This window comes from Copidosoma floridanum, unplaced genomic scaffold (assembly GCF_036245765.1).
Source record: "Copidosoma floridanum isolate Cflo_tuat_1 unplaced genomic scaffold, Cflo_Japanese_pri ptg000005l, whole genome shotgun sequence".
In the NCBI taxonomy this organism is placed as follows: Eukaryota; Metazoa; Arthropoda; class Insecta; order Hymenoptera; family Encyrtidae; genus Copidosoma; species Copidosoma floridanum.
The window spans coordinates 8033536-8105624 of record NW_028321882.1 but is presented as its reverse complement, the minus strand read 5'-3'; the positions used below and the strand labels follow the sequence as shown (position 1 = coordinate 8105624).

Here is a 72089-nt window from a genome sequence, read left to right as displayed (position 1 = left end):
TCTCTTTAATGTTTTAGATTTTTAAATAGGTGGAGTATGTGTTTATATTTTTATGGCCATAAAAATTTAGAGTTTAGGCTCCAGGACTTTGTTGCTCTGGTAATGAAGTTGTGAGATGAAAAAAAAATTTTTTTAATTTTATTTTTTTGGTGAGCATTAAATCATTACAGCTCTGAAAAATAACCCTGTTTGTAGATTATACGGAAAAAGCTCCAAATCAACGGCCTTTCAAGGCCAACAATTGTTTTGTGGCACAAAAAATGCACCTTACTTTTCAGCAGAAGTACATATTCTTTACTTTTTACAGCTTTTTAGTTCACCGAATGAAATGTATGGATTCCAAACAAATATGTTTTGAGTAAGGAGTTTTTTTTCTGAAAAGTTTTAAAAATATATGTAAAACGTTAAACTAAAAATGTTTCACTTTACATGTCAACACACTACGATGTTCCATTTGATGAGTTTCTGGTGAAGCCAAGACGGGGCACAGTAGGCCCAATTTGACTTTTCTTGTTCAAAATTATCTAGAGATAACAATTTTTTAATTAGTTTAGTGATTTTTTCTTAAGGTGAGACAATTAACGAGACATCTGTCAAGGCTAATTTTTAATTTCCGATCTTACGTTTGACTGACATAACCTTAAATTTTAAAAATAAACAAAGCTGCTAAAAAACATAATTATTGTAATTAAAACATTTTGTTTTACGGAGTGACATTGGGCAATATTAATTTTATATTATACTCTGAGATATTTGATGACACATGAATTATTATAGTAATTGAGTTTAAGATGATTATACATGAAAATGAGCAGTCTATATTTTTTGTATATCTACGAATCTGGTAGTGTAGATATAAGGACTTTTGCACTTAAATACGATAAAAGTAAGGAATAAGAAAATAACGATAATAAGAGAGATAACGGCAAAAATAAGCAGAATAACTTTTTGACTTACTACACTTTTTTGAAAAAATCAGTCGGGCTGTCAGACCGATGTTTTCAAAAAAGTACAGTACATCAATAAGGAAGAGTGTGGCTGAAGACGCTATTTTCAGGAGCACATAGATGGTAGAATCAGTAGAGAGGACAATACAGGACTAATTCCCAATGGTGTAAGGACGAGCGTACCCGGGTATGCAAGCTACTTTTTATTCGGATCTTCCCAAATCAAAAAAATCGTGGTATGCCAACAATCCCCCCTTCTCTTCTTCCCCTTGACACTAAATGGATAATAAGTCCATGCTTTATTCGTTTATTGGTGAAGTTAATGGTAAAGGACAGAGAAAAATGAGAAGAAGAGAAGATTTCTGGCATACCACAGATTCACACGCCAACGTATGAACATTACAGTTTTGCTGAACTAGGTGTCTGTGAACCATCTTTTTTTTTTACAGCATGGTGGTGCTTACTACTGACCTTATTAAAATATTATTATTTTCTAAATTTATTAGTTATTAATGAAAAATTACATTTTTTTCAAATTTTTGCCTAGCATTTCATTGACATTGAAGCCAAGTATTTTCAAGCAAAAAAAAAAAATTTTAAAAGCCGACTAGAAGATTTTTGCCACTCTTCTCCCTACTATAACAAGGATAAATAGAGAAAACAAGGTTTAATTCTCATATTATGATAACTTTTATGTTAATTAAGATTTTTTAGCTTCTTGTAATTGCATAACGTTGCTCACAATGCTTAATGAAAAACAATCTATCATAGGTATGATGCATAACTTGTACGATTTATGCCAGGTAGGCTGCCTCATCAATACTACATGAAACATAATTAGCAGAAACAAACTATCACAAAACAAGGTTAACCAAAAAGTTAGCATTATACTAATAATAATGTAAAATTTTTCAATACAAATGATTTTTGGTCACTGTAACTCAAAAAATTAAAGTAGTAATCGTGGAGAAGTAAACGAAAACCTCGGCTGCTATCATCGTGTTCTATTTACAAGTGCTAAGGTAACTTATTAGTCACGCAGTACGACAGGGGATAATATGAGATTTAAGTAGATAACAGCTGTCATAAGAATCCCTTAATAAGTACACAGGTAAAAAGTTATCAATATAGTAAAAGGGAAAAATACAAGCAAGACCGTAGAAAAGTATGCTGTAATCATCTTGCCATCACACATTCCATGAATCAGGGAACCAGTTAATAAAAATATCAGAAAATTGATAAATACAATGGCTAAAAGTAAGAAAAGTAGCAAGCAATGTAAGAATAGTAATCTTATTTCATGCATAATGTTTATTTGGTTATCAAGTTATTAGTTACATGTTGTATTAAATTTTTATGACAACGACCTAATGGATTACACTTTATCTACATCATTTTATACTTTTTTCTTGTTCTACTATAACTACTTACCTGTGTACTTATTAATGAATTCTTATGACAGCTGTTATTAACTTAAATCTCATATTATCCCCTTTCGTACTGCGTGACTAATAAGTTACCTTAGCACTTGTAAATAAAACACGATGATAGCAGCCGAGGTTTTTGTTTACTTCTCCACGATTACTACTTTAATTTTTTGAGTTACAGTGACCAAAAATCATTTGTATTGAAAAATTTTACATTATTATTAGTATAATGCTAACTTTTTGGTTAACCTTGTTTTGTGATAATTTGTTTCTGCTAATTATGTTTCATGTAGTATTGATGAGGCAGCCTACCTGGCATAAATCGTACAAGTTATGCATCATACCTATGATAGATTGTTTTTCATTAAGCATTGTGAGCAACGTTATGCAATTGCAAGAAGCTAAAAAATTTTAATTAACATAAAAGTTATCATAATATGAGAATTAAACCTTATTTTCTCTATTTATCCTTGTTATAGTAGGGAGGAGAGTGGCAAAAATCTTCTAGTCGGCTTAAAAAATTTTTTTTTTCGCTTGAAAATACTTGGCTTCAATGTCAATGAAATGCTAGGCAAAAATTTGAAAAAAATGTAATTTTTCATAAATAACTAATAAATTTAAAAAATAATAATATTTTAATAAGGTCAGTAGTAAGCACCACCATGCTGTAAAAAAAAAAGATGTTCCACAGACACCTAGTTCAGCAAAACTGTAATGTTCATACGTTGGCGTGTGAATCTGTGGTATGCCAGAAATCTTCTCTTCTTCTCATTTTTCTCTGTCCTTTACCATTTACTTCACCAATAAATGGATAAAGCATGGACTTATTATCCATTTAGTGTCAAGGGGAAGAAGAGAAGGGGGGATTGTTGGCATACCACGATTTTTTTGATTTGGGAAGATCCGAATAAAAAGTAGCTTGCGTACCCGGGTACGCTCGTCCTTACACCATTTGGAATTAGTCCTGTATTGTCCTCTCTACCGATTCTACCATCCATGTGCTCCTGAAAAAAGCGTCTTCAGCCACACTCTTCCTTATTGATGTACTGTACTTTTTTGAAAACATCGGTCTGACAGCCCGACTGATTTTTTCAAAAAAGTGTAGTAAATCAAAAAGTTATTCTGCTTATTTTTGCCGTTATCTCTCTTATTATCGTTATTTTCTTATTCCTTACTTTTATCGTATTTCGGTGCAAAAGTCCTTATATCTACACTACCAGATTCGTAGACATACAAAAAATATAGACTGCTCATTTTTATGTATAGCACTGAAGTATAAGTAGAAGGATACACAGCATTAAGCGTAAGTGTCTGTCTCTTGCACCTATTGCCAATGGTGGGGGTTAGTATGAGGAATGTATGGTGGAGCTGAATCCAGAGAGCATTAGGGTTGCTCGGTCCGGATTTATGGATGTATTATTGTATTCGTTTGAGTTTGTATCACTGTATGTAGAGCGACACTGTCGATAAACTTGACAATCCACATTATCGACGAATAGTATATATAGTATGAGTTACTCACACGGGTGCACATTGAATAATAATAATGTTAGTAGATAGTGTTACGATGGCGTGACGTATTACTTGAGTCTAAGCTTGCGCTTAATAACTTGGGACTCGCACTGGACACGTAGGTGGGACACGGGGTTAAAAGGCAGCTAAATTCCTTGACTTATCGTTTAAAATGGGGGGAGCCCAACTGTTCCGATCGAATTGAAGCTGTTGTCAAGCAGTAGTGCGAGGCACTTATTCGCGGTGCGCTTCTGATTTGTCCAGAATACCCGGCATGACGTGTTAAAGTAGTATCCCATCCAAGATCTAGAGGTTACCAATACCGCAACGAGTCAAGGTACTTACGCTCTACAGGTTACGCGAAGGGTGAAATGGTTTAAATCCACGCTTGGACTAGGAGCCACTAATACCGTTCCAAGTAGGGGCGACTGTCCTTGAATTTACGTGAAATATTACTTGACTATTTATTTTCTTTGCCCAGAGTTTATCAAATACCGTATTAGGTAAATGATGTTAACTGTAGGAGAACGTGTTCGACGGAAAGAAGAGAAAAAATAAGAAAAAGTTAACCACTTGGTTACTTTTGTGTAACTAACTTTTATTTTTAAGCACTTGACTTTTACTTTTAGAAGAATCTTACACGCATGAAATCAGCGCAAGGTGTTTAATGTAGAAGGATAAAATCGCACTCGTGGAGGACCGTATGGTAGCAGAAGCAAACTCTAACTACCCAGTCAACCGTTCGAGGGTGAAAATTTAACTTCGCCTCGCTTTGCGGTAGACTGGGTTGTAGTAGAGGCAGACTCTTACTACTCAGTCTACCTTGAAGGGCTATCGTCGAGTTTTTGTTTTTGGGGCCTCCAGGCCTTTTTATAAGGAGTAGCGGACCTCTGCAACGTGCTGGTTTGGAACAACGCAGGAAAATTTGCCGGCAAAATCTTGAAGGGAAAAGACAATAGCCAAATATCCAATTGGCTAGAGAGGCTCTAGTTCAGCCACTCAAAAATTTGCACATCCCACATCTGGCTCATTCTCCCCTGTGCGTCAAGAGAAGGATAGATGATTTACTGACTAGTGCCCTTCCTTTCTCTTTTACATCCAAATTCTACAAAATTTTAATTTGACTTTACATTAATGTTAAGATAAAATATCGTCAGTATTTACTAATACTGGACACTGTTCATACATTCAACTAATTTTGTTGCAGAAACAACGAAGAAAATTGCTGAATATTTCTATTATTGCTTGTGTAAATAAGCGATTGGTGTGCTACTGTACATTGAATAGTACTCAAACAGAAATAACATTGGCCGTTGTTACAACAACTAATAATGATAACATTAGTGTGATGGTATGATAATAATAACGATAATGATAATAATAATAGTACTTATGGTAATAGTAGTTAAAATTATAAAAGTAATGGTAGTGACAGCAATAGAAGTACCTTGCCTTTCGCGAGTTAACATAATTAAACTAACAGGTGGTTTTGACTAATTACAATATTGCAAAGATAATTCGAAATTTCGGTAGGATTTTAGTAACTATGGTTTTCGTTTTTAGTCATTGGAGAGGGAGTCAAGACGTGGTGCTCTGGGGATTTGAAATTCTGTTACTTATATTGGAGCAGCCGCACGGACCTTCTGCCGATACATATGAATCAAGAATTGGGGAAAGAGCTACTGTTAATGGTCAGCTCGGTTCTCCCGTTTTCTCTTACATGTTGAACAAGTTCAAAAATTTAGGCTATTGCGGATCGTACTTGAAAAAATTCGGGAATGTAATAGAAAAAAGGGTAGCTTGGCGAGTTATGCATCTATAAGAACCAAATCAAAAGTTGATAATGTTGTTTTGCTCGAAGTGTAGTAAGTATTATTATTTGTATATACATATTAACTCTACGTTATTGTAATTTGCAACATCGTATCAAGTTGTACCAGCATTCAGTATTGCACCGCAGTTTAGCTGTTTTCAGTTAAACTTTTTGCCTCTATTAGTTTTGAAGTTATTTCGTTTCCCTGTATTAAAAAGTATTTTATAATCTTATTTGCTTTTTATTTCAGCATAGTCTAACGTGCGTTTGCATGAATCATAGTTGGTTGATGTGCTGCAGCTACAAGTAGAGTTTGCAGGTGGTTTATCTTTTTTTAGATGCACGTTGGTCCCTGCTTGAAAGAACTTTTAAGTCATCGTAAAAAATTCCAAAGAAACAAGTTGAGAAAAAAGATTATTAGTAATTTTAGTTTACCGACGTTACAACAGTTACATACACAAAAACTTAACAATTCTTATAAAAACTTTTTATTTTAAACTAAAAATAATATAAATATTGTTTGTCGGGTAAGAAAGAGCCAGCAATAAGTAGCCATACTATTTACTCGTTTTTGATGATTAATAAAAAAATTGGTTGGTAAGTCAGCATTAGCTGTGACTTGCTAATGTGGTCGTTGAGTTTCTTTACTAAATATATTTGTTCTTCAGGTGTTCAAGTGTACCAATTAGAAGCACAACTGTTTCTTAGTCTTGTTTGATAGATAATTTTATTACAAGAGCAAACAAGCACTAACAATGAGTAGACAAACTGTTTAACAATTGTTTATTGTGAATTTAAGGATTCATGGAAAACCAAACACTGGCGATCAGTAGATTGAATATTAATTAAATTTTCCTGATACGCAAATTCTTCAGACAAGCAATGATAGAAACACTCAAAAATTAATTATCAATGATAAATAAACTTTCTTGTTAGATAGCCAGTAGAAATCATTAGTAGCCAAACTATTTGATTTATATTTATGATAATTAAATAAATTTGTGAACCAGCAAAAAAAGTGACAAATAGCCAAACTATCCATGAAATTTTAATCATATTAAAATTTATTCTGTAATCAAGCAAGCATTAGCAATCAGTAGTCTAACTGCTTATTAGGCTTTTTTAGTGAATCAATAATTTAGAGACCAAACAACTACTGTACAATAGTAGAAGAACTGGTATTAAATTTTTTTAAAAATATACTGTTAGTGAGTTCATATAATTAATAACTTAAGTAGTCAAGGGAGCACTGGTTATAAGAAGCCCAACTTTTAATAATTTCAATGGGAAAATAAGCACTGCCAATAAGTAGTCAAAGTATTTCTTTGTTTTAATAATGAATTTAATAACTTATAGGTGAGCAAGCAGCATCAATCATGGTATGTATTTTAAAAATTTTTGTCATGAATTAATTTCTGTATAGGGTAAAAAAGATCTAAGGATTAGTAGTTAAAGTACTCGATAGTTTATAAGGAATAAATAAAAAAATTAACAGCAAGTAAGTGAAAGAAGTAAATATCCTAACTATTTGTTAAAATGATATAATGAATACACTTATAATCAGGGTAAGCAAGCGTTTCTTATATATATATATAGATATTCTGCTATAACTTGCTCAGATCGTGTCCGGTACTCGTACTCACATGCTGTAAAGAAATCCGAAACTTAAAGAATGTTTAATTGTGTGAAATATTGTTAACTTTACTTAAAATATTGTTCTATACCAATGTACTAACCACTTCATTGAGATAATTGATCATTTAGAGCCAAATTCTCTATTCCGACCCATGTCCGTAACTCAATTTCACTCATAAAAGCTTTTAGTGGTAAAAAATAAGGCTTATTTGCCACTTAGGCGTGTAAGCATTGTATTCTCTAGCTATTTTTAATAAGATTTGTACTTCAGTTGCACCAAAAATCGACGAAGACGAGTGAGTTTTCACTGAATGTATTTTGTCTGTATATTTGCACTAAAATCGCGGTTTTAACAAAAATTAGTTCAAACAAGTAACGTTTTGGATTAGAAATGGTAACCAATGGTCACTTTCAAAAGTATAAGACTGAAATAAACAAATTTTGAACGACAGTAGTGCCAGAAGTTGTAATCTCTCGATTAGTCAAGCTCTTCTTTTTGTATAGTTCGCGCGTACGAGCATTCAATTCCGTTCCGATCTTCGTGCAGCAACGACTTAGTGGGCATATGCAGGTACGGAAACTACAGCTTCTTATTGCATTTACGGCTTATAAATAAAATATGGGTGTACAAGTCATTGTAATACGTCTATGAATCGTACGAGGACTACAAACCTTGGAAATTGCATTCCAAATTCTTTCATTCTAACCCTACCTTACCTCAAAATGCCGATTTTTTTGTCTTGGTGCAATCAATGTTAGCATTATTTCTTCTTTTTACTGTTGGGATAAGAGATGAGACACTTGTCTCGGGGTTTCGTCCAATTGGCCTTTTTTCTCTACATAAATGCAAGAGCAGTGTTACTGCTCCAACGTTAGTAACCCTATAGAACACTCTATCAGGTGGCTTTATTTAAACTTACAGTAAGCCAGAACATAGTCCTAATAATTTAAATAACAATCTTTAAGTTTTATGCCCTCAATCAAAAGTTATAGCTACTTTCTGAAAAATAGGGAATTTTGGCAAGAATCACATAAGTAGCATTATTTATGCTCTTATTGAAATAGCTGTAGCTTTTGAATGGAGGCAGAAAATTGAACAAAATTTTTTAATCGATGGGTCTTGAAGAAGCTGTTCAAGAAGCTGAGCTTCACGTGTTTGAATAAAACGCAATTTTTTTAAAATCAATAAAAACTGATTTTTATAAAAATTTCGTAGAACTTTTGATATTTATTACTGATCTTTTGTACAGTTAAAAAATCATAAAAAAAATTTTTCTCAACTAACTTATTTTAAAGCAATTTTTTAAGTCAATCTGAGTAAGTTACGGCAGAATTGCCCACATTAATACTAGTAGGCCTTGCCGTCCTGAGATTTTCACGCACCCACCCTTTTTTTCCAGTATTCAAAATTGATAAGAAAAATGAGAAAGTTTCTTTTTTTTTTTTTAACAATTTTTCCATAAAAAGTATCCAAAAAAATAGGCAGACTATTTCCATTGCTTACAAGGACTGTACACATTTTTATTGTGCACAAATTTTTGTACACTAAATATCTTTTACAAGCCTACGAAAAAAAAACACAAAATACTTTATGATTATTGCACATTGCAATGTATCAAGATTGCATGTTCTCTGTAAGAACAACTTCTAAAAATTTGGCACAAATACTGTGTACAAAAAAATGGTCGTAAAACACTCTGTAGTTATCATTCATTTGCTTGTGCGCGATATTTTGTGTACTAAAATTTTTGCACAATCTTTGGGTGCACTGGGCATAGTCTGCAAAAAGATATTTTCTCATTCTTATTTATTTTTTAACACATTTTTTTGGAATGAAGAATATGTTAATTCTTACTATGAATCTTTACTATATTTATCATCGAATCATCCATGAGCATGGATGATTTTGAAAGTGCTTGTACAAAAGTGTCACCATCTACTATGCACCAATGAATACGATAATAAATGTGTAAATATTGCTCACATACCTCTTAAAGGAAGTACCCTCTTTACCTGATTTGATCCACTGTAGAGTACTCTTGTATTAACAGGGAATTTCTAAGATATGACAACAATACCCTGTTAGGCAATATATTTTGTATTTTGTTTCTAGTATAATGATACGTACCAAGCAAATTCTTATTTACAGGAATAACACTTTATTAAAATAGAATAAATAGTTAAAATTATACTGGTGTTATCAAAAAGTATTGCACAAACATTAAATTTTCTAATCAGTGAAGTAAAGAGATGTCTAGCATGTATCCTACACTTATAACTAATAAAGAAAATATCTAATAATGAAATAATACTTTGTCACAGCTGATAGATTGTACGAGCAGTTGAAAATAATTATTTATTTTTTTAAGGATTCTAATACTATTTGTTATACGTACTTTGTTCTTTTCATGCTAACCAAAAAGTCTCATTATTTCTTCTAAATTATTTTCTAAGTACACACCTGCAATGTTCTTACAGGTAATTCCAGCGGCAAAAATTTTTTTGTGTCCCAAAAGAGGTGCGCATGCTTAGAGCACTTAATTTTTGTAAAGCCTTGGGTAACTTTTTTCTAAATTTTCTTTGTCGTAAATTTTAGCCGAAGTAATAAGAGCTTTCAAAAACAAATCATTGGTTATTTTTTATTCAAGGACAACATTCTCTAATAAAACTACATGTTGTAAGGCATCGTGTCCTTATTTAGCATCTTCTTTCAAGTTTCAAGCGAGAGTTTCAAGCATATTTTCGCCTTTGCCTATCTTCTGAGTTCCTGTTTTGATAAAAGGTAAACTATCTGCAAATTCTAAAATTATGAACTAGAAGAAATTGTGGACTGGAAGAATTTTAATCCATCAAATGAACAATTAGGGGCTACTGAGGTGCATTTTCTTTTGAATAATTATAAAGCGTGGTAAGATATTATATTATATAAAGCGTGAATATCATGGTATAAAACAATCTCAAAGATGTAACAGGTTTTTCATAGAGATTTAACTTTTTGTTACAAAATCCCAAGCTATTTTTTTGACTAGCTCCTTCATGAATTGGTTGACTAAGGGTAATGTAATCAGAAAATTCATGTTCCTGGTACTTAGCTTCAATCTAGAAAATTTCTTTTTATTTTCCAAATCATGCCGTTTTTAAGTCAAAAAACACCACAATAGGTTAAAAACTGTCACTGTAGCTTTTTTAAGTTTATTTTCTTATAACAATGGATATTAGTCAGATTTGTACGTGATACCTTCTGACAACTCTTTTTTATGTTTGAAATCTTATTTCATACGTTTAAGAAATATAAGTGTTTTTTTGAAACTCAGTTGTCCAAGACTTTGTGTACCAATTTTTTTCCATAATTATCAGTTTTCATATGATGTTTTTTTAGTGTATTTGCCTAAAGAAAGTAACAATTTTTTTACATATCCAACGAGTAATTTGCTCTCCAATATTATTTACTAACAGCGCAAGCTACTGTTACATCTCCTGCTGAAGACATACCGTTAACTTTATTTCTTGGACTTTACTATCTATCATGGCAATTTAACTTCTATTATAATTACTTGATACTCCAGCAGCAAACAAACTTATATTTTTAGAAAGCAAACACACAACTTTTTTCGAGTAATGAAGCAGATTTCGATTTGGAAACCCACTGCCTATGAAGAATGTATACAACAATTCAGATTTTTTTTAAATTAACGCTCTGAATTGGATTCATTATGAATGTTAAAGCAATGGTTTAAAATTTTTTTTCATTCTAGATGCCATTTCTACACTCTTATCTGCATTTGGAAAAGCAGTATAACTTAAGCACATGTGTGAGAATTTGATGTGTGATGATAAGAGCTCTTTGTGCTTGCCAATGATTTCATACAGCAGGTCTGACACTACTTGACTTGTATGGTTTTTATCAGAGTGTTTAACTACCTTAAAATTGCAAGCATCTCCGACAGAAGCGGTTTAGCTACTTTCATTGCCAGCTATTAAAAATCTAACATCAAGGTTTTACTTAAAAAAAATGCTGTTATTGGTAGTAAGTTCAACAGCAGCATACGGTTTTATAGCTTTAGATGATCCAGGGAAATGTACTTTGCAATCATGATGCTTTCCTTTACGGCCACTATCGCAAGTTTTGCATTTTGTATTCAGAGTTATACATGATAAGACTTTTTTTAAAAATGAACCCATTAGATCTGCTGATCCAGACAAACTGTCGTAGGTCCTTTCTGTACCTTTGGTAAACCAACCCATGTCGAATGAAACAGCTACACAAACTTTATTATGAGTAAAAATGGTATTATTCGTCAAATCCAAAAAAATAAAATTGTCATTTACGTGTAGACTTTTCCAAAGGTAAGAAAAATTGGAAATGGCAAATGATAGGATAGAGGATATTTTTAATGATTATTATTAAATATTTGTATAAATTAATTTTTTAAATTACAAATACACCTATTGACTATGTTTCGAACTAAATTAATCCCTACAATTTATTGTAGGTATGCATATACATAGTTTTTTAATAAAATGACAATAGTGAGAATATAATGAAAATAGAAATAATTTATATTCTTAATATCAGTTAATGAAACTTAATAAGATAAAAAAGTAATTTAATTTTAAGAAATAAAACAAAACTAACAAAATATCAGTGTGTGTACAGATAAGTACTACAATACTAGTAAGGGTTCAAAAGCATACTTTAAAAATAGTAACCATCAAGTTACATACAATAACTTTCTTTGTGCACGTAGTAATTTGACAAAATCAGATAAATTTTTACTTGTAATAATTTGAAAAAGATCACAAAAAACTAAGTAAGCAAATTCAAACGTAGGAAAGAAGCTCAACTTACAATAAATGCATAATTGTCTTAAAATTACTAACTGTACATTGCATTTCTTCCATAGCAGCTGCTTTACAACTTTCTCATGCCAGTTGATCAATAATAGGGCAAATTTCATTTTCCTCCAGTTTAAAGATGTTGCCTACTTTGGTTTTTTTAGTAGCTAACTACCTTGTCAACGTTAAGTTGAAGGCTGGCAACCTCGCATATTGTAATGTATTATATTATTTACATTCAAAGTTGTCTGCTTCTGCTTTCAGATGAGCGTTTTGTGTACTTATGCATACATGTCATGTGTTTGTAACTTATCGATGCCTAAAGAAAAATATCACTGGGAAGGTATATACGCTTCGAAAAGTAGGTAGAAGCATTTATTATGTAAGTCTGAAAATGAGAACAAAACAATGGGAGGACAGTTGCGCCTCAGAAGAAAGGTCGTGCGATGTAAGAGAAGGCAACAACTTCAAATAACTCTGTCACAGGGGATCGTATGACTAACTTACATAACATGGCAAAACAAATGAATTGCACGTCTTGCAAGAGTTAATTACATCTTGATGACATAAAGCATAAGACTATTCATGGGTTGGGATCTTATGTCAACGTCAAGTGTTCTGATCATTTGAGTTTACAATCAGTTAAAAGAGGTTTTCTATGTACAATTCCTGGCAGTAGCGGACATTTACAGTGAGCACAAAATTACCAATAGGTTGATTTAAATGTTCTTCTTTTATACATTTCTCAAATACGTCATACATCGTTTTAACAATTTTTTAAAGTAATTTAAGGGGCCATGTGTACAGTAATAAGCCATTCTCAAGTTAATAAATTCATGAGTTACACATGTGACACACCTCCTGTATCCAAAAATATATATAAGCATTATAAAAAAGCTGCTATTCCAGTTATCAAAAGCGTAAAGGAAACTGCACTGATGCCATAAAAACAGAGCTTATTTGTACCTTAGAAAATATAGAGAAACTCAAGAAGTTATTGTAAGTTGAGAATTATGATTAAATTAAAAGTGTAATAATCAAGTTTTCAGAAAATATTTTCAGTGTATAATCATGCATACAAATAGATTTTTTTAAGATGATGACTTGAGGGTCAGTGCCTAAGCCCATGATAAGTAAAAGGTAATTTGGGAGTACGAACAAGAACTCCAAAAAATCAGGTGTTAGTTTGAGCAACCTTTTGTTGATCTTAATGCCAACCTCATTAGGCTTAGTCTGTATCGTTAAGACGGTCATTACAGACTCTGTCTGTCTTGCGGAGTTTCTAACGATCGTCTTAACGATATAGACTGAGCCTGATGAGGTTAGCGTTAAGACCAACAAAACGTTGCTTAAACTAACACCTGATTTTTTTGAGTTTTTATTCGTACTCTTAAATTTTCTCTCACTGATCGTGTGCTTGGGCACTGACCCTCAAGTCATCATGGAAACAACTGAGAGCAGAACGACATGTTCAACAAACGACATAAATTTCTTAAGGTGTATGGATTTGCAAATGATTTTTTAAATTTACGCTACGATTGCTGTGCACTTTGAGTTTTTTATTATTGTTTATAATGACTCCAACTTATCAATGAATTTTGAAGATTTTAATTTATATGCATTGACATAAACCATCGTCAGTTAATATTAACTGTTGTAAGTTAAAACAATTTCGTAAATAAAATAGCTTTTATTTACTTAAAATTTATTTAAAAATCTGAAAAATTTACCTATACAATAAAATATTACTTCAATTTTTTTTGTTGCAGACCCCAAGACTCCAGATAATTTTTTTGTTTATATTGACTTTGGAGACGGTCAAGAGGTTAAAATTAAGGGTTCTGAATTAAATATAAGTTTTATTGATACGTTAGCACTGTTTTAAGAAGTTTTGAAAGATGTTGAAAATTATTAATTAAGTACTTGAGTTTCCTGTGAATTAAAAATATCTTGTTCCAATGCATATAATGCACAGTTTAGTGGCGAGATATTAGAAAACCTTGCTAAAAAATTTCTCGCGTTTCAAGATTTGTTCAATAATAATACAAGGTTCTTTTAATGTATGTAAATACATCGAAAATAAGAAACGCAGTTATAATAATAAACTAACGTTTCTTCCTTTGCTGAATGAAGTTTCTAAAGAAACATTAAAAAGATTATCTGAATCAAATTTTAGATATCAAAATTTAGTTGATGCTTTTGGAATCAGTGAAGACACAGCTATAAGTCATTTAGGGAAAAGAGAAAATGGTGTAGCTAAAATAATAATTGAAAAAAGCATTTTCTACACCATTGTTAGCCATCTTGCATGGATAGGAAGAACTTGATGTTACAGTCCTATTGTTATTAAAGTGATACGTAATATAAGTTCGTATAATGAATATGATAATTTCATTCTTTTTCTGCATGATATGTGAAATAAAATATATTATAAATTTAATACTATGTTTGCAATATATAATACAAGTGGCCCCCTCCGTCTTTGCTCGAGACTTACTAAATGAAGCACCGTGGTGTGTTGGTATGTGATGTGAAACGTTTTTAGTTAAAAATTTTATACATATTTCTAAAAATTTTCAAAACAAATATTTTGTTATTAAAAAAATATTTCTTCGAAATTCATACAAATAATTTATCAACGTAAAAATCTGTTAAAAGTAAGAAAAATATAATTATGCTAAAAAGTACCGTGCATTCCTTATGCCATAAAATGATTGATGGACATAAAAAGCCGTTGATTTGCAGATTCCTCCACATAATCTGTGAACAGGGCTGTTTTGTTAAGTTGTAAAAAGTTGAGACTCACAAAAATTGTATAATTGAAACTAGTTTTGTTCTCTTACCTCACACTTCATTACCTCAGCAACAAAGTCCTTAAGCTTAAACTCTACATTTTTTTTCGCAACAAAAATACAAATACATATTCTACTCATTTAAAAATCTGAAAGATTCAAAAAATTACTATAAGAGTTATAGTAAAAAACTTATCTCTTACTCACTAAGTTCTTTATTTATCGATTTTTATGCTGCTTTACTGAAAATAGATGCATTTAAAATTTCTCTTCTAACTTGATTTCTTGCGACTTTTGGCATAGTTAGCACTGTTATGAGACCTAAAGGTTATTTTTTTTTAATTTTACGAGGTTGTCTCATTTTTGTTAGCAAGGTAATTTGACGTCCGATGACCCTGAATAGGACTGGTAAGCTTTTTAAGTAAACTCTTTCTTGACTGAAGTCTCCAGCAAACATGATTGCCTCTATACCTCAGGATGATTTTCTCTGATCTGTTATTGTAGCACCACACTGATCGGGAGAAAAACTACAACGTATAAAGTTTGGAGCTTGATGTAGAGCTTTTTCTCTACGTCTCCTGGTATTATGCTGGTGTCTAAAGCACCTTTTTTTCGTAAACGCAGTTGTTTTGGTGATCCAAGGTTAAAAGATTGGTTCGTGTTGCTTGCCCGTTGGAGACGGTCCCATTGGCTCAAGTTTATTTTTTTTATAGCTGTTCGGTTCTTCCATCGCAGACCCTTAAGAGGATCGGTGATTCCTGGTTAAATGCTTAGAGTCAAGAGGATAATGTAGGGTCATCGGTCATTAAGGTTTCCAGTCTTGCAACGAACAACTCTACTCGTGATGTCTGCTAGTAATTGACTGATTTGGTTTAATAGTGGCCGGCTTTACATAGTCTTTCAGTTGTTAACATATTCATTGACGGAAATAGTAGTAAAAATTTATTTGTTCGCAAGGTAGTTTAAGCTTAAGTGGCCCTTAAAAAAAACCGATGAAGTTGATAGTTAAGTAGGGAACGTAAATATTTTAAGTGGTCTTGAAAAGGGCCAGTGGTAATACTTCTAGCTATTCCTTATCATAATTATCTATGATGGAGAGCTGATTAGGGGTAGCTTGACTAACCCTCGAAGTTTCTATGTATGGAGACCATGACGAAGGGAAGTATACTGCTGACCAAAGAATGTCTCGTTTTCGGGTCATTCTACGGATAACCAACCGTTCATTGTTAGTCGGGAAAGTGGGCCTGAAGAATACCTTCTTTGTAAGCATGTAGTTGGGATGACCACTAAGAAGAAGGCCGTTGTGACAACCGATACTCTTTATGGCTGTCTTTCCTGGCTTGCATTTGAAGTAGAAAACTCTCCAACGGCACTAGACTCGATGATTAAACGGCCACAAAACTCTGAAGTGTTGAAGCAGATTGTTTTGTGACTAGATACGTCTCCTGGTTTTTTACTGGAGACGTTGACGTTATAAGCGTCCATTTTTTCTTGGCACCTTGTTATCTTGGTGATTTGAAGTTAAAACCGATCTATTTTGCTTGACAACAAAGGAAGAGTCCCATCGATAGCCAAAATGCCCAGCTGCACGACTAAAATCTTTATGCTTAGTGTAGTGCTGACTAATGACTACGATTACAGACAATTCGATAGGGCATCTCATAACTACTCTTTACTATCTTTGATTGCGGGTGGCTTCAACTTTACCTTGATGCCACTAAGTGGATCCTACTGAATGAAAACGCAAAACTAGCTTATTTTAGCAAATTTCTGAGCTTATTCATAGCTATTGTTATAGACTTTTTCAAGAAAAAAACTATGTGATTACTACATTTGAATCATCAAGAATTGATATGCAAAATTTCAGAACATCGGTTCAGTAGTCTTCGCAATTAGCAATTACAACGGTTTCAGCAACTTTGCTCTGTATATTTGTGAGAAAACCTGTTCTACAATCTCTATAGTTTTTATTACTGTTTATTTAGAATCTTATTTACTGCTTTTGAAGAAAAGTATTTCGAGGTTCTCTGTAAGAAAATTCCCTCCCAAGCCAAATGCGAAGGATGTAACCGTGTGGAGGTAATTAAAATATTTATTCCACGAGCAGTACATGCGATTTTCTACCTGGGAGTAATGTTGCACTCTGCTTCCTGAAAACAGAAAACAAGGTCATGCTTCCAGCGAGGGTATAAAAAAAAAAGTTCTAACTAAAGCTTCGTGCAAGGTGCATTTCTTTGCAGAGCGTTTGAGTCAGTAGCCTGCCACTGCTCACCGAGTGCGGTCCTTAATTATTACCACCATTCTCAAACACAATTAACACATCTAAATATTTTAATCAAAGCTGTTGTAATAAATCGTAAAACAAAATAAATTAATTAATTTAACAAATACTGTTGAATACCTTATTAGTCAATACCGAATAAAACTAATAATACTAAAATAAGTGGTACTGACGTATCGTGGACAATGAAAAATGCTTAAAGAAAAAGTAAATCAACGTGCATACATTACAAATCCTGCAACTTTCCTTTTTTCCAGACATACCAATAAATTATTCGACTGTCTGCTAGTCCCGCGCCCCGTCTAGGAGTGTAAGACTCAAACCCACAAACATTTTGTTTTTACCAGATGATAAAGTTGAATAACTAAAATGAATTATTTAACAAAAATGATAGCAGAGCCTGGTTGAGTCTTTAACAATTTTTTTGCTTATTAAATGTTCCCTTATTACTATTCTTAGAGGAACAACTAACATCATGAAGAGATGCATGTTAATGAATAATATGTAACAACTTATATAGTACAGTGTGTGCAGACATGTACATGCTGTGCCTTTCTAAAAAGTATAGGTATATAAGTATAATATATTTATAATCCGAAAAAGTAGTAAAAGAATTAAGAAAAATAAATTATAATACTTTCATAAATAAATAATAAAATGAACAAGAAATATCTATGTCTATCTTTTTGTACCCTAAATCTGTTCGTCAAAGCGATTCGTTTCCTTAGTTCTCATTCAAAAGTAGACATTCTAAATCTAGGATCTGCTTATTAAAGCGATCTTTTCCTTATCTACAGAAACACAAAAATACAGTGAATAACCAGAAAAATATATAAATGATGATTTGGAGTACAAACACTAATAGCACAGAAATTCTCTAACGAGGACAGGTAACAAGTAAGACCAAAGATGTGGCAAGAACCTTTAGTTACAAAAACCTTTGGCTGAGAACTGCTCCACATTTGCCCATGACGTTACTCACATGGATTAAGAAAATCCTGGGACATCTCCCGTAAAAAAACAACAGTGCAGAAATTGGGCACACCTACCGCTAATGATTTCAAAAGGACAAAAAACAGTCAATTAATCTATAAAGCAAGCAGGGGAAAAATGGTGAGACTTGAACGGTCACACATAAAAGTACTAAGCACGATAAATGCTGCTTTATCTAGATGATTAACAAATCTGCAACTCTATCACTGAGCCATCGTGTCGATATATATTTTAAATACATATACTCACAAAGTGACATGTTTTAGTTAGACAGCCTATTCTCAGTTAAGTGAGCAATACAACCATAACAGAAATGTCACTTTAGAGTAGTTTGAAAATGCTTTATTCAATAAAATTAATAAAAATAATGTGAGGAACCCAGTTAAAAAAATTAAAATATATTATTTTTACAAATGTTGTTTAGATGTTAAATATATAATGTTCTTTCTGTTTTTCGTTGAGTATTAACGTGGGATACACTTCATTATGACTATTTAAATAAATAGGCCATTGCAAGCAATTAATTGTTAAAACGCATAACTCCCCAAACATTGAGTCAGAATGACTGAGCAGCGCAGTCGTACCATAACAAAGTAATCAATCAATAGGATAAGCCGTACACCAACGCCGTATTCCGTCATGCTTTGTAATATGGCAGTACCATTTTATAGGGTGTCGTAAGTTATTCGTTTTAAAGATCATCTTAAGGCAAAATGCAATGACAATACTAATCGATAAATAATAAAGGAAATAAGGCAAGTATCATTGCTTGAAAGTTTATAAGGTCACTAATTACAAATACCACGTTAGCGAGTGTCTCTGGGTCACCAAGAGGCCAGGGTTAATAGTATCTACGCCATTACCTAAAGTTGCAGGACAATGCCCAATATGAGTATTTTCTCAGGAGTTTTTGGGGTAGCTGATCACGAATACCACGCCAGTGAGTGTCTCCTAGAGTCTAGGGTAGACAGTATCTACGCCGTCTCCTAGAGATGTAAGAAAATGCCTGACATAGGTACCTTTTCGTGGATTTTTGGGGTAGCTGATTACGAATACCACGCCACCAAGTATCTCTGAGGTACCTGGAGCTCAGAGTGGACAGTATCTACGTAATGTACTGGAGTTGTAAAACAATGCAAAATATAGGGTGTTTCTTGGGGATTTTTTGGAACGCTGATCACAAATACCTCGTCATCAAATGTCCCCAAACCACCTATAGCCCATACCAAACTAACCAGTAGCTATGTCATTTCTTGGAGTTGCAGAACAATACTAGATATAGATAATTTATCATGAGGTTTGTAAGATATCTGATCATAACTATTACGGCACCGAGTGTTGTTGGGGTATCTGGAGCCCAGGAAAGATGGTATATGCCATCTCCTGGAGATGCAGGACAATGGCCGATATAGGTTCTTTTGTATAGGTTTTTAAGTTTGCTGATCACGAATACCACACCAAGGAGGGTCTTCGATGTCAAATTTTAAGTGTCTTTGTTGTTTCACTGTTTTTCGTCATGCGATCATTTGGATTAACTGTGTGATTTTTTTTTATATGCTGACAATGACATCTAGGAGTTACTATAAAAACAGAAAAGCACTTAACATACACAGTTTTTTGCACACATTATACTTGCGTTTGTTTACCCCTGACATTCAAGTAAGTTTTTACGTGGTATTTAGTCTTTTTAGCCTTTTAATCGTTATGTGTGGGTATTTAGTGATAGGATACTTTTCTTATCAAAGTAAAGCTTTTTGTACATTACTGTACTTATAATTCATTTTTGTTATTACTATCTAGGTACATGCATTTACTGTAGGAGACATTTATTATTACGGTAAAAGATAGTAAAACTTAACATTTTCAATTTTGCTCCTTTTTTAAGAGTAGTAGTTTTGCACTCTTGTTTGAAACACTTTTTCGCATTACATTATTTTTTTTAGAGGATTGTATTTCATCAAGAGGCGTTCTTGGAACCTTTGACCCCCTACTTCGAAGTCCTTTCTTTCTATCCCAAACTTCTAATCCGATTTCAGTCTTGTGCAATTTAAAAATATATCATACTGCAACTTTTTTGGTCAACTTTGTTTTCGTATAATCAAGTTTATTTACTTCTCGCTCATTTTCAGAGACAACTGTTGTCCATCATTGACAGCCATGCCTGTGTTAGCACAATAATACATCAAGATATTTGAAATTGTATGTGTGTAAAATTAGTGATACCTTAATGACCTATTTGTCTGAATGATTATCAAATGTCTAAAATAATTAAAGTTTAATTTTTACGGATTTTGATGAAGAAATACGTACCCAATTTACACAAGTAAATTAAATTTATAATTATATCGACTTCCGAAGCTTTATAGTGTTTGAATTTTGTTTCATTTAAATTGTTAACCATCTGTTTTTGTGCTTACAACACAATAAATAAGATTATTTACAAGTTTTCCAAGTCTTACTATTAAAGTAAGTATTAAGTAATAATAGCACTAAATCACCCACTAAAAGAACGCTTTAATGCTGCTCAGAAGCAACTTGGGACTTGTTTTACATTTGATTGCGACTTAACAGAATCTTAGTTGAAATTTGAGTAGGACTCATCTAGGATTCACCTAGGTATCAAGATATTCACAAGTACTTGAGGAGCGGGAACCAGCGTGTAAAGCAGCTTGTTCTAAGTTGAAGTCTATTTGCAGAAGAATTTTTTGACCATTATTGATTAAGTAAGTTGATTTCCAGTACTACTCAATTTTGGCATAAACTTGAGTGGCACTTCAACAGCGGCACTATAGTAGTACTGGAAAAGTGGAACTTTGGCGGAACTTAGAAGGCACTTAAGCAAAGGTGCCTTCTTGGAACTCGATCGGCACTAAGGAAACGTTACGTGAGTGGCACTTGAGCAGTGGTTCTTTGACAGTACTTGGAATGTACTTGTGTCACTTGACTTGAGCAGTACTTAGATGTCATAGAAGTGGTGGTACTTTCGTGGTACTTGATTGGCACTGGAGTAGCAGAACTATGGTGGTACTTAGGACTCAAAACTTTCGTAATATATAGGCGCTACTTGCGTGGCACTTGAGTGGTACTTTGATGGGATCTGGGTGGCACTTGTCTGGCAGGACTTTGGTGTCATAAATTCGGTAGCACGTGGACAGTATGGCGGTATTGGGCAGTACTTAAGTGGTAATAAAGTAATGGCACTTTATAGGCACTTGGATGGCACGAAAACAGTGGTACCTTCACGGTTCTTGATCGGAACTTGAGCAACACTTTGACGGGACTTGGTTGGCACTTATGTGGTAGGACTTTGTGGTAATTCGACGGCACTTGAGCAGCACTTAAGCGGTACTTCGATGGCACTTGGGTGGCACTTGTGTCGTGGTACTATAGTGGTACTAAGGTGGTACTTAGGTGACACTTGAGCGATACTGGAATAATGACACTTCAGTGACATTTCACTTGCACTTGGGTGGCACACAAGTGGCATTATCTCGGTAGTACTAGATCGGCACTGCAGCAGCAGTACTATAATGGTACTTAGAACGTGAATCTTTGGTGATACTTGGGCGGTACTTGAGTGGTACTTCGATGGAACTTGGGGAAACTTAAGCGGTACTTTGACGGAACTTATGCGGCACTTTTGTGGTGGTAGTTTAGTGGTTCTTAGGTGGTACCTAAGCGGTACTTGAATAACGGCATTTTAGTGGAACTTTGGTGGCACAGAAGTTGCGGTACCCTGGTGGTACTTTATTGGCACTGTAGCAGCAGTAATATAACGGTACTTAGGAGGTATATCTTTTGTCATATTTGGGTGGTACTTCAACTTGAGCGGCATTTGTGTAGCAAGACTTCAGTGACACTTGGGCGGTACTTCAATGGGACTTGGGTCGTACTTGTGTCAGGACTTTGGCGGCACTTCAATGGTACTATAGTAACGTCACTTAAGCAGCAGTACTGCGGTGGCACTTGGAAAGTACTTTGGTGGGACTTTATTGGCACTTGTGTAGCGGTACTTGGGTAGTAGCTGGATGGTACTTGGGTTTTCTTTGAGCAGAACTGAGTTTAAAAACAGGCAGTTTTGTAGTGGAATTTAAGTAATTTTTGGGTAGTGTCCAGACCAGTCTTTGGATTGACATTTTTACTGAACTACTATAATTATTTCTTATGATTTTGCTGCTGAGGTGTCACAACTAGGTCTTGCCAAAGGCTTGCTACCCAAATATTGCTCAAGTACCACACACGTGTTGCCAATGTCTTCCTAAGTTTCATCTAAGTTTCGTCATAGTTTCAGTCTAGTACTACTGATGTACTAATGCCCAATTATTGCTGCTCAAGTGTTACTTAAGTGCCAACAAAGTTATTTTGAAGTACCACTACAGAATTGCCAACTAAGTACCATCAAAGTGTCACAAAAGTACCAACCAAGTACTGCTTAAGTACCGCTTCATTTATGCCACTTAAGTACTGATGTTTAAGTACTGCCAAAGTGTCACTAAACTAGTACCGCTTTAGTTCCATGGATGCCCCGCTCAAATACTGTCAAAGTACAGCCCATGTGCAACTTAAGTCCCACCACCAAAATACCACTAAAGTCTCATCCAAGTACAATGTACTGGTGCTTAAGTGCCGCTTCCATACCGCTAAAGTATCGCCGAAGTATCGCTGCATGAGTTTATTTTACGTGGTGCAGGTAAAATGAACTTTTAAAAACTAAAAAAAGTACTTTTTTTCATTAATGAATAAAACAGGTGGACAAGTTAAAAGATCTAAAAATTTATATATTGGCAATTCTACTCTCTTAACACGTTGGAATTTAAATTACAAATTTTTTACAAAATTCCACCCCCATAGTAACAAAAAGTCACTTTTTGCTTATTTCAACGGTTTTCAAAAATTGACAACATTTTAATCTGTGAATTTAATTTTAGTTTAAAGACTATAATACTGATAACATATTAATATTTAAACTTTGTAGCATTTTTAGAACTAGAGATATCAAATAACAAAGTTTTGCAAAAAAAAAAGTTTCTTGCAATGTGCGAGCGATTCGCTAGTCCGATATTTTCTATTGAGGGCCCATTCTCTGCGTTCTTTTATCGTGCACATTCATTATGCAGATCTTTTTATTTGTACAAGCTGTATCACTTGCTGAAGATGCAGAAAACTTGTTTCAGCCATTTTTATAATTTTTTTGTTACTTTAGCTGACATTATTTAACTATAAATATTATCCATTTATTCGTATTACTGAGATTTTATCCTATTAATAAATAATTACACGTTATGATTAATAGGCCAAAAAAACTAAATACCAAGTAAAAACTTACTTGAACATAATGCCAGGGGTAAACAAACACAGGTAAAATGTGTGCCATAAACTGTGTCTGTAAAATGCTTTTCTGTTTTTGTAGTAACTCCAAGATGTTGTTGTCAGCGTATACAAAAAAATCAGACAGTCGCTCCGAATGATCGAATGACGAAAAAAAGTAAAACAACAGACACAAATAAAACTTGACATCGAAGACACTTACTGGTGTGATATTAGTGATCAGCAAACTCGAAACCTTATATAAAAGTACCTACATAAAACATTGCCCTGCATCACTAGGAGATGGCATATATACTATCTTTCCAGGGCTCCAGGTACCCGAGGACACTTGGTGCCGTGGTTTTTGTGATTAGCTACCTTGCAAACTCCACGAGAAATTATCTATACCTACTATTGTTCTGCAACACCAGGAGATGACATAGATACTATTTACCCTGGTATGGACTATGCAATTGAATTGGATTTTAAATTATATTGAATTCATTTTCAAGGAGCTAAGAGCTTGAAGCTCTTAGTAGCTTGCTACATATAGTTTAATACAATAAATAGTTAGTAAAATTAAATACACATTATTACAGGAATATTATTTCACCTGTCTAACAAGGAGTCGTTTACAATAAAAGTTCGATTTAACAAATCAAATAGAATAAAATAATAATACAAATAAAAGTAAGAATAAAAATAAAAAAAAAAGCAAAAGAATAAAAAAATAACAATGATAACAACAACAATAATAAACAAAAAATCTGCAGACAAATAAATGAGTCAAATAAATAAGATGCATATAATAAAAGGCACCAAAAAAAATTAAGATAACTGTAAATGCAAGACAATAAAATAAACATTAAGAAAAATGAGGACATCTGAAACGACGAATAACAACTCTGCACTGCTGGATATCACAAAATTAACTAAAGACAATGTTTATGAATATGTTCATGTCATAAAAACTCTGCCAGCTTTTTTCTGAAACAAGAGTCACCAAAGGCTATGCAGATCTCCTTAGGTATGCCATTTCACAGTCGCGCGGCGTGCACATAAAAAAAGCCTTCATTACTGTATAGGCTATATGTGATTCGAAAACATTTAATGACGAGGTTTTTAAAATTAGCGTTCCCAAAAACCCTGAGAAATTATCTATATCTGGTTTGTTTTTCAACTTCAGTACATAACGTAGATACTGTCCACTCTGAGCTCCAGGTACCTCAGAGACATTTGGTGGCGTGGTATCTGTAATCAGCTACACCAAAAACCCACGAAAAAGTACCTATGTCGGGCATTTTCTTACATCTCTAGGAGACGGCGTAGATACTGTCTACCCTGCGGTCTAGGTAACTTGGAGACACTCACTGGCGTCGTATTCGTGATTAGCTACCCCCAAAAACTCCTTAAAAAGTACTCATATTGGGTATTGTCCTGCAACTCCAGGTTGTGGCGTAGATACTATCTATCCTCGCCTCTAGATGACCCAGAGACACTAGCTAACGTGGTCTTCGTGATTAGCGACCTTAAAAATTTTGGAGCAAAGACAATTGCCTTATTCGCTGCATTATTTATCGATTGGTATTTTTATTGCATTTTGCTTTAAAATAAACTTCAAAATTAATAAATAACAATTACTGCACCTTATAAGACGGTACTGTCATATTACAAAGCATGACGAAAGACGGCGTAGGTGAGCGGCTGACTTTATCGATCGATAAATTGGTTATGGCACGACTCCGGCTGGTCTGTCATTATGACTTGATGTTTGGGGCATTATGGGTTTTTTAAATTAATTCCTTGCAAAAGCCTATTCATTTGAATAGTTATGATAAACTATATTTCACTTTAAATCTTACTGAAAAACACAAAAAACTTAACCAATTTAATATTTAGATTAAATTCGTGAAAACTATTTCTTAATTTTTTTAACTAGGATCTTCACATTATTCTTATTAATTTTATTGAATAGAGCATCCTCAAGTTACTCTAAGGTAACATTTCTGCTATGAAAGTATTACTTACTAAGCTTACATAGGCTGTCCATCTTAAACATGTTACTTCGTATATATTCATACACGCTTGAAAAAAAAAGAAATTTTTAGAACGAAGTTCTTTATGTCATGTACTGGGGGGGCTGGAACTTTAATAACGACAGATTTGTTATGAAACGAAATTTGCTCACCAAAAGTCTCTTCTTCCTAATTCATTGTATTTCCCCCCTTACCCCATTGCCCTCACTATCAGTCCCCTAAGCACTTTCGATCACTCCAGCCTATATTTTTCAACCATGCCATCTTGCACCATTCCCCTTCACACTCTCAAGCAATTAGTTTTTAAACAAATTTCAAATTTGTTTTCCCACAATAATTTTTATTTAACTTTCAATTTATTCCTTCTACAATTGTACCTTATCCATTCTGCTACGAGCGCTGCCGACATTATGTTTTCGGTCTCTTGTACTTATCGTGTAGTTCGTAACTTATTCTTTATTTTCATCCGCATTTACTGATAACACATTCAATTAATAATAAATTACTTATTTGATTATTTATCAAAACGAAGTTTTTTACGCCACGTGCTTGAAGGGCTGCAATTTTAAAAACGACAGATTTTCATAAAACGGAAGTTGCTTACTAGAAGTCTCTTCCTCCTAAAAAAAAATTTTTTTTCTAAATAGTAAATTCAAAAGAACAAAAAATTTAGTTAGCATGAATATGGTTACGTAGATTTAATCGAATAAGGCGCATTATTACGCAATAAATGTTTGTATTTTATGCATTTGATGCATAAAATATCAACTAATTTTTTTGAAACCTGATGTTTTTTTGGGAGTAAAATATTTCCAATAATTACTGTTATAAAAAAATTGCTTAATAATGTAATTTAAAATTTAAAAAAATGAGAATTTAAACAAAAGAAGCTGACCAGGGGGTACAAATGTGTCATGGGACCCACGGTAAGATCGAAGTTCTCTAAATAAAAAAAAAAAAAAAGAAAATTTAGTTTAGTACTTGCGACAGTTGAACTTTGTAAGTATACGTCATGCATAAATACAATACTCACTAAGTTTAACCATCGTAAGTACTGAACTAAATATTCTTATTTTTTTTTATTCGTTTTTCAAGTTTTTGTTTTAGCGAACTACATGAATGCAGTACTTACTTTTCTAGAGCTTCGTTCTTTCTATGGGTCTGGCGACCCCCTTGTTACCTGAGAAATTGTGTCTCTTTATACTCATTTCATGTTTATAGAACTTCGTTCTTACCGTGGGTCCCGCGACCCGTTAATACCCCCTGGTTTTTTTTTTTTTTTAATTCTCTTTATTTAATCTTTTTTTTCTATTTAATTTTTTATTTTCTATATCTTATCATGAGTAGAACGTCTGTGCATAATTATTAGTATAAATTAAATCAGAATGTATCTAGTTATTTTTATACTCAAAGTATTATATAATTTTTTTATTTCCTAAGTTTCTTATAAAGCATCCCAAGGAACTGATAACATACTTTCCAACTTTCTCACCTCAAAATAGCACATTTGCTGCTTAATTTTGGGTTCTCAAGAGGAAGAATAGTGTACAAAACTCTTTCAAAAAGCTTTTTAACGAACCTTGTTATGGCCCTCACCTTTGGCTTATGCCATAAACCTTTTGATTCGTAAATCGAAGCCTTTTGCAAACTCATACGTAATATACTTTCTTAGGCACACCAGGCGTGGGGACTTGATTATGAGCCATATGTTGTGGCTTTAAGGACCTCGATTATCACACGCTATTAACAGCTCATGCTACGCACTCGTGCAAGTGCATGTGTACGTCGAGGTCGTTGCAGAGCGACATTAGATGGTTCATAATCTCATTCCCTACGCTCGCTACGTCAAAAAATTGTACACCACACGTACAGGAGGTTATGTAACAAACACTCTTGGGTTAATTACCTTACCTGCGCACATGTATTGTAATGTACTTTTCTAAAATACAGAAGTAAAATAAAATAGAAATGTATATCTAATGGCAAAAACATTCGACTCAAAGACTATATTAACAGTTTAGTAGAAGGAGTCAGCTCAAGTTGAGGGTAAAGAAGGTGTTAGTTTAAAATTTAAATGAAAATGGTGTCAGCTTAACTTTTGCCCGACGATAGGGTCAGCTCAAATTTTGAATAAAGAAGGTGTCAGTTCAATTTTGGATTAAAGAAGCCATCAGTTAAAAACCACTTTTTTTCTATTAAGTTTTGTAGTACCAGCATTAATTGTACGTACAGCTCAATCTCTACATTTAATTTATGACTCTAAGACGTTTTTATAAATTTATTATCATTTAATCGAAAATTTTTTCTTAATATTATTGCAAAAAATAACACAAGCACGTTAAATTATAGGATAACTAGCCCCTTGAAGACTCTGGTTTTAATAATAAAATGAATGAAGTAATGCAATAACCTTAATAAGCAATTGAATATTATTTAATGTGCGTTATTTAGTATAAGCATAATAGGAAATCACTTACCTTTTCGATAACTACGTCTTTATGTGATATTTATATTATATACACTATATATTAAAGACTGCATTTATAATTTGTGTTGACAAAGTAGAATTAAAACTAAAGATTTAATTGAATTAAAGCACAAAGTAATTATTTAACACAATAGACAATAATAATACCTAAGTAAAGGGTTGCTACATTACACAAAATTTAAAAATAATATACATAAAAATCAGTGCAGCTAATTATTTATTATTTATTATTGATTAAATTTATAACTAAGAATAACAAAAATAAAAAATTATAGTTGATAGTAGTTTAATTTTACACATAGTCAGTACTATGAAATGTGAAATTAGAACCACTTACAGGAATATCAATGATTAAAAAATATTATAAATGTGATGATAAAAAATGTTGAATCTTGAAGCGTGGCTGAACTGTTTCATTTTTAAACGATTATTAAATAAGCTCAGTTTTGCATGTTGCAGTGTGTCTCCGTAATGTATAAATGCGTAAATGAATAATTTAAACGTAACACTGGAAGTGCGTTTGGGTTCCAAAATAAGAAAACTGTTTTAATAAATAAGTGAGATGCTGTTCATGGCGAATAAGAATATTTTTGTATTTTCTGTTTTATTTAACCATGCATTCATATACTGTAAAAAATATAAATGTCACTGTAATATAGGGGATCAGGTGTTTTATTTATTTTGTGATTGTACGTATACTTGTAAATAAAAAAACTACATTTTTCTTGTGCATTATAATTAGATTTTTTAATTTTTGTAATCTACAAATTCTGACAGAGTATGCTAAACACTCTTTGTGGTGTAAAAATGGGACGTCATTGTTTATTAATATAATTTTACGATAACTACTTTTATCTACGTGACTCATCTTTACAAAACATGCAAGTAGTTATTGTAAAACAGTAGCCTGTCACAACAAACCCCCACCACCTGGTGAGAAATTTCAAACGGGCCACTGTGCCGCTGCTCAATTACTAGGAAGTAAAAGGACTACTTACTCCCTCTTCCAACCCCACCACCTAGTGAGAGTTTCTAAACGTAGCCACTGTGCCGCCATATACTTACGATAGTCGTGGGAGGGTTATCTTCTCCTCCTACATCTCAACTGGAGAGACTTTCCGGGCAGGTCACCGTACATTCCCCCTCCTCACATTTTTTTAGTGTATGTGTTTGATTGTCTTAATTGTGTATGAATAAGCAAGTATACTCAAAGGGTATTTAGCATTTCTACTCTTATTTTTTTTTTCAGTTTACATTATTATGAGTAAAAGGAATAAGTTTACAGTTTAATAACAACAAGATAAATACATTTATTTTATTTCTTCCTATAGTTCATGGCATTGACAAGGGCATTCACATAAAAAGACGCAGTATCGTACACAGTATCGAATATGAGATCTTTTGTCAAAGTCTCCTGTTTTTCTATGTTATGAGATACAACTCTTTCATAAATACTCCGAACACCGTTATCATTTGAATCACTAACAATATTTGTTAGAACATTTGGTGTGCAGTAATTAGTTTGTGCTTTATGCACACTTCTACCCTTTCCTAAGATAAAGTTTATAAATTCCTGTGCTACGATAGGCATATGATCTTATATTTCGCTGAATGTGTGCAAGTTACAATCAACGAAATGTACAATAAATTTGTGTAAATGATCGAACATTACTTCTTTCAACACTAAACTTTAATAATACTTCTATGCAGTTTTCTTGTCTCAGTTCTACAATCTCGGTGGCTTTTTCCTTATAGCTCGTCGTAAACTTCAAGGATTAGTTAGACCCGTAAATCTTAATATCTTGCAGGTTACTATCATCTGTCAAAAAGTATTTTTTTATGTCAGGAAAGGTTAATTTAAAGTCGTTTTAACGAGAAACTGTGTAAGGAATTTCTTTGACCTCTACGTCTAACAGACAAGCTATAGGTTCCCAATTGTTGTCCAACAATTTTCCATAATCAAGCCCAACGATTATTTTTTTACCAAAGGATTTGTTCAACTTGTAAAGTTTGCAAATGATTTTAAGAAGCGATAATTGTTGATGCTGCTTTGAGGCTGACAGATCCAAAGCTTTCCTCTTCAAAACTCTTTTTTTAACAGGCTTTATTGTCTCCTCGTTACGATGTATTAACTGTAGGATGATTGACTAGGGACTGAAAGCTAATATTTCTTAAAACACAATTTTATCGTACTTCTTATTCAAAAGAGCAAAGGGTCTTACAAACGCTTGGAGATGCTAAATCACATTTAAGCTTGTCAAAACTGTAACACCGAGCATTTTGGATGTTATTACTTGAAAAACAAGTATAAATGACAAAGTGAGAATATGCTGATTGTATAGTTAGAAATCAGATTATAAAATGCTAACATTTTTATATTTTAGAATTCATTACGGTCCGTAGCTATATTTTTTGGAATGCGGAGACTACAAATAATAAGCAGAAAATTAAAGTAATACACTGTTAAAGCTCAGAGTTGAATTTCATATCAACGACATTTTACTACAACTACTTTGTAAATATTTTATTAGACATTCACAGTTACCCAATACATAGTTAACATTTCTTTTGTTAGATCTAAATGAAATAAAACATCTCGCAATTTCGTGATTGCTTTTTAAATAATCAGAAAGACTATAACGAAATTTTTTGAAGCCCATTTATCAATCTTATAGACCAAAAACGTTAAACAAAATTGATGACATACATTTAAGGATAGGCTTTGTAGCTGTTGAAAATTCAAACGCAGTTTTCTATAATTTTTTCGTAAATGATTAACAGGATGCAGAATATGGGCTTGTTCACTAAAGCTTTCGAAACAAAAGCCATTACCTTGTTTATCAGCATACAAAGTAACCCGATGAGTACCTGGCTTTGTATAACTGTCACTGTTTATGACAAGCGTTGTCAATTACATCCACATCGGAGATTCACGAGAGGAGTTGCAGTATTTGCAGACTGTCCATAGTTAATTTCTGTTGTTTTCGTAAACTTCTTTTTAAAATAACGTTTACAGAGCCAATAATTTAATTTGTAAACATTATCGAAAACACATCGATATTGTCGATGATCTAGCTCAAATGCACGGTGCACGTAATACTCTTCCACGAATACGGATTTTCAAGGCGGACGGTCAATCTCGTATTCCAAATTTATCACTTTACAATTTGTGATTTTATGCAAATTGTACCACTTTTCACAACCTTTGACGTTAATTTTGCGTTTTTTTTTCCCAACATCATTTAAAATTTTTAAAGTCGCTTCTAAAGGTACTTTGCCCTCAAAGAAATCAAGTCCTTAATAATGTCAGGACAACAAGATATTTTGTTGTTGCGCCTCCTTACTGAATTTTGCAATCGACAAGGAGATGTAACTACCCAACGTGCGAAAAGTCACTGTTAAAAGCAACGACAGCAATTTTTTTTGGCACTACTACGTCTTTTTTACCTTGAAACACTGAATTTCTACTATGAGGTGCACTGAGATTTATGGCTGTTTGAGCGTACCAATAAGAATTGAACTGAGAGACGACTGACGTTTGCAAATAGTAAGTGTAAGTAAATGTTGTTAGTGGTGCCATCTAGCCACTAAAGTCGACCATAATTTGACGTAATGCATCGATTTTGAGAATAGTTTTGTACTCGGCATACACTATACAGTTAACAGTCGAAGTTAGAACGTTGGAAAATCGACCATCTTAAAAAGCGTTTTCATGTTTAATCAGATTTAAATAAGAAAATTTGTTGGCCAATAAATCTGGTGTTAAATCAAAAGCAAAGAGTAGGAGCCGTTGGGATAAGATTCACGATTAATGTGATTACCTTCACTGAGAAAGTGAATACCAGTACCGAAAAACAAGGTATGATAAGCATCTATGTATAACTTATTCATTTGACAGTCAGGCTGTTATGGTTGAGATGCAATGTAAACGCTGTAAATGTACAATTAAAGAAGATTAATTTGAAAACGATGAAAATTAAACGGATTCATAGTGTCATTTCCATTATAACCTTGATTTTTAATGACCGACGATTATCCACTTAGGTTACCAGCCAAAAATAATATTACCTAAAGTTTTACCAAAAAAAATGCTACACATTATCACAACTTTTATTTCAACATACGTGAGTGGATATTTTTCTTTGCTCCTTGACAGAGCTGTGGTCTAGGCTAGCAAAACTAATGGGCCTATTTTAACGCGTCTCACTGAAAGATTTGCTTCTTCGATACAAACAAAAACCAAATTTGAAGTGTCTATGAGATAAAATGCATCGCAAGATCTCACTAATCGCATTCTTACCTTAACGCCATTAATAAGTAATTTTTCCTGATTGCATATATTACGCTCAAGATGACCACTTAAATTAATTGATTTCCCTGCTAGTTTTAATGTACGTCGCTTGACGAGCCCCTTATCGTCCATCTTTGTCAGCGTATCGTTGCACCATAAGGCACTTGGAATGATTTTGCCGCAGGTCCATTATTTGATAAGGCTTCCAAGTACGCTTTGTAAGCGTACGCATTGTTAGGAGGTGATATAGGTTTCTAATTGAAAAACATATCAATTTGATTAAACAACAAACGCATGAAATCATTAATTGGCCCTATCTTGGAGATTCTATATGAAACGTTAGCATTCAATTCTTCATCTCCATTGACGGCCAACTTGACACAAAGATTGAGCTTCGTGTGTGCGAGATCAATGTATTCGTTACCATTACCTGTGCGCTTTGGATAACCTCGGCATCGTGTCTTTTCTCCTCTTTACGCTTCTTTTCGTCCTCATCGATGTCATCGTCAGAGGTATAGTTATCATGTAATGCCTTGGTTTTCGTTGTGCTTACGTCAGTATGTTGTTTTTTTTACTGTCTAGTTTCTTGAGGTGTGAATAACGTTGTAAAATTGGTTGATATTTCTTCCACTTTTCTTGCTCGTTGGTATACGGTAAATTCACGATGTAGCTCATTTCGGCGTTGAGCCAACTTATTGTTATAACTGGTGTTTGCACAAACGTTAAACTATCGTTAAGGAATGTGCTTCACAATCGATCCACGCTTTTTTGAGGAAGAAGAATCTTTTTTTTGCGTGTTCCATTTTGGTTACATGATCGACAGCACTGTTCCAAGGAACATACCTATTAAAGCAGGTAACAAATTTTCTTCCTGTTGTACGATAATTCTTTTTTTTTAATAACACATGAATTTTTGCGTTCAATAATTTTTTGAGAACGCTGGTGCGTTTACGCAGTCGTTTTTTGTGTGCTGCAGTAAGCGAAACATTTCCTTCGAGAATATTCAATGTGCACTTGCAAATGTACTTGATTAGTGTCTTATTTTATTGTGCAACATCGCCGCTTCTTGTTTGATGTCAAAATGATACATAGCTCTTAAAACTGCGACGTATTTTTGATCAAACAAGGAACGTGACTTTGCCGCCATTACAACGATACAATTAGAACTTGGTTTGCCATGTCGCTTCCTTTTATCTGTTTCTTAGCTACGTATACGTACAGATACTCGTTATCTAATAAAATGCAAGTTTAAAATTGACAATTAACTGTCACATTTTGCTTGAGATCCAAGAAAAGGTAACCAAACCGTAAAGTAGCGTCCCAATCTGCTTTTTGCAAGAACCAAAGATATTTTGGGTACACTTGTTTTAAAAAATGTTGTATTTGTGCATGACCTTGTAAATTTCTAAGGTTGAAAATATATTGCAAGTTTAGAGATGTATTGCCCTGGCTTTTACCTTGATGAAATATGTTTTGCAAAATAAAGATTACGCTTAAGTTGTTGTGATGACGACCTTTGGTCAATAAGTCGACGATATAGTCACTACGGGATGATTAGCACAATAGATCGTTGATAATAACCAGTTTTGGTCTATGGTCGTCTAGCCAACCACTATTTTATGGTAATATTTTGTGGAACTCAATATAACTTCTGAGATTTCGGTAACCAGACTTCCCCTCTCACCGTAACAAAGAATGGCCGAAACGAGTATCACTTATACGGTGAGTGTGTTGCGAAAAACGGTCGGACAAACACGGTTTTGCCGCAACCAGTAGGTCCACTTAGTGTGCAAGTCTACGAATATTGCCATTTAGTATCCATACTGTACAACTAAACTCTGTTGAACAGCTGAGCAACCACGTCTAAGGCCTCTGCGTATCGCTCGTGGGACTGCAAGCACTTTTGAAAATCTAGCACAAAGGTGGCTCCCCCGTCCAATCAGCTTGTTTCATCAAGTTGACCGCCAATCAAGCTCTTTTTGCCGTCGACGACACCCTCGCTGCCAACACTGCCGTTGCTGCTTCAACTCACAGCTAGGATTGAATTCTAAATAAAATTACCTGAAAGTTTTGGAACTACAGTTACTTGTATACCTACAGTTGGAACTAATTTTTTTTCTCAACGTTAAAAAATGTGCTGCAGTAAAATTTTTCGGAATCTGTTTTATCAAGCAATAAAGTATAAACATCTTTCATACTGTTTGTACTGACGTTAATTACAAACCATTTTAGAATGTACTGACAGGTAGTTATAAGATACATTTATGTAACTAAAATCGCAGAACGTTTTCGCTCGAAATTCTTTACTTTCATAGAGTCATGTATTGGCCCTGAAATTTTCCTATTATTTATTTTTTATAAGTTTGTATCTGTTTTTTTGGTCAATTGTTAAAACATAAATAATAAAACCAAAGGCAACGGTCGTAATTTGCACAAATGTGTATTTTCCCTTACTCTACTCTATTATTATACCATAAATCGACTGAGTAGTCACAACGCAAAAAGCATCCATAAATTTACTGCTAGGTCGTCTGTAACCGTATGGATAACTTTCATCTGCAGCTACATATCTCCTTTTCCTGTAAACTGATTTTGAACTTTTTGTTTTAAGTTGCATTATTATGTCATAAAAAGCTGTTCACCGTATATCAGTATTTGACAAGGTGATTTCTAATACATCCAATGTAATCAACTTGTGAATAATGTCGAAATTTATCTTTTGACTGTTAATGTAATTTTATCTAATACCCTTTACCTTGCCAACGCACTCTTTATCGACATAAAACTTTTTAAATTTATATGCGTAAAACTTTGGCTCACCGAATTTGAACGATGTTATGTATGTACCAATACGTTTATTGGACAATTCATTTGTAAGACAACCAAAAATTGTACTGAAAGGTACATCGGATTCTCCTTCTTAACTCACGTAAAAAACAAAATTTAGGCAACAGATCTTAATTCAGCACTAAAAATTATTTTACTTTTATCGAGTTCTAATCCTTTATCTTTTCGTCCTTTATAATAATACGTATCCTTTCCTTTATTTATGAGACACTTAGAGGGAAAACAAGAGGCCTGTATTTTTTGCTTTAAAAAATATGTCAATGTAAATCGCGGATAAGCCTTATTCTTTACATTCTATTTGTTTTACATACATCAATGTGTGACCAACGGTAAGGTTACCACGTTTGCTTATATACAGGTATAACAAACAAACTTCGCCGCACTTACTTTCTTTTGTCTCCTGGCATTCGTGCTTTGTAACTTTATTTTTAGTACGTTCTCTAAAAAACGCATCACGTGGGTTAAAAGGCTTGTCTTCAATAACCTTAATATTTTTAAATGAAATGTCAAAGGTCCTCGTTTTCAAGAATTTCTTTTTGCAAAAGATATTCCCACTTTCCAATCAGCTGGTAACTGCATGCCACTATTTTTTCACTGACAGCACAGGCTCTCTCGTATCTCTCATCCATTGTATCGCCAGGTGTTTAAGAAAAATCTCTGTTAATTCTGAAATATCGTGGATAACTATGCCAGAAAGAATCGTGAAACTATTATACGCTATTGTCATGATTATCCACATCAACTTGTGGAACACAAACGCCATCAACAACGATACCTTTCGGTAATTAATTCTCTTTGCATCGTCCATCATGTTTAATAAGTCGACCAAGAACACGTTTCTTCATCCAATACAACCACTTAAGCGCTACTTTAGGCTGACTATTCACTTATCTGTAACCTCTTGCTGGTTTACTACTGATTTGGTTTTTCTTTAAAAAATTTTTCTCGTTGACACGCATACATGTCGAGACTATTATTGTATGTTAAATAAAAGGATCCACTTATAATTTTGAGAATTTTTTTAATAAGCTACACACGCTAATCTTTAAATTTTTACATTTTGTTTACAATATTGACCATTTTTCCGTTGAAAATCTAATATATAATCATTAGCTACTTGTTCGTTGTACCATTTTAAAAAACTTTCTCTTTATTGTATAGACTTGCTATCAGGTAAACATACATCCAATAATGGTAAAGGACCAACGTATGATTGATGTTCTGGTGTGTGTTTAAAATATGTGAGAAAACACCCTTTGCACTACCAGTCAGACAATACCATTTGGGTAGACTACTCTAAGGCATGTAAGAATAATTAAGACCATCGATAGATTATATCGTTATAAGTCCCATTTAAATAATCTTAGACCTATTTACAATCACTAGTGGTGTCACTTACATGCTGTGAGTTTTGATGATGCACTTAAAAATAAATTGTGCGTTGAATCCTTAGGCACTGTGGGCAATATAGACAACTTGATGAAAATACTATTAATATTCAAGCGCGAGATATATTAATTGTTTTATTGGACTAATTCAAACAATCTATTCATGTATTCCATAACAGTCACCTCTCGTTAAAACTGACTCTTGTTTCGAATCAATACAAAAATTACAAACTTGTTCCACGATGCATAGATTTACTCAATGATTTTTTTTCATCGTCACCCACTACAGATACTGACTGTTGCATCTCAAAGTCATAATACAGTACTACGAATGGTGCTTTGTTATCAGACGTCTTGATGGGCTTCATATAAGAGGAATGGCTAATAGGTAAGCGTTCTGTGACGTGGTAGCTAAAGCTATAACGTCTGTGTATACTTATATTTTGGAGCAAGTCATCGGTGGCTACCAAGTCCCAGAATAACATATGTATTTTCCATATGTATATCTATAACACATTACTAAATGTGTGCTCTCGGTACCGTGGACTACGAGTCAGAGGAGCGAGAAGGACCGAAGACCAGGAAAGAGATTGAATGTGTGTGAGGTATGATTGGGTGAGCGACTGTGTGAGGTAGAGAAGGAGAGATGGAAGTGCTCGTGACGCATCGGAGAGGAGGAAGCGCCTAGCTGTCACGTCGATTCCCGAGTTTTGGAAACCTACTACAATTTACCTGTGTCTAGGCATGTTGAAGATATTTCGGATGCCCGGGAGGAGCACCCACATCGGTCGAAGAGGATAGGAGTAACGTAGTAGTAGTTGAGTGGTAGCTGGAGACAGAACAGTGGAGAGCCTGGTACGAGCAAGTATTAAAAGGATAGCGAAAAAGAGCAGAGTCAGAGATCTAGAAAAGTGATAGATTATATAGTTCGAGAATAGCAGAGAGAGAGTTTTCTAACGATTAATAGTAAGGTAGAAAAATAGGACTAGACCGAGAAGAGAAAGGATAGAAGCTGAGAGAGAGAGAGAGAGTCGTCGAAGCCAACCGTGCTGCAGTCATCGCGACGATCCGGACGAGCTCGAAGGGGCATAGAGTACGGGAGATAACGAGGATTGTGGAAAGGTAAAGGTACGTGGAATAGTGCATTGGGTCGTATACTGGGGCAAGTAATTAGGACGATCTGAATGAGCGAGTCTGGATGTGCAAACGTGTGAAGGGAGAGAGAGAGAGAGGAAGCAGAGAGACGTGTGTGTTGGTGTGTGTAAGTGAAGAATACATTGCAGGGGGACTAGTCGAGGTGTCGGTGGGAGTCTTAAGGTGGTGAGATACTCGCAAAGATGTGGTAATAGATACGAGGTGTGTAGGAGATTGTGTGTGTTCGGGTGTGTGTGGTATATAGGTGCGGGCCTCCAAAATCGAACCCAGGATGAGGTCGACAGTAAGGACGACCCATATCGCTACAGAGATACATGAAGATTTCTACCTCACAGATTATGTGCCTATACTGGTATACGTAAGAGAGAGTAAGAGAAAGAGAGGGAGTGCTGAGAGTGTAGTTGAAGGTGGAATAAATAGCGCAGACTCGCTGCTAAAAGTATGACCCGTGATTCGTGTGGAATTTGTGTAGTTTAGTGACCCTTTCTTATCTCCTTTTAGGAGTGTCTGGTGTTCCTGAGCCAGACACTTGTGGCAGACCTCCCGGAGGAGAGAAGTCCAAAGTGTAGGGACAGGTTAAGTGACGTATAAGAGAGAGTTTTGTGAGAGAATATCAGGACGGCCCTTACGGCTGAAAAATTCCCGTCACAGTTCTTTATACGTATTGCAAAAAGAAGTTCCATAAGTATGTATTTGTTTTTTTTGTTCATAAAATTTTACAATATATTAGACAAACGCTTAGTTTTTCAAGAATAGTGAATGACTTATTAAATGACCCTTTATCTAAGTAATTTGTAAGACAGTTGTTACTAATAATTTATTAATTGCATGAGTCACATTTTTCAGGGTGGTCAGTTATTTTATACTATGGTAACTAAACACGCTTGTTCCATTTATTAGAGCATCTATGATATTTTACGCACCAAAAGCTTTTATTACAAAGTATACAGTAATTCGTACTTTCACTCGTGCCAGTAAATTTACAATCAATTTGAAATGTTGTTGATTTTCGTAATACATTAATCGTTGAACGTAACTTACACTTCTGTATGTGATTACAACAAAACGTGTACTGTCGTACGGTGAAGAATATCCGCAACAAAAATTTGGTAAGGAATATTTAATAACTGTTCCATGAATAGCAAAAGACGATTGAAAATCAGGAACTTCATTGCGACCGCATCCTTTTTCCAGTACTCTGACTTTCACCTGTCTTATTAAATCATTAGCTGATTTTTTTTGCAGTGGTCTGTAATGACGTCTAACAAAATTCTTATATTGTTTTGTCGTAATCACATAAAGAAGTGTAACTTACGTTCAACGATTATTGTATTACAAATTAACAACATTTCAAATCGATTGTAAATTTACTGGCGCGAGTGGAAGTACGGATTACTGTATACTTTGTAATAAAAGCTTTTGGTGCGTAAAATATCATAGATGCTCTAATAAATGGAACAAGCGTGTTTAGTTACCATAGTATAAAATAACTGACCACCCTGAAAAATGTGACTCATGCAATTAATAGATTATTAATAACAACTGTCTTACAAATTACTTAGATAAAGGGTCATTTAATAAGTCATTCACTATTCTTGAAAAACTAAGCGTTTGTCTAATATATTGTAAAATCTTGTGAACAAAAAAAAACAAATACATACTTATGGAACTTCTTTTTGCAATACGTATAAAGAACTGTGACGGGAATTTTTCAGCCGTAAGGGCCGTCCTGATATTTTCTCACAAAACTCTCTCTTATACGTCACTTACCCTGACCCTACACTTTAGACTTCTCTCCTCCGGGAGGTCTGCCACAAGTGTCTGGCTCAGGAATACCAGACACCCCTAAAAGCAAATAAAAAAGGGCCCAATGGGGACACTAAACTACACAAATTTCACACGAATCACGACGATCCACAACGATCATCAGTTGAAGGAGGTGCATTTACTTTGCTGGTTCAAGGGTGATTTTTCCATGATAAAATTACAGCAGTACTTGTACACTGTACCAAAAAATGCTAACCAAATCAACATTTATGAAGATAATACAGCTGTATACTTGGAATTTACCGTAGAGTGTGCTGTGGTTACTATTTAGCAATGTATAATGCCATCACGTCACATTCTTAGTATGGGATATTTAACAAAGGCGTAAATGTATGATTCTCATGAGGCACATTAAAGCCTACGTAGAAAGACATTCTCTGTACTTAGTAAAACTCATCAAATTAAATTACTTGTATTCTCTATGGTGGAAAGCGATATTAAACCAGATACGAAATGTTTGAGAGACGCATTTCTTATTAATAAGAAAAAAATTTCTTGAATGCCTCCCGGTTGCCACATCTTAAAGGACCTAATACTGCTAATACTGATAGTGACTTTGAAGTTGATAATAGTCTTAATGCCAAAAACGATGACTGTGTGTAGGCAACGAAGAAAGAAAGTATAAAATTAAAAATAAGAAAATTTTAATGTACATCTATGAGCTTAGTACGTAGAATATACAGCTCTCTTATAAGCTAATAAAAATTTGCTTGAAATTTTAGTCATTCCGTAATGATCATTGAGCAGTCAACATAAAAAATAACATGGATCCATACTACAGCGAACTAAAATATGATAGCCTCAGTAAGGAAGAGAAGAATAAAATATTTAAAAATCTGTTATAAAAAAGGACATTGAGGCATTCCAACCAAAAGTCAAGAAAAATTACTATTCCGAAAAAATTCATCCTCATCCAAAGAAAAATAAATATGATATACAAAAACAAAACTAATAACTGGTTTTTGCCAGGACTATGAGAAATCGTTGTATTTTTTGAAGCTACAAATACTATATGAATTAAATAAAATTTTTTTGTTATTATTGAAATTCATCAGCATAATATTTTTTTACATGTTGTCCTAACAATCTTAAGCCTTAAGCTTATTGGCTTGCGTTACTGATTAGAAAGGGACTGCTTCTTAAATAAGTAAGCCATAAATAACACATATTATTGTCAAAAAATATTTATTTAAATTTTTTCGCGAAAAAATACATTGTTACATGTTAAAAATATTCTTACACGTAATATTTAACTCAATTAGGATAAAAAAAATAATTACTATTACAATTTAAAACACACTTTTCGTAACACTGTTCTGTTTTTATAACATTAAAAAAATTGTTAACTTTTGTATAAACATGAGATAATAACTCGAGTTTCCATTGCTTTTAAATAAAAATATTTGTGTGTTGCTACTGCAATCTATTACTAAATCCTATAAGAAACAGAATTTGTTAGAATAAAAGCTGAAAAAAATAAAAGTTATACAAAACAAAAGTTGTGTAGAGTTTTCCGTTAAAAATTTTACGTGCTGTTATCAATGATTTTATGCTTACAATAAATGAAATCCTCCCCCATTGCACGCTGCAACTCTTGTAAATTTATTTCGGTAATAGGTGCATATCTGTCTTTTCTGAAATACATTAACATGTGCACTGATGCTCTTACGGAATAGAAATAATTATATTTGTACTATTGGTAAGTACCAGTAAAAATAATTAAGTACACTCGCTCCACCTCACTAATTTTGGTTGTATGGATGCAATAATATTGATAATACTTCGCTCATACTACCACCTCAACTACTGCAATACATGCAATTTGATTGAAGAGAAACGGTGGCCTTCGTCAAAAACTAACTACTTGTAATAAATTTTTGCTTACTACCAGAACTACTGCACTTTGAATGGTTGGTTCAAGATCGTTTTCTGGAGTTTGAGGCTGCACTTCTTTCTCGAGTGGAAACATTTCATTAACTGAAAATTATTTTTTAACATGCATTCAAATTCTTTTTTTTTTTCATTGATAGCACATGTTAGGTATGTGATCAGCTGTAAGACTATCAAACTATTTCCAAACACAATTCAACAAACAAAACAAGCCAAAGCCGTTTGGAAAGTGGTCTTATTTGGAGAAGTATTGCTAACATTCCTAGGGTCTAATTTATAATAACACACTTCTTTACTATAACGTTTATAGGGCTGTGCAGAAAAGTGCATGATTTGACTAAATGCTTACTTTTATTATGTTATTGATATCTAGATATATGATCATTCGGATTAGTGTGAGCACTTATACATGGGCGGACGCATGTAAACAGTTTTATGCATGCAGGTAAGTGGTCCATTACTAAACCGAGTCTGGGAAACTAGCTGACACTAGAAAAGGGGAAGCGTGGACAAGCTCGTGCAATAGCACGACTGACCCACGACCTTTCACCTGCACGTGACTCCCCCTCCACGTCAACCGCCCACTCAGAGGAGGAAGCCCCATACCCTTGCGCTACAGCTCCCCCTAGGAAAAAAGCGGAAGGTGGATCAGAACCCTCCCAGTATACCAACTATCAGTATATTTTGTCACAAAAGTGTTGTAAGTAGTAATTTTCGTAACGGATGTAGATATCAAATTCTATTTTAAACATACTAGACTACTTTTAGCACTTTTTTTTTGTGATTTCGGGTTCGTAATATATTAAGAGCGCCACCCAACCAGGATATATCATTTTTCTTCAGGCCCAGAAATAGCCGAACAACAGTTGCAATGGCAATGTGTGACGAAAACTAATACAGTTTGGCAGCAATTTTCTTGTGATTCAATTAATTATTAATATTCAGCAGAATTTTCATCTAAATCAAATTTTTTTAGTGTATAAGTAGTTTTGTGTGCAGTTTTGCCAATACGACAATAAGTTAAATATAACAGTTTACGTTCCATTATGAAATGGAAATCAATGAACACCTTATACTAACAGAAATCGTTTGATTGATACGTTGATTTCAATGCCTACACATGCTCAATACTAATAATATGCTTGTAAACGCTTCATCGTTGTGTTAAGTTGAAAGAAGTACTCAAGGCAGCTCTTCAATGGAATAAAAAAATAGTAACACAAACTTTTTTTGTACGATTTTAAAATATTTAAAGAAAATCTTATTTTAATTTTTTAAAGATATATATTAAGATAATATTTTCATTTCTAAAAGAATCCATCCGTATCTTACCTATCCATGATTACGGATCGCCCTTGCTAATTAGCGCGCTGCACACTCGGACTGCCTTCGACACTTCCAATATTTAGTATCGCCTATAGAGAATGATTCAATGTACAAGAACTCTTTGAGATGTCTGTAAGTGTGATGACCTTTTTTTAAACAAGTGTAAGCAGGTTTGAGATTGTGGACATGACATTACTGTAGATTTTCAGGCTTTGGACATTAAATTATTTAGAACTTGTTCGATGTGGAATTGTTAGATTTGACTTTTCATCCTGTAATCCCTTGATGTATACGTATTTTATACGAACTATTTTAAAAGACAAGAAGCAAAACTATTATGAAGTTTCATGAAAATACATAAGTTTTGAATAAAACAAATGTATGTATGTATGTATATGTATGAGTAATTCTTTCGTAACTTGCTCAGATTGATTAAAAAAATTTTTCAAAAAGAAGTTGGTTGAAAAAAATTTTTTCATTGTAATTCTACTGTCCACGCCATTAGTAACAAATATCTGAAGGAATGCAACTACAAGATTAACTAGTCAAAAGTTATACGAAATTTTATAAAAGTCAATTTTCATCGATTTTTGAATAATTGTATCTCTTTTTAACACATGTAGCTAAGCTCCTTTAACAGTTCGAGTCTTTTTGATGGATGTTAATGAAAGCTAGCATCGAGACCTATCGATTAAAAAATAAAAGGTTTGTTTGATTTGGTGCCTTCATTCAAAAGTTACAGCTGTTTTAGTTAGAGCGTGAATATCGATAATAATGTGGTTTTGGCTAAAATTCAGTATTTTTTATAAAATCAATAACTTTTCATAAGAGGCATAAAATTCAAAGATTTGTAGTTTAATCATTACGACTATGTTTTTGCTTTCATTTAAGCTCAGATAAAGCCACCTAATGGAGTGCACCACTTGGCTACCAACGTTGAAAGTAGTACCACCGTTTTAGCATTTATATAGCGAAAAGAGGCAAATTGGATAAGATCCCGAGACATGTGTCTCATCTGTTACCCTAACAGTGATGAAAAAAAAGTTTAACTGTGAGTGATTGCTCTAAAACGAAAAAAACGGCACTTTGAAGTGAGGTAGAATCACGCGCCTTTGGCCGCGTTCACAGTGGTAAAAGTTGTCGACATTGGTATATATGAATGCTTGATCAACTGACGATAGCTACAGAAGAGTCAGTGACAAGCCCCACTAAGCCTAGTGTGTGCCCGTGATGTTTTCACATGTACAGAACTATTGTAGGTGAGAAGTAAGAGCAAAAGAAAAAGAAGGAAGGAGCGGAACAGAGAGATAGTGCATGAGGTAGCAACATAGAAGGTGGCATTGACCATCACATGTTTATCTTTATGATCCATATACCTCTGTATTATACGCTTAGTTACAGTTTGCCATAAGCACAAGTGCTACTTTAAACTCAAAAGTATGTCATACATGTACATACATACACATAAACCTATACCTTACTTACTAAGGCATGAAATTATTCCTGTGCGCATACCTTGTATTAAAATCAGATGCGTATACAACCTTACAGCTACTTAATCGTGTATTCCTTCAGATGATAGGAATTCTACATAGCAGCGTTAGCAATCGAGCAGTCGGTGACTTGAGTTTGTCTTGTGACAGCTGCTGTCATGTAATTGACGATCGCGTCTGTAATTTTGAAACAGCTTGGCTGTTTTGTTGGTTCTAGTATTTCAAGTGGTTATAGTCGAATTACAGTGAGCAATTTGGCGTGTTAAGCGTACGACTACCGCCAAAAGTCAATGGGTAAGGTCCCTGTGAGGTGGCAAAAGTTGAGACCTTACATAGGTGCAATCGACTATTCTAAGCCTCTGGAGCGAAAGAGACAGAGCTAATGGCGGTTAATACCCCGAATAGCAGAGGTTAAATTAGGAATGTATGGTGTAAAGCTTCATCCAGAGGGTGCCAGGACAGGCCAGTCCAGTTTATGGATGTACCGATGTATCCGCGAGTCTCCTTGCACGTGCGCGCGCGCGTATGTGTGCCATAGAGATATAATAAATTTAGCAGGGAAGTGAGACTAAGGCATGTCCACTGGAGCAGAGAGAGAAAAAAGGTTTCGGTACCTGTCCATCTCTCTCTCTAATTATGCTCTGATTGGTTGAGACTCACATCATGTATTTAAATCTCTGTAATGTAGCCAATCAGGGCAGAGTTTAAAGAGGGATGGACAGGTACCGCAATCTTTTCTCTCATTTTGCTCCAGTGGACAGTGCTACTTACATGAGACCCTATACCTTCCCTTATTATATCTCTATGGTGTGTGCACGTGTGGTCTACTTGTGATTGTCCATTCGTTTACTCTGTCGTTTGTCAGTGCTGTAAGTTTGTAACTATATGTATATGATGTATACACTCATGTGTAAACACGATCGTAAAGCTTACACGGATAATTGCTAAAATATGACGGAAATGTTACAAACGTCCCCCACTGTGTTCTCACATAGGTTGAATGACCATTAATTTAAAACTCTATTGCGTCTATCGAAGTACTCAATTTAGCCCCAGCAGAATAGCTCCTCTTTTGAAATCGATTAAATTTGTTTGTGCCCCAATTATTTATCTTTAAGCAGTTTGAATCAGCTCAGCTAGTTTTGGACTTAAAAGCCAAAAAATACTAGTGCAAAACTCTACTAGCAATTCCACAACTTACTAAAAATAATGCATTTCCAGCTTTATTCTGGCGAATCAACTATTCTCGTAGTCTATGGCCCTTAGTATGATGCAAGTACAGGAACGACGTTTGTAGTAAAATCCGCTTGTGGCACTGGTTTCATGCCCTTAAGCTAATTTCAATATTCCATGGTGATTGCCATGGACTATAATTGTTAAGTTTCTTTGCCAGAACAACGCTGTGCACTTCTCTCCAACCACGGTGTAAGATATACAGGTGGTCCCATATACGCATAATTTTTGTGAAATATTTGTGCTGTTTCATTCAAGTTTTAGCAGATGGCGAATAAGAGTCGAATACTGCATATAGTTATATTACTTGTGTTAGCAGATACCACCATATATAGTTTTATTACTACGTCTGCTCGGTGTTCATTTCCTATGTAACACCTAGTGCGAGAAAGTGGAAGTGACACATAATGCTCACAAAAATTTACTGTAGGCAATATAGGCAATGGATCCACCTGTATATCTTACACCAGCGTTGGTTTTCAGTCCTTGTGTTTTGGTCCCGAGAGCTTGCCAGCGCCACCCCCGGGGCCAACTAGAAGCAATCAACCATTGGCGAGTCTGATTGATTGCTGGCAAGCGCTCGGGACCAAAACACAAGGACTGAAAACCAACGCTGTCTTACACCGTGCCTCCAACTTAGTTCTTGTCTTCTGCTACTGTATATTTGATTTTATTATTGATTATTGATGAAATTCAAATATGCAATTGGTATTATAAATGGCTGTAAGGGCTGTTATTATGATTTATATATCGTTAATACGTGCAAGTAAACGCACTGATATTACAAGCAAAGTTTCTTGAAGTTTCCAGCACTCTCTGAAAACGTTAAACATAGGTTATAATCATCCTTACAATAATACTTTACATGTATTATAAGTTCTCAATTAATTTTATTGTTAATATTAATACGTTGACTGACATGTATTTATGATTTACAGTTGATTCTAAGAATATGCCCACACAGCCAATAAAACTGCTTGAAATATTACTAATCAATAGTAACATAACATGTGAAGTAGCACAAGACAAGAACTAAGTCGCAGAAAGTCGCAAGATTGTTCCGTATTCCGCTGCGCAATTACAGAACTGGATTCCAGCAAAGACATTTGTATTCGTCGGTATTACCATCCAGATCTGAGCCAGACCTAACGAAACTAAAAGAGGCTGGAGCAGACCGAATCTATTGGACTATATTCTTTATGTCACGTATTATGTTTCATGCTCTAAGTTAGTCAACAACTTGCAGAGTAAACATGCCAGAGTAAAATATCTCCTTGATGGTTTTCTTACGTATTTGAGCGCACTCGAGTGCACTCGAGTAGTCACGAACGCATAAGTTGCCCCTCCACTGCACGCAAGCAGCCTCGTGCACGTTTGTGCAGTTGCTGTCGCTAAACTCACTACCGGCGCGGTAATACGTGAATTTCGACTGATCGCACGTAACCTCGCTTGACTTTGGCTGCCCGCGGAAACTTTCGTTTGCTTTGTTTTGACCACGTGTAAGCTCACGTTATTGCAACAGTTCTTGCGTGGGCCAGCGTAGTAGTGATTAGTACTTTGACCCTCGAGTGTCCAAGACAAGTAATAAATTACGGGCAAAGCCTTAGCTGTGGACCGGCTCGTGGAAGTAACTCGGATCCACCAGAAAATATGGATGGTACCTGGGAGGAGCAGTTGATTAATCAGATCCAAATAAGACCCGCATTATGGGACGCTAATCACGTTCATCACAAGAATAACGTTATTTTGGGTAGATTGTGGGACGAGATTGCACGAAAACTCAACAAAAACAGTAAGAATAACCTTGATTTTGTAAAGATAGGTAAAATTCTGCTATTGATTTTTCTTTTGCTGCTTTGTACTTGTGCGTTTTAATATATTTTGTAAATTTGAAATGTCTTTTTTTTTTTTTTAAATATGTCACAATCTGACCTATGTTAGCCAGTCAAGATTAGTGCAAACATTTTATCTTTCTAGAATTCAACAATAGCTTTATAAGAATTATTATGATTCATGCTTGTTATATAAGTGATAAGGGATTCTATAAAAAATTAATTTTTTCAAATCAATGTGCTAGTGTTGAGCAAACATGACGTAGGTAACATGACTTGACTATCTAATGGCATATTCTAGCAAGTGCAAGTGCTTTTTGTCAACCACAGAATATGCTTACTTAAATATTTCACAAGCAGCCAGTGTAATCATAAAAATTTATTAAGTTAACGTGTGATGTTTCAGTTTTTTGTGCACACTGTCAAATATTTTAGTATGTGTGTAATTGTAAATAATTATTTAAATCTTAACATATATTTCAGTTAAATAATTAAAGTACTCTAATTTAATATTGACTAGTCATTGTAGTATGTGAGAAACCATTGAAGATAGTAGCAAATTTTATTTTTTAATCATCTAACCTTAAAAAACTGTTTGTTATATCCAAAAATAGTAATCTACATCATCAAAATAAATCAATTTAATAGTAAATACGTGCCACTACTACACACCCACATCTTAATTCCTCCATTTAATTGGCATAGAATTTTTTTAACTATTTTCTCCACATTTTTAACTCATATCGTTTCATAACATATTACTTGGATTTGAAACATTGACTACCTTAAGCTTAAATTGAGCAGGTTTAAAAATTTTAATTTTGTAGATTTTATTCATGAAAATTTGTGATACAAAAATGTTAACTTACTGGATTACTGGATCTTTAAAAACTTGCAATGCCAAGATTGAGTTTACTATTCAAAATACATTGGTTTTTAGGATTTTAAGTTCTTGAAAGACTTTCAAGCTCAGAATTATGTTATTTTACACAAAAAAAATGATTTCTGGATCTCTGATGGCTTCGAAGGCCAGGATTCAATTTCTTGATTGAAAAATATTAATTTCTGGATCATTGATGGCTTCGAAGGCCAGAATTCACTTTCTTGATTAAAAAATAATAATTTCTGTATCTTTGATGGCTTCGAAGGCCAGGAATCAGTTTATTTTGTCAGAAAATATTATTTTCGGATCTTTGATGGCTTCGAAGGCCACGATTCACTTTCTTAATGAAAAAATATTAATTTCTGTATCTTTGATGGCTTCGAAGGCCAGAAGTCACTTTTATGATTATAATATATTAATTTTTGATATTTAATTGCTTCGAAGGCCAGGATATAGTTTTTTGATCAGAAAATATCAATTTCTTCATTTTTGATGGCTTCAAAGGCCAGGATTTACTTTCTTGATTTAATAATATTGATTTTTGGATCTTTGATGGCTTCGGAGGCCAGGATTCACTTTCTTGATTAAATAACATTGATTTTTGGATCTTTGATGGCTTCGTAGGCCAAGATTCAATTTCTTAATTAAAAAATATTGATTTCTGTATCTTTGATGGCTTCGAAGGCCAGAAGTCACTTTTATGATTATAATATATTAATTTTTGATATTTAATTGCTTCGAAGGCCAGGATATAGTTTTTTGATCAGAAAATATCAATTTCTTAATTTTTGATGGCTTCAAAGGCCAGGATGTACTTTCTTGATTAAATAATATTGATTTTTGGATCTTTGATGGCTTTGGAGGCCAGGATTCACTTTCTTGATTTAATAACATTGATTTTTGGATCTTTGATGGCTTCATAGGCCAAGATTCAATTTCTTAATTAAAAAATATGAATTTCTGGATCATTGATGGCTTCGAGGGCCAGAAATTAGGTTCTTTTGTTAAAAAATATTAATTTTTTGATCTTTGATGGCTTTAAAGGCCAGCATTCACTTCCTCGATTAAAAAATATTGATTTTTGGATCTTTGATGGCTTCGAAGGCCAGAATGGAGATTGGTCATAAAAAAATTTTGATATCTTGGATTCTTTCTCATTTGAAGGCTGATTTCGTCGATGTGATATAAAATTTCATGGGGTTGTTATAAAATTTGGAACAAATACTTAAAATAGTATAACAAACCAGGAAATGGTTATAATTTAAAAATCCCATGCTGTAATAAAATTTAGTTTAGAGGTGTTTTGTTTAAAAACATTTGTGTGCAGAGAAACATTATTTTTTATATATACTTACAGTTATCTGATTTATATAACTTTTATATGTAATTATTTCCCTTCGATATTTTCAGAAACCACTTGCAAAAACAAGTGGAAAATTTCAAGAGGTCAATTCGCCAAAGAAGTACGCAATTTTTCTTTTTCTTTTGGTGTTTCGGGTGGTGTAAAAAACGCTTCGAAATGGCCATTTTTTTTGCAAATGGAGTTTTTGCGGACAACTGTGCAACCTGCAACATCATCAGGCAATTGCAGTTCTGCTACTTATGGTACTGGTATGAATAATAAGAAATATGACTGGGAGTCTGATGGAGAAGAAGAGAGTTACGTCACTGAACGTAATACTTACAAGAACATTATTAATAATCAGACTTCAAATCATTCAAGTAAATCACCCAACAACTCTTCCAATTCAACAACAAATCAACAGCAACAAACTTTAATTGAAACTATCGATAATGAAGATACTACTTTTTTCCGGACATTACTTCCTTATACACGAGTAGTTGATGGTATTAGGAAATTTGAACTTAAAATGGACATGACTGATCTTTTAAAAAGTTATGCTTATGGAATTGAAAAAAAAGGACGCGTCGAGTCTGAAGGTGAGTATTTCTTAGTCTTTTTAGAATTATAATTGAATATGTATTCGTCAGTAACATTATTTATATATTAATGAATCATCGTTTTTCTTATTATAATATTGGTTAAATATTGTTGTTAATACATTTATCAAGTGATAAATGTTTTGAAATAACAGTTACAAGTTAGCTTTTGCAAGTGATCAATGAGAAAATGTTCCATTCTTGACTAACAGTGTAAATAGTAAATATTATTTGAAATGCATTTTTCAAGTATTTTTTCATTTGTATTATTACATATAATTTATTTTTAATTTTGTCAGAGTTAGAGTTGATGCATTGCACGGGTTCCGCAACCAATGAGACTAGTAGTCCAGTACCTACGAATCACATGGTCAAGTGTTGTGGAAAAATGGAGCAGGCTCAAGATACGACCTCCACTGTTCATGTTTGTGGACCACCATTGAAAAAGGAGCCGGTACTGTCCACTGTCTCATCTGCTCGTTGTTGTGAACCATACAAACAAATGCACGTATCATGTAAATGGGATCTCCCCTGTAAATGTTGCAGTGCTGAATCATGTCGACATTCTCGTGCACAGGGCCCGTCAAATGATGGTAAATTCTTGATTATGTTATTCTTTTTATTTAAAATAACTCTTATTTACTGCACTATTAGATTAGATATTTTTTTTATCGTTTCAAGTTAGTAAAAAATGAATAAAAAATTTACAAAAATAATAATAATAATAATAATAATAATCAAGATAATTATAATATAAATCTTTTACAGGTTACCCAGCAAATTGCTCCTGCACTGGCACATACTCTAAATCTAAAAAAGAAGCAAAAGTATTAGATACTAGGTCAATCTGTTCTAATTCTGTTATTAATACTGCTTACAGACATCCACAATCACTTCTATTTATGCCATCAAACTCAGATATAAAAAAAAAAATATAAGGTAGAACAATGTCATCAGCTACGTGGGAAGTATAGTGAGGTAACAGGAGTAATTAACCTTGATGATGACGTAGAAATCAGTGATCTGGATATGGAAGAAGCACAGGCAGTTCCTCCAAAGAAATGTGAAACAGAAAATCAAAAACGTCACTCTTCTTAGATTTTTGTAGTTTCAGTCCCACGTCCCACTATCATTTTAAAAATTGCTAGATTTCGTTATATAAATTTATAAATAAATGCAGCAAACATTCATATACATTGAAATGTATATAAATAACAACTTAAACATTTTTTATTCAATACTTACAACAATTTAAATAAAAAGTAAGCACATAAGCTGTATTTATTTAACAATCTGGGTAACGACCTTTTACGTTGGGTTTCTGTAATATTTGAATAGCGAGTTACATACCTTTTTTTTGTTTTTTTTTTAACTTAAGATGGCTTGGCCAATCTTTTTAATACTATGTTGAAAGTTGTCTACAAGCATAATTTAAAAAAAAATTTTGAATGATAAACATAATAAAATATTACAAAAAAAAAAATTTTTTCTAATTACATATACTTCATTATATAACAGTCCAAGTAGGTGTAGTATTTGACTATCGTTAATTGTTGCGATAAGATTGTTGTGATGTGTAACAAATGTTAAATTTAATATTCTACGAACGTATTGAGCTTATTATAAACTTACAATATTAACTACTTCTACAATTTCGGTGTACTTTTTTTTTTAATTACTTAGACCTAGTTTAATTGAATAGTAAGTACACACAACACACACAAAATCAAAACTTATTTGTCAGCCACTTTTTAAAAACCGAAAAATAATTTAAATTTCCTTTTTAAAGCCTGTATTACTTATTAATAGAAATTTTCTGTTACATTATCGTAATTTCTGTACTTTTACAATTATTTGTATTAAATATTAGAACAATAATTGTTATAAATAATACTTAATAAAAAGTTCATTTTATTAATGATATTATTTAGTCATATAAGCTATAAAAATAAGCTGTATTGATGCCTACAATTGCACGTATGACTATCTATAATCAAGCTATAATAAAGTGTAAGAAACAGCTATACATACAGCTACATTAGAGGTGTTTACAGCTGCTTTGCAGGAACTTTGCTAGAAAAGTTGCTTCAAATCAGATATTTTTCAAGTTATATATTAATTATTTGGTGTTATTATATGTATAATAAGATAAAAACAAAGGCCTCCAAGTACTTTCAAATTGTCAGAAAATAAAAAAATTTTTTTTACTTGGAATTTTTTAAAAGTTGGTAAGCAATTTTTAAATCTTCCTTTTTTGGTTTAGTTGAGTTGAAATACGTTCATTGGCGTCCGCTCAAAATACATACAGCCATGTCCCTTTTTTGGTGTTATTATGCGGGTAATCACGCCACCTTTGGACTAAGATACCTAAAAAAATTTTTGGATCAATTTTGCTTCAAAATTTGCGCACAATTTACAGCTATAACATCTCTTTGTAAAGGTATTTTTCTAGCTATTTTTATACATTAATGTAGTTACATAATATGTGATTATAGTTATAATTATGGGTATAAATAAAAATAACTTCAAAAGGTAATAATTTTTTATTAGCTATTAATTGTGGTTAATAAAGTATTTTGTGAATTCTTCTCTAATCGTACGTGGACATTCTTCTGACTTATAATTGTTATGATTGTTACTAACTGTACCTACAGCTTTACGAAGATCCTGTTGGGGACAATGAGATACTGTAGCCATGTCCTTTATCACATTGTGTAACAAGCATGCACATTTCACTATGTCTATAACAACTTTTGGTGTTTGTTTAATGGTACTATGAAATATTTTAAACTGTTTTGCCAGTTGTCCAAATGTACACTCAATGACAACTCGAGCAGATGACAGTTTTTGATTAAATATATGTTCATCCGTTGTCAAATGTCGTCCTCTGTAAGGTTTCAGCACATTGTTTCAGAATGGACGAAGGCTGGACCACGCTGTTCGGTGCTCAGTCGGCTTTCGCCGAGGTTGTTGGCCACCTGGCCCGCACCATCCATGAGATGGAGCCAGCCCACTGGAGCTCGGGTATGGTAGAAGCGAGGTTGGAGTTGCTCGGCGGATATCACCAGAAAAGGCGTCTCGGTTGGTCCAGCTGTACACTGACGTGGAAGCGCACTACCTCAGCGCACGGTCTTGCCTCTACGACGCAAGAGACTCCCTGGCGCCGGCACCTGTCCCTCCCGGGCCATTTCCAGGCCCAAGGAACCCGGCTTCGGGCCGTGGGCCTCGCTTGCCGAGAATTAGCATTCCGAACTTCTCCGGGAGACGAGAAGACTGGGAGACCTTCTTTGATCTTTTCCGAGCGCTGATCCACGAGGACTGCCAACTCAGTAACGTCGAGCGCCTGTTCTATTTGAAGTCGCTTGCTCAGGGAGACGCTAAGACGGCCCTCGATACGATCCAGGTAGCCGAGGCCAATTACTCTACGGCATAGGCTCTGCTTGAAGCGCGCTACGAGCACAGCCGCCTTCTTGTCCACGACCATGTCACAGCCCTGCGGAACATCAAGCCACTCAGAGACGAGTCCGCCCGCGGGTTGCAGAGCCTCTTAGACACCCTGGAAAAACATCGCGACCAGCTTCGCGCTTTAGGTTGTCCCGTAGCCGGCTGGGACGATTGGTTTGTCTCGTGTGGAATGACTGGCATGGATCCAGCGACAAGGCGTGCATGGAAGGAGGAGCTCCAATGGTTGGAGAGTACCGTTTCCGGCTCCGAGGTTGACGTCGCCACATTCGCCACCTTGACCAACTTTCTTCGGCACCGTTGCCGCGCCGCCAGCTCTGTCGAAGCCTCGCAGCCTGCACGTCCCTTCAGCGGGATAGCCTCACGCTCGAACTCCTCGACATCAGGACGAAATTACCACGCCCTCGCCACGAGCAATGATACGCCGTCGTGCCCGGCGTGCCACGAGGGCCATTATCCCGGGCGTTGTGCGCAGTTCCAGGGGCTTGATGTACGCGCACGGAGGGAGCTCGTCTACCAGGCACGGCTGTGCTTCAATTGCCTCCGACCCGGGCACGCTGTGAAGTACTGCCCCTCCCAGTCGGCTTGCCAATATTTCCGAGAGCAGCATCACAGCTCACTACACGACGGTACCCGTTGCCGCCGCTTGGGGCAGCCCGACGGCTCTACATCATCAAAGCAGCCCCGCACGGACCCGCCCACCTCTTCATCGGGAGAGCACTCGACTGACGCGTTACCTCAAGCGTGACTAGCCGTGCTTCCGACCGCCCTCGTCAATCTGAGCGGTCCTCCTAGTCGTCGAGTTTCGGCCCGAGCGCTGATCGATGCGTGCTCTGAGGTTACCGTCATCTCTGCGACTCTCGCGCGCCTGGTCGGCGCACGACTAGAAACCATCGAAACCAGCATCTCCGGCGTAGGCGTCGAGTCCGCCGTCCGGTCCAGAGTCCGGGCCCATCTCCGCCTTGAGCTTCCAGGGCCCGCACCACCGGTTGCGCTGACAGTGCTGTGTTTGCCCAGGCTCGGCCTGGTATCCCCCTCCACCCCGCTGCACCCGGAGGCAATCCGGCAGTGGGCTGACTGCGAGGGCCTCGCCGATCCTTCGTTTGGCACGCCACAACGCGTCGACCTCCTCATTGGCGCTGACTACTACCACTTGCTGCTACGACCCGGCTACACTCAACAAGGAGAGATCGTCGGGCAGCGCACAGTCTTTGGCTGGGTATTGGCAGGCTGTGCCGTCGAGCTCTCTCCAGGTACGTCGGCCGTCTGTGCAGCCGCTCAATCCGACGTGGCTCCACCTATGCACAACGAGCTAACCGCTCTGCTACAGCGGTTCTGGGAGATGGAGGATCTTCCTCAGGCTCACCGCCGCTCAGATGAGGACATCGAGTGCGAGCGTGCGTTCGCATACCACCAACGCGCCGCGGACGGAAGGTACATCGTGCGCCTCCTGCTGAAGGGCAGCGGTTTGCTTCTTCTTGGCGACAGTCGTCAGAGCGCCAAGGCCTCCTTGGCAGCCCTGCAACGCCGGATTCAGCGAAGCCCTGACATGGCTGTAAAGTATAGTCGATTCATGGCTGACTATCTCGCGATGGGCCACATGCGCCCGCTTACCAGCGCTGAGCTTGCAGCTACAGCTGGGCCCGTCAACTACATCCATCATCATGGCATCTGGCAACATGCTGATGGTTGGCGCAAGCTCGGAGTAGTCTTCAACGCGTCCAACCTGACTTCCAGTGGCCACAGCTTGAACGACGTCCTCCACACTAGACCCAGACTCCAAGCTGCACTCTCATCGGTGCTTATGCGCTGGCGGCGGCACCAAATCGCCTTCTGCAGCGACATCCGCATGATGTTCCGGTAGATTTGGATCGACTACCGTGACGTTGACCTGCAGCGGATCGTCTGGGCTGCCGATCCCAGCCAGCCTCCAACCCACTACCAGCTGCTCACTGTGACTTACGGTGAATCGTGCTCGCCTTACCTGTCGCTGCGTACCCTCCAACAGCTATGCCAGGACGAAGGCCAAAACTGGCCCAAAGCTGTGTCAGCTGCCCTGTGTGACCGCTACGCCAACGACTTTCTCTCCGGGGCCGACGACGTCACCGCAGCTCGGCGCCTCTACGACCAGCTGAGCGGGTTCATTGAGGCCGGCGGCTTTCCCCTGCGGAAGTGAGTGGCTAATGTCCGCGAGCTGCTCGACGATCTGCCTGATGACGTCCGCTTACGTCCGACCTAAGAGCAGCTCAGCGCTGAAGGCCTCGTCAGCGAGCTCGGGGTCAAGTGGAATCCACCGTCAGACTGCTTTCAGTTAACGCCTCCACCACTCTAGCCGCAGAGCACAAAGCGGACGATGCTCGCGGCACTCACGGGTCTGTTCGACCCATGCGGCTGGCTCGCGCCGATCGTGTTTAATGCCAAGCTCTTGCTCCAGGACCTCTGGTGCGCCAGACTGGGCTGGGACGAGCCTGCGCCGATCTTAATGACTCGCCGATGGGCGGAATTTACCGCCGAGCTCCAGGCCATCTCCACCTTCACCTTACCGCGCTGGATCGGATTCGGGCCTTCTTCCGAGCTTCACCTGCACGGCTTTTCGAACGCCAGTCGCTGCGCGATGGCAGCCGTCATCTACTCTCGCCTCGCGCCTGGGGCTGAGCCGGCGCTCTGCCACATTCTTCTGGCTCGGACGAAGCTCTCGCCGATTCGCTCGCTTAAGGGACATCCGCGTGCATGACGATTCCACGCCTCGAGCTCCGCGCCGCACTGATTGCCGCTAAGCTCCTGCAGGCCGCTGCCGACGAGCTACGCGTACTTGTCGACCGCTGTCACGCATGGTGCGACTCACAGATCGTTCTGCACTGGCTGCGTTCAGACAGGCCAACCAACAACGTGCTGATCGACAACTATGTCGCCCAAATCCAGGAAATCCTGCCTTCGAGCGTCTGGCGATACATGCCGACCCAGTCAAATCCAGCCGACCTCACGACCAGAGGTGCTGACATGACCGGCCTTCGCTCGCAGCGCACTTGGTGGGAGGGCCCCGCTTGGCTCGCCAAGGACGTTGACTCGTGGCCCCTAGACCCGCTCCCCGCACCAAACCAGCATTCATCCATCTGCTGCGTAGTGCAGCAGCTCGACGCCAGCTACCTCGAGCAATTCTCCAACTTACGCATGCTACTAAGCTTCCTCGTACGCATTCGTCGATTCGTCCGAAGCCACTTAGGCAGGGGCCCCGTGCTTTCGGTCGCTTCACTTTTTACGCCGACCGAACTTCACGACATTTTTCTCGCGTGTGTACGCCTCAGCCAGGAGAGATCATTCTCGGACGACCTCCAGTGTCTTTGACAGGGCGAACGTCTGCGGAAGACGAACCCCTTGGTACCGTTAGTAGCCTTCCTCGATGACGACGGGATTCTGCGCGTCGGCGGGCGGCTCGAGCATTCGCTGCTGACCTATGAGGAGCGGCACCTGCCGATCCTCAGCAGCGCCTCTTCCCTCGCTTCCATGGTCATCGCCTGGGCACACTCTCGGGCGCTGCACGGTGGATACCGTGTCACCAGTGCCTACGTCTGTAAGCGCGCTTGGCTCCTCGGTGGGCCCCGGTGGATCAAGGCTCACCTTCGCGAGTGCGTCGTCTGCATTCGGCTGCGAGCGCGACCGGCGACTTAATTCATGGCCCCACTGCCATCGTCTCGAGTCTCCCCTTCTCGTGCCTTTGCCTGCACCGGAGTGGACTACGCCAGCCCTTTCCATGTACTCTCGGCCAGAGGACGAGGAGTCCGGACCACGAAAGGCTACATCGCCGTTTTTGTGTGCCTCGCCACCAAGGCCCTGCACCTGGAGCTGGTCGGCGATCTCTCAGCTGCATTCTTCTTGGGCGCCCTCCACCGATTCGCTGGACGCCGTGGTCGGCCCGGCGAGATATGGAGCGACAACGCGACTTGCTTCTGCTGCGCTGATGTTGAGCTGCGTGATGCCTTGCTAACAGCTTAGCTGGACTGGGGATTGATCGCAGGCTCTTTCGCCGATCAAGGAATTGCTTGAAAGTTCATTACACCGGGTGCTCCTTACTTCGGTGGCTTGTGGGAGGCCGCCGTCAAGTCAACCAAAAGTCACCTCCAGCGCGTCATGGGGTCACGCCATCTCATCTACGAGGAATTTTCCACGGTGCTCGTTGGCATTGAGATGGTCTTAAATAGCCGACCACTGACACCGCTATATGGGGACACTGGAGACCTCGATATTTTCACCCCAGGGCACTTCCTTGTCGGTGGCCCTCTTAACTCCATCGTTCTGCCCGGCCCCCCTGTGGAGAGCTTGGATGCGCTCACCCACTGGGAGCTCGTTTGGGGGGTCCGTGCCCAGTTTTGGTCCCGCTGGAGCCGAGAATACCTCAACACACTCCAACAGCGATCAAAATGGACTACTCCTCGCTGGAACTTTATCGTCGGCGATGTGGTCGTCCTCCTCGACGCTACACTTCTGCAGTACAGCGGCCGATGGCCGATCGGCCGTGTCATCAGCGTCCACCCGGGAGCCAACGGCTTTGTCCGCGCTGCTACCCTCAAGACGGCGACTAGCGTGTACAAGCGATCCATCACCAAGATGATCTTGCTGCCCATGTCAGCGCCATCTACGGCTCCGTCGCCTCCAGAAGACTCCCCAACCGACCCTGGTTTGGCGCGTGGCACGTAGTTCTTCGATCCAGGATCGAGGCGGGCGGATTGTTTGGTTTAGCGCCCGAGCGCGACAGCCAAGCGAGGCGCTGCGTGCACTTCCGCCATGCTAACGGGCTTCCACCTTGCCGGGAGCCGTCTCTGCGTTCGGGCACTTGAGCACTGCTCTCCGAGATGACCAGACGCTTGTCCCGCTCACACTTACGACGCCTCTCACGCTGTACTTAACCCTCTTGTACAATATCAAATAAAGTGTTTCACCCAACATTTCCAATCAAACTTGTGTTTATGACACTGCATGTGCTTATTTGTTACGGATTTCAGATAAGATCCACGTTAATGTTCATTTATTCTCTCTTCTGCTTCCCTTTTAGTCTCTCCAGAATATTTTGCAGGACAGTTTTCGCAACTTATTTGATACACAACGCCCGTATGTTTGAGGGTCAGCGTGGAATCCTTACCCAACTTTATAAATTTATTGAAACTTCTCGACACTTTTGGTATTGTTATTAAATTATAATTTTTATACAAATGACTAAATTTTGAAAATATTTTTTGGTTGATGAAAGAAATGGTTATTGTATTATAGTTTATTTGTGGTGTGTGATTTGTCTGTGAGTTATTATTGTTATTGCTGGTGTTGTTATTGTTGGTATTGTTGTTGTGGATGTTATTGTTCTTAAGTTTAAAGTATCGAGATTTCATCAACTTTTCGAAAAAACTTGGAGGATAAGAATTCTTACACAATAGTCCACTTACAACTTCAAGGTTAGATGTGTGAAATCTACGATGAGACAAGAGAACGGCTCTGTCTACTAAGTTATAAACCATGTTTTTTCTTAAAGATATTGGGTGATTAGATTTAAAATTAAGGAAACGACCCGAGGCTACAGGCTTAGAAAACCAATTTGTAATGATTTTGTTGTCTTCTATTGTGAATGTAATGTCTAAAAAATTGATGCTACTGTTTATAGAAAGTTCATATGTGAAATTTAAATTTGATTGTAGTTATTTAAAACCTGTAATACTTTATCTATTTGGTCGGACTTGAAACACTTTATAGTGTCATCCACATATCTGTAATAGAAAAGTGGTTCAATGTTGAAATCTTTTTTTAATAAATCCAAGCAGTCGACCTCCAGGTTGTTCATAACCGTATCAGCAAACATTGGTGACACAGGAGAGCCCATTGGTGTGCCAAACGTATGCTGATAGAGCTTGTTGTTGAAAGAAAAGAATGTATTGTTAAAGAGGAATTTGACACAGTCTCTTATCTCATCAAAGAGAACACTACACCGCTGTCGCAAACCAACTACCCGTTTGTCCAAGTTTTTCAAAACCAGATAGCATGGCACGCACGTAAACAGGGATGTAACGTCAAGTGAGATTAAGGTGTAATCATCTGGTACTATTACATTTTTCATCAAGGTAATAAATTGAAAACTGTTGTTAATGTGTGATTTCGGAACTGAAATATTGTTTTTTAATTTTTTGTAAATAATTTTGGATAGAAAATGCGTCGGGCTATTGATAGTAGAAATAATAGGGCGTAAGGGGGCACCTTGTTTGTGTGTTTTTGGGAGACCATAACATTTAGGCAAAGTCGTGTTGGTTTGTGTGAGCTCGTTATTATGAAATTTCCTGTATGAAAAGTTGTTATTGTTGAGGTTGGAAAGAATTAATTTTACATCGGTGCGTAATTTTTCAATTGGATTTTTTGTTAACAGTTTATATGTTTTTTTGTCTTCAAGAATTTGTTGCATTTTTTCCAAATAAATATTTTTATCAATAATTACAGTCTTATTGCTCTTATCTGAATTAGTTATTAAAATATCGAAATTGTTATTAATAAAGTCATGGGTTGTTTTAATCTTCTTAGAAAAAAGCCTGTCTTCATGCGTAACATGCGTCTGTTTAGAAGTGTTACATGATAAAATCTTCGTAGTTTTTGAACGTATTTTATTTTTTAGGTTGTCAGTTATATTTAGTAAATTTAAACTATGTTCCAAATTTTTAATGACATCTATTATTGAATTTTTATCGACAAAATTCTGTTGTAAGCTAAAATTTGGTCCGAAGCCAACAACTGCTAATACTTCATGGGGTATTGATTTGTTAGTTAAATTTTCCACGAATTTAGCGCTATTACAATGTGTACTTGTGTTATTAATATTCATATAGAGTTTTTGAAATTTAGCTTCATATAAATTGTTCATTTTGTTAGTAAGTTTTTTTGTATTCTCAAAAGCTATTTGAAAAAATGTGTTTATGAATTGTTGGTCGAAGACCATTTTATGTGATAAAGATTTTAATGGACTCAAATTTTTTATAAGAAATGCTATGTGTATGTTGATGTCCTTGATTTCAAATTTTAAAATTAGAATTACTAAAATTTAATTCCTTTTTGAAGTATTACTTCATCAAAAAATAACACTAAATTTCAACATATGAGAATAAGACCAAAAAAACGATGTTTTAAAAGTTTACATTATAATCATACTTCTATTACTATTTATATGACAGATAAAATCTGACCAAAAATTTTCTAATGAAACTATTAATTCACTAGAGTCAAAAAGTTTGTTTCTCTGCGACCATTTAAATGAATCTAAAAGATCATTTAAGCACCAACAGCCTCTAGACTTTATCAACTTCTTTTACTGACTTTTATTTGAAATAATTAGCTTCCTATCATAGGTTGCTGATGAAATTTAACCCCATGAGTATTTTATGCTACCTTTATTTAAATAAATTTAATATATAATATACCAGCTGCTTCTTCATAACCCAATCAGCTCGTGTTGCTGCATTTAAATTAAATAAATAAAATAACTTACAGTCAGCTGCAACCTCAAGACATACTCGGCTTATATTGCTAGATTCTTATTTAAATAAACTAGATTCATAGTATAGGCCGCTAATCACAAGCAATTAAATAGGCTTGCATAACTGTCCTTTATTTGGATGAATTAAATGAAATAATTCAAGTCACTTAGACCTTGAGACTTGATCGGCATAAATTGCTTCCTTTTATTAAATTTAATTTATTTATTTAGTATAGGCCATTAATTTTTAGCAACAACATCAGATTTCTTAGCTGTCTTTATTTAAATATATTAAATTAATGATATAGCAGTAAAAGCCAGATGACTAAAATGGCTTGTTTTGCTGCATTAGTTTATATGAATTTTAAAAATAATTAGAGCAGCTGCAGCCTTAAACTTTGTTACCTTATTTTGTTGTCTTTTATTTAAGTCAACTGTTTTTTAATCCAAGACAGCTTATTCAAAGCAATTTAATAGGCTTGTTTGGATGCATTTATTTAAATAAATTTTAAAAATTATTTAAGCAGCTCATTCCTCAAGACTAGTTCCATAAAACCCTTATTACATCAAGAAAAAGCATTGGCTGCAATATTTTAATGTGTTCTGATTCACTATAATAATTAATAAATATTAAGTAACGGGAAGTCAGCTCAGGACCTAGAGCACTTATGAATTAATTAAATAAATTATGACAAAACAGCGTCGGCTACTATACCTTATTTTGTGTTAACTTACTGAAATAATTTATTATTACTCAGTTAGCGCTCAGAAACTCACAATAAGGTCTCCTTATTGATTGCTCAATTTTTTAATTACAAAAGAGTCGACTACTAAATTTTATTCATTTTTTTTAATTTTTATTTTTTTTTTTTTTTTGCAGTACGTTTATTATCGGTAAACGATATAAGTTCAATGCCTATGGCACTCTTTCATTGTTCAAATAAATAATAACGATATAGTGCTAAGTACATTATTCAACATGCTTTTAACTAACTTAAACAATATACGAATTAGAGTAAATGCAAATTAACACCAAACCAAATACACTTATTGAGTATTTAAATAAATAATTATAAAAAATTATCGTTGAAGATACTGTATATAGTTATAATTTATTTATTCTACTGTGGGTTAGTGCACTTAAGCTCAATACAAATTGCGCTGATCTAATCATCAAATAAATAGTTATAAAAGATCGTTGGGTACGAAAGTTTAATTCAATAATTTCGAAAAAGTGTTGACTAAACGTCATTGTATACTGTTTTATTTTATTTGGGAGTGCGTATTATCTCACTGACTATTTATCATTTAAGTATATTGTAACAAATTAAAACAAAGTTATCAACGCATTTTCATGATAATTCATTTAAACAATCAGTGAGTGTACTTGGTTGTGAGCTGATACGCGCTCATTAAACATTTTTTAATTAATCAAAAAAATTAAAAGAATATAAAGAATCGTTGTCAACGCTCTTTTATATAAGTAAGCGCACTTGCTTCTGAATTGATAAGCGATTACCAACTATTGAATAATTATTTTAGTAAATTAAAACAAAGTAAAATCTCGTAGCTAACGCTATTTCATAATCATTTATTTAATTAATTCATAAGTGCTCTTGATCGTGACTTTATTTGCACTCACCGAATATTTATAAATCATTCAAGTGAATTAAAACAAAGTCAAATATTGCAGCTTATGCTCTTTCTTGATCTAATAAAGGCTTTCTTAAATGTAATAAGTTTTGTGAATTGAGCTGCTCGAATGTTTTTTTTAATTTATTGAAAGAATAGGCAGTTACGCAAGTTTATTTAATTGCTTGTTATAAGTAGCCTATGATATAATACTAATTTATTTAAATAACAATCTAGCAATATAAGCCAAGTAAGTCTTAAGGTTTCAGCTGACTGTGTGACTTATTTGATTTATTTAAATTAAATGCAGCAATACAAGCCGATTGTGTCATAAGGATGCAGTTTGTGTTCTATAAATTAAATTTATTTATATAAAGACATCATGAGATACTGATAGGGCTGCCTATTGTTAGCAACCTATGATAAAAAGTATTGATTTTAATAAATGGTAACAGTGTAAAATGATTTAATCGATTCGAATGAGCTGCCTAAGATTATAAATTAATTTGTTCGAACAAAAGGCAGCATTATAAGCAGTGAGTCTAAAGGTGTACGATTGTAAATTGATTTTTTTACTAGATACAAATAGATGCTTTCAAACAAGCCTAATAAGCCATGTGGTCTCGGCTGCTGTATCACATATTCAGTGTATTTAAATAAACGCAGCTTATAATGCTGACTGCATTGATCGGAATGTGCTTCTTATGATATAAAATTAATTTATTTTATGAAAAGGCATCAATGCAGTCTAAGTTTGCCAAGTTAAGCTACGTACGAGACTTAAAAAAAACTTTCTAAAATAATTGTAGCAGTACAAGTTTATTAAGACTTTTAATATTAGATGCTTATTTAATATATTAAAATCAAGCAACACAAACCAATTAGGTCTAATAATTGTGGCTAATTGTATCAGCTACTCAATTTTTTTAAACAAAGGCAGTAACATAAGTCAATTGCGTTGCTGGGGCTCAGTTCGCTATGATTAAAAATCATCTTATTTAAATAAAAGACGGCAATGCCAGCCTTTTTTAATCCATGAAATTTTGGCTTGTGTACTATTTTTTTTAATTTATTCAAATCAAAGCAGCATAAAAAATCTGATTTGCTTACTTAGAATAAGCAACGTATAATGAAAAATAATTAAATTTAAATAAATGGTAGAAGTACAAGGCAATTAAAGTTCTTTAAATAAGTTGCCTAAAATTAAAAATAATTTGTTCTGAATAAAAGGCAGCCACACAAGCTTATTTAGCCTTGAGAGTTGAGTTGATAAAATATATTTTTTAAATTTATTTGAACAATGTAGCAAAATAAGCTGACTAAGGTTTTTTGAATAAGATGTCTTAGATTAAAAAAATTATATATTTAAATTAAAGACAGTATAAAATACAAGCTAAAATACAAGCCAAATTTATTTAAATGGGAGAAAGCACAAAGACCAGCTTAGGTTGCTTGGAATGAGCTGCCAATGTTAAAAAATTAGTTTATGTAATAAATAACAAAATTGTGTAAAGGTTAGTTTGGGATAAGTTTGAACTAAATTATGACTTTTTTTTATTTAATACTCTGTCTTAAAAGCGTAAAGAGTCGTATAAAATTAATAATGGGTATTGAAGTACGTTACTTGGGTTTTAAACATTTTAATTCTCTGCCATGCATACCGTAATACTGGTATCAGGCATTAGTCTTAGCAGTGGTACCGTGACGGTCCCATCACAAGTCTTCTGCCACAGACAAGGGCACTTTGCGAGTCTTTTGTGCAAGCCTCTAGTGCACAATTGCCCTTATACTCTACACTGGGTATTATTTTTCAGGGTACAGCGATAATCCCAAGCATATCCTGGCTCGTATTAAGTTAATGAAAGATATATAGGAAAAAGACGATAGGAGATCAATACAAATAACTTATGCTTCCTATTTATAGTATCAATATTTATTATCAGAATATTCATACGTTTGATACAAGAGCGGTTGACAGACTGTGTACAAATTCATTTAAAATATTATTCATCACACATTCGCGTTGCTAGGCAATTTACACATTCTACCGCGATGTTCGGATATATGAATCACCACACTACCCCCCTCGGCAGAGAATTTTGCTATAAATTCAAAACGTCTCTGAATCTAACTTTTCTGCCGGAACGTGTTGTGCGTTCAACAACTGGTGGGAGCACTGTAGGCACATCTTCAGTATTAAAAAGAGAAACAGGAACTGACGTAGAAACAGGAGCAGGTGTAAAAACTTTATCTTAAACAACAAAAGCTGTTTTAACACGGTCGATTGAAACTTTTATCGAATTGCCGCGAATTCTCAAAGTAACCGTTTTTTGATCTCGTTCAACTATTTCATAAGGCCCAGTATACGGTGGCTGTAAAGCTTAGAGAATCGGCCCTTCTTTTAAAAATGCATGGCTGCAATCTGATAATTTCTTGAATACAAACACCCCAGGTTGATAATGCCTTGATGCTGGAGCTGGTCGTAAGCGTGACTTGAACTCTCGTAAGCTCGAAAGAAAACTTTTTGGATCATCAAAACTCTTGTTCTCTGGACTTGAAACAAAAAGCTCATGAGGCAGTCGAAGAGTTTCTCCGTATACCATCTCAGCTGAAGTAGCCTTGATGTCTTCTTTAAAAGCTGAGCGAATACCGAGAAGTACAAAAGGTAATGCACGAACCCAATCGATATCGGAGTGAGCCATGATTGCAGCTTTCAATTGGCGATGTAAACGTTCAACTAAACCATTTGAAGCAGGATGCCAGCTTGTAGTTAGCTTATGCTGTATTCCGAAAAGTTTCACAAAATCTTTAAAAAGATGTGAAGTAAATTGAGCTCCTCGATCTGAAGTTATCGTTTGAGGAAAACCAAAACGTGAAATCCAACAGTCCAACAATGCATGAATCACTGAATCTGCAGTAATATCTTGCAAAGGGTAAACCTCTGACAATCGAGTAAAACGATCGATAAAGGTCAAACAATATCTAAAAGAACGTGCAGGTGGAAGCGGACCAATCCAATCTATGTAAATGTGCGAAAATCTTTGTGTCGGAGTTTCGAATGATCCAATAGGAGCACGAACATGACGAGAAATTTTTGATCGCTGACATTCATTGCAAGCACGAGCCCAATTCTTGCAATCCTTATTCATAGAAGGCCAAACGAAACGGTCGCTAATTAACTTGAGTGAAGCATTGGCACTTTGATGGCTCAAGTCATGAAGTTGATCGAAAACACCACGACGAAATTTAGGCGTCATAAAGGGCCGAGGTTTTCCTGTTGATGTATCACAGAACACAGTTAGTGAAGATCCAGGAATTGGGACTCGCTCGATGTGCAAAGAAAAATTTTCATCGATTATTTTCTTAAGCTCTTTATCTTCTTTTTGGGACTTGACCAACAACCTATAATCAAATGGTGCAGAAACAGCTTCGATTTGTGAAAGAGTATCAGCTACGACATTGTCAATACCTTTTATATATTGAACGTCAGTTGAAAATTCCGACATAAAAGACAGTTGGTTTAACTGCACTGGTGGAAGTTTTCCACACTTTTGTTGAAAAGCACAAATTAACGGCTTGTGATCTGTGTATATCATAAAAAAATGCCCTTCTAATAAATGTCGAAAAGGCTGTATTGCAGCATAAACTGCTAGAAGTTCACGATAATAAGCAGGCTAAGAACTTTCCTTCGAAGACATTTTCTTAGAAAAGAATGCAAGGGGTTGCCAAACATCATCAACAAGCTGCTGTAAACAAGCTCCAACAGAATGGTTTGAAGCATCTGTAAACAAACCAAGTGGTGCACCAATCCGAGGATGAACAAGAAGTGAAGCAGTAGAAATGCAGTTTTTGCAGGTTTGAAATGCTTCTTCTGAGTCAGGTGTCCAAGTGATTGGTTGAGAATCTTTTAAAATCGGTTTGCTGATTCCATCATGTAAAGGAGCTTCGTATTCAGAGTCATGAGGTACAAATCTGCGGTAAAAATTTAGCGTACCTAGAAAACGGCGGAGGCCTTGAGCTGTTTTCGGCAAAGGGTAGTTCTTAATTATTTGGACACGTTCCTCAGGTGCTCGGATACCAGCAGCAGATATAGTGTAACCTACAAAGTCAACCTCAGAAACTCCAAAAATACATTTCTTCAAATTTATTACTATCCCGTATTTTGCGAGTCGTTTGAAAATGGCTTTAAGATGTCGTTCATGCTCTAGCTTTGAACGCGAGAAAACGAGAATATCATCCATATATACAAAAAAAAATCCAATTCATGTAAAACCTTGTCCATGAACCTTTGAAAGGTTTGACCAGCATTTTGAAGACCGAACGTCATGAACGGAAATTCAAAAGGGCCGAATGAAGTTATTATAGCAGTTTTACAAATATCTTCTTCAGCGACTAGAATATGTTGATAAGCTTTTACAAGGTCAATTTTCGAAAATTCCGTACAACCATCGATGAAGTAAGTAACATCATGAATGTGGCGAACAGGGTAACGATCCGGAATAGTTCGAGCATTTAACGCACGAAAATCTCCACAAGGACGCCAAGTCGAATCACTCTTCAGTGCTAGATGCAAAGGCGATGACCAAGAGCTTTCGGATGGTCGAGTTGTACCAGCTTGCAACATGTCATCGAATTCTTTACGAGCAATTTTCAACTTTTCAGGACCTAAGTGGCGCACTTTGCTTGTAACTGGTGGTCCAGGAGTAGTTCGAATATGATGAACCGTTTGATGCTTGATTTCTCGTGGAAAACCAGGTGGACGAGTAATTTCAGGAAACTCAGAAACAAGAGTCAAAAAAAGTGGAATAATCCTGAACAGCTTTAACGCTGCACTAAGCAGAACGTTGAAATGAACCTTGAGCTTGAAGTCCAGTGGAAACATTAACAATGCGCTTCGTACGACAATCAGGCAAAAGGTGGTAATGTGCGAAAAAATCCGATCCAATAATTGGTAAATCCACATCGGCAACGATGAATCTCCACAAGAAACAACGTTGGAGTCCTAAGTTGAGATTTAATGTTAGAAAACTGTATGTCTTTATTTTGCTTCCATTTGCGGCGCATAAATCATAATTGACAGGAGCACGACGTTCTTGTAATAAACTGCGAGGAAAACAACATAAATCTGAATCAGTATCAACAAGAAATCTTTGTTTTGAATATTTATTAACCACAAAGACGGCTATTAGATGAACTGCAGTCAGATGCCACCCTTACAGACTGCTTTGATCGTTTTTTGAAAAATCGCACGGAGGAATGCACTTTTTAGCTTTCTGCTGAAAGTTCGCATGATACCAGCACAAACGATTTGTTCTTTGCTGCGAGTCTGCTCTTGTACGTGACTGACTCCTCTGCCTAAAATTTCTCTTAGGACTGCGACAACGCGAACGAGAAGTTGATAACTCAGCGACTTGCTTTTGTAAATCAGCAATCGCATTTAACAAGTTGTTTTCGGTACCTTTGTCTCTAAGTGCAGCGTTGACAGCAAAAGTTGGTGTGCTTGGTGAAACTTTAACAATTTTGTCAGCAAGCTCTGCAAGCTTATCAAGCGCCAATTCGGACTGTGTCGCAAGTATAGCTCGAACATTTGATGGTAGCCGATGAAGCCAAAGTTGTTGCAAAAGGTTGTCTTACATGACAGTTGAGCCAGCAAGAGAACGAAGGTGACGGAGAAACTGCGATGGTTTGCGATCGCCAAGCTCTTCCCCGCTGATCAGTTGACGAACACGTTGTTCCTCAGACGCAGATAAACGTTTAATTAATTTCGTTTGCAAAAATGTGTATGGATTTATTTGAGGAGGATTGGTTATGACATCCTCGATTTCCAGTGCGACACGTGCGTCTAATTGCGAGACAACGTAGAGGAATTTTGTTACCTCGTTTGTGATTTCAAAAAGTATAAACTAAGAATCAGCTTGTGCGAACCATAACCTTGGTTTGTCTGTCCAAAAAAGCGGCAATTTTACAGCGACTCGGTGAACTGAAGGTCAAAGACCAGCGACGTGAGTGGCGAGGCTTTGATTCTGCGGTGGTTGTTGTTGTTGATGTTGTTGTTGTTGTTGTTTCTGTTGTTGTTGTTGTTGTTGCTGTTCCGCATTCTGGCGAAGTTCTTCAATCTGTCGAAGAAGCTGCTCGTTTTTTTCGCGTAAAACGACAAGTTGATCCGCGTCACGTAACATTTCGCGATTATTTTGCGATGTGTTTTTTGTTGAGGTCACCAATATAGAAAATAGACGATAGTAAATCAATACAAATAACTTATGCTTCCTATTTTAAAGTATCAATATTTATTATCATAATATTCATACGTTTGATACAAGAGTGGTTGACAGACTGTATACAAATTCATTAAAAATATTATTCATGACACATTTGCGTTGCTAGGCAATTCACACATTCTACCGCAATGTTCGATTGTATGAATCGCCACAGATACATTTCATATAACCAAACACTATTAAGGAAATTCCACTGATCGTCTGAAAAATCAAAAAAGTAATATTTTGGCACCCTGGATACTCGTCACTTCAAAAAATCACAAGAAAAGTTCCTGAAGTCTTTTGGTGGAACTTGAACCAATGACTGTTCAGAGTCTCTTAGACTAGGCAGCTAGCAAGCTACCACTAAGTCACAATAATTATTTACTAGTATGTCTATATTTCTTAGGAAGTTGTAACGGGCGATTAATACCTAAACGCCGCTGACGCTCACCTAGACTGCGCGAGGAAGAAAGGCTGGAGAGAGAGGGGGGTGTCAGAGTGTGTACAAGAGGGAGAGAGCAAGAGAAAATAGAGACAAGTGTCTGGTGATACGTATTAGTGCGAGACGCTGTGGGCCATAAGACCAGAAGAGATTAGGTATAAGTAGGGTACACATGTGCCTCTCTTGCCCAAAAGGCATACCAAATCACCAAGGGACAGCCTTGCCATCGCCTTGTCAGTGCCTGCCACCTTGCGCCAGCGAACAAGTGACTTGCCAGCAAGATATCTGGCCGAGAATTTCTGTGGGAAGATCATCTGCTCGGCCAACAAGCGCAAACATACGGGTACGAATAGCCAGATAAGCGCCGTGCGTGTGTGACAATCGCGATAGTCACGTAATCTCTTTCTTTGCCTGGTCAAATTATTGCGTGTCACTGGCTCCAAGAGGAAAGCCTTTCCCAGCTGTACGTGCCTTACCGTTAAGGCGATCAAGCAAAATACACACACACACACTCATGCTTTTGTACCCGTGCAATCAATATAGACTCAGTTCTTATTATAACTAAAAGTTTGTGTTCAGCTTTGCACGAGCCTATCCCTGTATGAATCCCTTCCAGCTATTCTTCATTTACAGGCTGTAGTTAGAGATCGTGAAGTACAAAGAGAAGTTGTTAGCCGAGTATAAGCCTTATCCTGCTGCCTCCGCGGGCTCGCGCGTAAACACCGACACGCGAGCATCCTGATTTAGACCATAGCTGAGCTGGCCCCTTAGCAAGCAGACAAGAACAAGGAAAAGCGGACTCACTCTCCACATTGTAATGTGATTGTATCTCCGAGAGTACCCGGAAAGCACAGTTCTGGTCAAAGTATTCCTCGCATTAGCTAGTGGCTTTTGGAGCCGTAAGTGAGCACAGACACCCCGTTACAAAGTTTACTTCTAGTTCGTGTGGTTAAATACAAATAAGTGAGTTAATCAGTTTAAAAAATTTAAGCTTTATACATAAAAAGTTTTTAAAGTTTTTGTTGAGGAACAAGATAATAAAGGCTAAGCTGTTGTTAAAAGTCTTACTGTTGAGGTCAGAAATCTCACTACCTACTACTCCGATTCACTTTGATAGTACATAATTTAGCAGCTTAGGATGTAAACCTTTGAAAGTGGGAATGAATAATTCATTTTTTTATTAGCTCAAAATATTTTTCATAGAATCAGTAATATGATGACGTGCTCTCAACATTTACGTCTACATTTCAAACTTAGATGCTAACAGCAGATAACAAATATATGGTGCAATTGATTATTTATTAGATGGACCACGTCTACGAATATATATGTTAACCAACCATTTACTAAGCAAGGTTTATAGTACTAACTAAAGAATTTATCTTATAGTGTCCACTGATATACAGAACGATGATGTACTCACATAAAAAATTAGTGCTTGCGCTCACATAACCTCTTATCATAGATCGTTGAATTAAGTATGTGATGGGTGATTCTTTAATCAATGTTCTAACGTAATAAAAATGGAACATTCATAAAAAGCCACCTTCAGTGACCGTAATATATTATACACCAGAAGATAAACGAGTATAACAGTGTTACAACTTATGACTTCTAAATCGTTACCATACTTTGTTATTATTTACCGTACCTTGTTACAACTTTTATTTAAGCATGCAAACATAAGAATACAAACAATTAAGAAACTGTAGTTATATTTACCTAATAAATATCTATTATGCCTTGAACCAGCAGGCTGACAAAACTTTGAACTGTTTGGTTACGGACACTAGCCTAAGAGTGAATTTACTTACCAACAAAATGGTGAAACAAGTAAAAAAAAGTGGGTTTAATGTGGCATTTACAACAGCAATAAAGTGCTGGTCCAACAATAGGTACGTTTAATTAAGGTAAGTCAATTTAACACATGAATCAGAGTTAGAAGCAAACTTTGAGTTTTAAGTTTTTCTATGGGTACAACATCTAACATGCTTTAAACATCCAATTTGGAAACTTCCGTAACTCTTTAGTCTATGCCATTAATTATTAAAATTAAAATCTTAAAAGAACCAGTTCTACTATAGTTTAAAGTGCTTGTATTATTTTTTAAAGTGATATTAAAAAAAATTATTTGTTTGAATAAGTGTATATTAATGAAAACGCCTTGGAGTCTTATATAAAGTATAAAAATTTAGCTATAATATATATATAATCAGTGCCGGCACTACAAAACTCAAAAAATAACAATTGGTTTTGAGCTAATAATTTATTTAATTAAAAATTGAACTGACACCTTCTTTGGAAAAAATTAAAGCGGACCCTGTCTTCGGGCAAAAATGAAGCTAATACCAATTTCATTTGTATTTTAAACTGACACCTTCTTCAACTGAAACTTAAATTGACCTCTTCTTTTGCTTATCAGTCAATATAAGGACACAAATAAGAGGTACAGCCCTAGACATTCTCATAAAAAGACTAGCACCTATGATAAGCCAGCAAGGAGATGTAAGAGAACCTGATTTCTTAGCCAATGCATTTGAGTATGTGATAAGATTGGAGAGCCAAGTAAGAGCAGGTATAATTTCTGACACATGATACCAAGGATTTTGTCGCAGAGAT

At 35.8% G+C, this 72089-nt stretch overlaps 4 protein-coding genes across 4 annotated transcripts; all 4 read left to right on the top strand.

Moving 5' to 3' along the window:
- The first annotated feature begins 46943 nt into the window (after window positions 1–46943).
- Window positions 46944–51223, top strand: LOC149375669 (uncharacterized). The gene is made up of 4 exons (XM_089598086.1): window positions 46944–47309; window positions 49643–50173; window positions 50473–50766; window positions 50942–51223. The coding sequence occupies exons 1-4, from the start codon at window positions 47168–47170 to the stop codon at window positions 51109–51111; spliced, it is 1137 nt and encodes a 378-aa protein (XP_089454212.1). The 5' UTR covers window positions 46944–47167; the 3' UTR covers window positions 51112–51223.
- A 2584-nt stretch (window positions 51224–53807) lies between these two features.
- Window positions 53808–55811, top strand: LOC149375668 (uncharacterized). Its single transcript, XM_089598085.1, has 3 exons — window positions 53808–54264; window positions 54388–55433; window positions 55500–55811. Exons 1-3 carry the CDS (start codon window positions 53808–53810, stop codon window positions 55809–55811), a joined length of 1815 nt encoding a protein of 604 aa, XP_089454211.1.
- Window positions 55812–55988: 177 nt separating this feature from the next.
- On the top strand, window positions 55989–56369 carry LOC149375667 (uncharacterized). The gene has a single exon (XM_089598084.1). The coding sequence runs from the start codon at window positions 55989–55991 to the stop codon at window positions 56367–56369; it is 381 nt and encodes a 126-aa protein (XP_089454210.1).
- Window positions 56366–56980, top strand: LOC149375666 (uncharacterized). Its single transcript, XM_089598083.1, has one exon. The coding sequence runs from the start codon at window positions 56366–56368 to the stop codon at window positions 56978–56980; it is 615 nt and encodes a 204-aa protein (XP_089454209.1).
- The last annotated feature ends 15109 nt before the right edge of the window (window positions 56981–72089 follow it).

Excerpts from the sequence above, each read along its gene's own strand:
- LOC149375667 (XM_089598084.1), top strand. The coding sequence starts at position 55,989 with ATGCTCGCGGCACTCACGGGTCTGTTCGACCCATGCGGCTGGCTCGCG.
- LOC149375668 (XM_089598085.1), top strand. The coding sequence starts at position 53,808 with ATGACTGGCATGGATCCAGCGACAAGGCGTGCATGGAAGGAGGAGCTC. Across the intron at positions 54,265-54,387 it reads TCACAGCTCACTACACGACG|CCGTGCTTCCGACCGCCCTC; the intron begins GTACCCGTTGCC and ends AAGCGTGACTAG. Across the intron at positions 55,434-55,499 it reads TCCAAGCTGCACTCTCATCG|ATTTGGATCGACTACCGTGA; the intron begins GTGCTTATGCGC and ends ATGTTCCGGTAG.
- LOC149375666 (XM_089598083.1), top strand. The coding sequence starts at position 56,366 with ATGACGATTCCACGCCTCGAGCTCCGCGCCGCACTGATTGCCGCTAAG.
- LOC149375669 (XM_089598086.1), top strand. The coding sequence starts at position 47,168 with ATGGATGGTACCTGGGAGGAGCAGTTGATTAATCAGATCCAAATAAGA. Across the intron at positions 47,310-49,642 it reads ACGAAAACTCAACAAAAACA|AAACCACTTGCAAAAACAAG; the intron begins GTAAGAATAACC and ends CGATATTTTCAG. Across the intron at positions 50,174-50,472 it reads AGGACGCGTCGAGTCTGAAG|AGTTAGAGTTGATGCATTGC; the intron begins GTGAGTATTTCT and ends TAATTTTGTCAG.